Source organism: Lactuca sativa, chromosome 9, assembly GCF_002870075.4.
Source record: "Lactuca sativa cultivar Salinas chromosome 9, Lsat_Salinas_v11, whole genome shotgun sequence".
In the NCBI taxonomy this organism is placed as follows: domain Eukaryota; kingdom Viridiplantae; phylum Streptophyta; class Magnoliopsida; order Asterales; family Asteraceae; genus Lactuca; species Lactuca sativa.
Window position 1 is genome coordinate 6,656,430 of NC_056631.2, and position 72,089 is coordinate 6,728,518.

At 37.3% G+C, this 72,089-nt stretch overlaps 5 protein-coding genes across 6 annotated transcripts; 1 reads left to right on the forward strand and 4 right to left on the reverse strand.

Moving 5' to 3' along the window:
* The first annotated feature begins 8,589 nt into the window (after positions 1–8,589).
* On the forward strand, positions 8,590–14,616 carry LOC111886357 (sister-chromatid cohesion protein 3). Its single transcript, XM_052767608.1, has 20 exons — positions 8,590–8,747; positions 8,883–9,066; positions 9,488–9,600; positions 9,744–9,836; positions 9,933–10,096; positions 10,167–10,403; positions 10,489–10,633; positions 10,734–10,912; positions 10,992–11,178; positions 11,592–11,753; positions 11,841–12,041; positions 12,219–12,356; positions 12,439–12,642; positions 12,737–12,881; positions 12,950–13,056; positions 13,148–13,297; positions 13,399–13,658; positions 13,741–13,856; positions 13,944–14,205; positions 14,283–14,616. The coding sequence occupies exons 1-19, from the start codon at positions 8,703–8,705 to the stop codon at positions 14,195–14,197; spliced, it is 3,084 nt and encodes a 1,027-aa protein (XP_052623568.1). The 5' UTR covers positions 8,590–8,702; the 3' UTR covers positions 14,198–14,205; positions 14,283–14,616.
* A 435-nt stretch (positions 14,617–15,051) lies between these two features.
* Positions 15,052–20,551, reverse strand: LOC111886450 (serine/threonine-protein phosphatase BSL1). Of its 2 annotated transcripts, none has more exons than XM_052767162.1 (21): positions 19,922–20,551; positions 19,774–19,834; positions 19,626–19,704; positions 19,450–19,529; positions 19,275–19,369; positions 19,079–19,178; positions 18,906–18,975; positions 18,280–18,381; positions 18,087–18,168; positions 17,824–18,015; positions 17,566–17,737; positions 17,160–17,379; positions 16,922–17,089; positions 16,616–16,854; positions 16,448–16,532; positions 16,270–16,368; positions 15,992–16,191; positions 15,835–15,910; positions 15,590–15,725; positions 15,357–15,499; positions 15,052–15,277 (listed from the first exon to the last, which is right to left on the reverse strand). In XM_052767162.1, the coding sequence occupies exons 1-21, from the start codon at positions 20,124–20,126 to the stop codon at positions 15,194–15,196; spliced, it is 2,688 nt and encodes an 895-aa protein (XP_052623122.1). In that variant the 5' UTR covers positions 20,127–20,551; the 3' UTR covers positions 15,052–15,193. The 2 variants fall into 2 exon arrangements, with proteins under 2 accessions (XP_052623122.1, XP_023738466.1); XM_023882698.3 differs by having other exon boundaries at positions 17,824–17,991; positions 19,922–20,550.
* A 963-nt stretch (positions 20,552–21,514) lies between these two features.
* Positions 21,515–22,323, reverse strand: LOC111886451 (histone H2AX). The gene is made up of 2 exons (XM_023882699.3): positions 21,995–22,323; positions 21,515–21,910 (listed from the first exon to the last, which is right to left on the reverse strand). Exons 1-2 carry the CDS (start codon positions 22,190–22,192, stop codon positions 21,689–21,691), a joined length of 420 nt encoding a protein of 139 aa, XP_023738467.1. The 5' UTR covers positions 22,193–22,323; the 3' UTR covers positions 21,515–21,688.
* Positions 22,324–53,525: 31,202 nt separating this feature from the next.
* On the reverse strand, positions 53,526–54,203 carry LOC111886446 (probable histone H2AXa). Its single transcript, XM_023882692.2, has 2 exons — positions 53,935–54,203; positions 53,526–53,844 (listed from the first exon to the last, which is right to left on the reverse strand). Exons 1-2 carry the CDS (start codon positions 54,136–54,138, stop codon positions 53,623–53,625), a joined length of 426 nt encoding a protein of 141 aa, XP_023738460.1. The 5' UTR covers positions 54,139–54,203; the 3' UTR covers positions 53,526–53,622.
* Positions 54,204–62,851: 8,648 nt separating this feature from the next.
* On the reverse strand, positions 62,852–64,437 carry LOC111886367 (protein VAPYRIN-LIKE). Its single transcript, XM_023882597.2, has one exon. It carries the CDS (start codon positions 64,406–64,408, stop codon positions 63,023–63,025), a length of 1,386 nt encoding a protein of 461 aa, XP_023738365.1. The 5' UTR covers positions 64,409–64,437; the 3' UTR covers positions 62,852–63,022.
* Positions 64,438–72,089: the final 7,652 nt, after the last annotated feature.

Consider the following 72,089-nt stretch of genomic DNA (forward strand, 5'->3'; position numbering starts at 1 on the left):
GATGTGCTCGTGTGTGATTAACTTGCTTTCAAATTTTCAATAAAAAGAGCAGGTTAAATCTCAAGGCACACAATTCACTTACCATCTTAATTGTTTTGAGAAGATTTGGTTGCTTGGAATTGGATCATTTTTTTTTAAATCATGCAATGCAAAAATTTAGATGCAAAATGCAAAAGTATAATAAAAAAATAGAGTAGAAAGAATTTTTTTTGGATTTTTGAATTTTTTTTTTCTAAAAATGACAAAGAAAAATAAAAATGAAAAGAAAAATAATGCAATGCAAAATGTACAAAATTACATGCAACCTACATGTAACGGGATAATGCATGGATGGATGCCCCTCCCCAAGCTTAAAATAAGCATCGTCCTCGATGCTTGGAGAGAGGCATAGCCGTCCTATTGAGGACTGGGCGGTGGATATGGAGGGAACCGTGAAGGATAATCTACAGGATAATAAGGAGGCCATTGGGTTTGGGATGATGATGGTTGTTGTTGTTGTGTGGGGAGCACAAGAACTCTATGGATATCGCTCAGCAGGTGATGAATGTTGCGGTTATGTTGCTCTTGAGCGACCCATCTTTGATCCTGTTCAGCCCACCGTAGCTCTTGTTGGGCCCAACGCTCTTCTTGCAAGTTACGGTAGTCCCGAAATTCAGAAGTGATTTCAGCGATACCCGTATAAATTTCTCTGACTTCCTGTTGTATGTTGGTGTAACGGTGGTTCAAGCGTGCAAACTCGCCCATATAAAGATTGTGTTCAGAAGAAGGAATGGGGCGATATGAGCTAGAGGCACCAGCAGAAGGAGGAGAGGGTGGAGGACTATGATCTACTGCAACACCTAAGTTAGATTTGAGTTTCCAAGTGGTTGATGGAATGTCATTGGCTAAATTGAGTATCTTCTTGTTTTTGCTGTCTATGCATAGATACTCTTTCCCATCTACTGTCCAATGAACATCCCCAGTAGGAAGGCGGTGGAAAAGATGCATTTTTTTTATAACATCAATTGATAGACGAGTACGGCCCATGACTATATTTGTTGGGTTATTGGGTAGATGGAGGCCAAGATGCTCAGCAATAATAGAAACCATGCCTCCACAATGTAGCTGCCCACCATTGCTCGTAGCACTTCTGAGCATTTTCTGAATCACCCAACACCCAAAATGAGGGACTTCTGCAGGCTTGTTAATCATGCACCACAAGACTTCTAGCTCTTTTTTATTAGCCTTGCTGATCTCTTCTTGAGGGAATAAGAGAGAATCAATGATCCGGTGGGCGACTTTCAAGACCGGATGGATAATGCTAGAAGCTTTGGCTGTGCTTGACTGATACTCATACTCACAAGAGATGCTTCTCCAAAAACTTGCATATTTTTGCTCAAAAGCGACATTTTTTCTGCCCTTTGTTGTGTATACATCCCTTCTTGCTTTGAGAGCGCCAATCATATCACAAAGGATGTCAGCATGAAACTAATGGGTTTGATTGAGCAAACGGAAAGTAAGGAGATGGGTTTGATAGTCAAAGGTGATTGAGGACAAAAATTCCAACATTGGTGTTTGATAACTAACTGCATGTAGATTCAAAAGACCTTCTCATCCTATGTTTTTTAAGAGCTTGTGGACACCTTTATAGATATGTAAATCCTTGAGGGCTTGGATGTCCACAAACTTTTGAGCACCTATTGTTCTGCTAACAAGATTTTCATACAAGATCTCTTGTCGATTGGTCTAAAAAATAAGACCAAATTCATAAGGGTTGTCCATGGCATGTGGGTCTTGTTCATCATGTGAAGTTCCAATTCTATGTCTTTTACCCCGGGAAGCGATTACCCAAATGAATCAACAAAGTATTGCACACAATTTAGGACAATTGAAGCACAAGAACTAGCAAGTTTCACCAAATATCACCCAAAAAGGAATATGGTTCTATCTAAATGCACAAAGTAAGAGTTTGGAACAAATATACCGATTTGTGCTTGAAAATGGTGGTATGGTGATATCCAATGCTTCCCCAAGCTTATCCTACAAGAAATTTCAAGCATTAGGTCGAGGTTTTGAAGTTCAAAAATTATAGGGTTTACTCAAAAAACCCCAAAATCGGCCATGAAAAGGGTGGAATAGAGGTGGAAGATAAAGAAGATGAAGAAAATAGAAGAATCCATACCTTAGAGCTTGATTTTGGATGCAAAATTGAGGAAGATTGAGTATTTTGAAGGGTTATTTTGAAAGGGGCAGTAGGGAGGAAAAGAATCGCGGGTTATGTGAAAAGAATGAGGTAAAAAAATCAAGTTTTGGCCTTAAAATCGTCCAGCTCTGTTTTTACGTTTACACGGCCCGTGTAAACTAAAGGGTAGCATCTACACGGCCGTGTAAACACTGAATATGATATACCGTGGTTTGGTCGTTTACACGGCCCGTGGAAACTATAGGAATAAGTTTACACTGCCGTGTAAACCTCTGAGAAGGCCAAAAAATTTGATTTTTTCACTTTTTCAAATTGCACCCGCTAAACCTCTACTGCCTGAAAAATGATTTTTAACCCTCTTTTAGCATGAAAAACAACTTGGAAGTTTGAAAACAAATAAAATACAATGAAAATATAAGAAATGACAAAAATACCCCCAATTTGCCTCCCGGTTAGCCGCCCCTTTTTTAATGTCGTTGGCTTGACTTGGACCCCAACTATTTGTCAATCTTGATACTTTAGATCCATTACTTCCTCCACCTCTTCATTCTTGACTTAAAATGTTTTATAATAAGGCTTCAAACGGTGACCATTTACCTTAAAAATATTCCCGGTTTTCTCACCTGTGCTTTCTATTGCACCATGCTCAAAAACATTAGTGACAACAAATGGCCCCACCCAACAGGACCTTAATTTACCAAGAATCAATTTAAAACATGGATGGTAAAGTAGTACCTTTTGACCTTTGTGAAATACCTTGCGTGTAATCATCTTGTCATGGAATGCTTTGGTATTTTTCTTATAAAGAACCTCATTCTCATATGCTTCATTGCGGATTTCCTCATATTCTTGTATGTCCAGCTTCCTCTTCTTGCTCGATTCACTTAAATCCATGTTGAACTGCTTGATCGCCCAATAGGCCCTATGTTCCAACTCAACGGGTAATCAACACGGCTTTCCAAAAACAATATGGTATGGAGACATTCCAATTGGAGTTTTGTAGGCGGTGTTGTAGGCCCACAAAGCATCACCAAGGCGTGTACTCCAATCTTTCCTTGTTGTATTCACGGTTTTCTCCAAAATGCCCTTGATTTGTCGATTGATCACCTCAGCTTGTCCATTTGTTTGTGGGTGGTATGTTGTGGAAACTTTATGAGTGACACCATATTTCTTCAAAACACTCCCGAACATACGATTGCAAAGATGTGTACCGCGATCACTGATCAAGGCCTTTGGAACACCAAATTTGGAAAAAATGTTAGCCTTCAAGAAATCTATCACAACTTTTGAATCGTTAGTACGGTTAGCCTTTGCTTCCACCCACTTGGAAACATAGTCCATAGCCAAAAGAATATAAATAAAACCCGAAGAGGATGGAAAAGGTCCCATGAAATCAATGCCCCAAACATTGAAAATTTCACAAACTAAAATGGGATTTAGGGGCATTTGAGTCATGAAGTTCGTTTTGAATGTCTAAAATGATTTTCCAGGTGAATGTTTACTCGAGCTGATAAGGGATTTAGATGCAACGTGAAATTCTTGGGTGAACCATCATTATACTCATGGGAGCAGTGGTTTGGGGATAAGTTGTCAGGAAGTTACGTGTATATTTAAGGTTTTTGGGCATAACTTTCGGATTTGAGATTTGTGGAAACTCACGATCGGGATGTTTTGAGTATTCTTTTGGCATGAATTGGTGGCATTACTGGTCTGGGAACTAAGGGTAGTTATGATGAATGGATGATCACCAGTCTCAGGGTATGGTTACTGAAGCTTAACTAATGAGTTCCCGGTTTTCGAGAAGTGTATTGATGAAGTTGGTTTGTGGTTGCAGTTTTGGGAGTTTCCAATTTGATCGAATTTCACTGGAAGTTGGGTCTTACATGTTAGCTGTAAGGAATGTCTTTATCAAGTTGCATATTTCTTGCTGAGGATGAAATCAACATCGATATCGGAAGGTAGTTAGTTGTTTATGGTGTCATCCGGAGTTTCAGAAATCATGGTGTTCTCAACCTTTTGGGTCTCTCAAAGGTTTGTGATTCTTAAGCTTTTGGTGGTGTTTTGGTGGCTTGAAGAATAAGGTATCACCTTTTGAGCACATATCTAGTTTGGAAGCTTCATTTGCATCTTCTAGCAACATATTTGGACCTTTATAAGTAACCAAGATTCACGATTTATGATTCCTTATTGCTATATGTAGGGTTTTATGCATGATTATCCATGGTTAGACGAGTTAGAGTGTTGGGACTCCATAAAGCTAGCAACTTTATGGGTCCTTAGAGTCCCTTGGTGATTATATGCGGTGGACCTGAAGTTTGGTGATGTCTGAGCTCATGCTTGAGGTTTTGACCTCCTTTTCCTCATATAAGCCCTAATTTAAGCTCAAATGTTGCATTGGACATGCAATACCTTAAAAGCATCGATTTTTATGGTTTTTGGGGGTGTCAGGAAGCCTTATGGGGGAAGTAGAGTAGTTACTTAATGGATTAAGGGGTTTTATTCATCAAAATGCCATTCAGACAGTTCTTACGATGTGAGACTATGCATGTCACCTCGTGAGGATTGAATGATTGCAACTATTTTGTATTTTAGTGGCTCACGACGTGACCAATAGATTGTCATGTCGTGAGGGGCAATTGACCATTGACTTTTTGTTGACTGTTGACTTTTTGACCAGTTTGACTTTGGGTCAAGCTTGAAGGATTTGGGTTGTTGATTAAGATTCTTCCATGTTTTGGTGCTAGATGGCTTGTGGGAGCAAGCAATGCAAAAAGGGAAGCGTGGCGTAGTGTTTATGGGTTTTTCGTTTCAGGTGAGTTTTCCTCACCGTACCTGTGGGTCAATGGTGCCAATGCCAACCCACTAGTGCTGCTTATCATTTAGTATAGGGATGATCTAGGGGTTGTATGTAGCCACATAGGATATACTGAGGACTCTTGATCTAGACTTTATTGCATGTTCCTTGTTTGGTTGTGACTCTAGAGTATGATCATTTGTCTGGGTGTCTACCTCACCTCTAGTTACATATGGCTATGCATTACTTGGAAATTTGGTTATGTGTCCATATGTATAGGATGTTGTTGTGATGTAGTGAGTTGTTATATATATATATATATATATATATATATATATATATATATCCTTATGTGTTAGGATGTAATAGTAGTGGTATGTTGGTTAGAGTACCAGTAGGTTGGTTATCGTCTAGTGGAATGCCTCAAGGGTTGTATGTAGTCATGTAGGATAGCACGGGAACTGTTGATCTAGTATTTCTTGCATGTTCCTTGGTTGGTTGTGGCTCTAAAGTAAGATCATCTGTTTAGGTGGCTATCTCACCTCTGGTTTCCTTATGGTTATGCATTTTATGGAGAGTTGTCGGTAGCAGAGCAGTGTGTTGTAAGGGCTCTAGTAGGCGGTAGTGACCTGTATGATTGGTAGTTATCTGTGTTTATGCGCATACTTGATCTCTTGTTTGTTTATACATCAACATATTTTGGTGGTTGGGGTTAAGGCAGTCATGCTGTGTGTTGTAGGCCAAGAGACCAGGTGCGGGCCAGCTGTAAGCCGTAGGCACAGATACTCAGGAAGAACGATTAAGTTGAGGTGGTAGGCCAACATACCCTGAGTAATCTAGTCCGATGACTGTGGACCCCTTATATATATATATATATATATATATATATATATATATATGCTTGTATATGTTCTGTTATGTGCGGTATTTTAGGGAAACTCACTAAGCTTTGAGCTTACCCAATTGTTTATGTTTTCAGGTTCTATTGGTGATTGTGGGAAGGCGAAGACGTGACTGGACACACTCATTAATATCATTGAGGATTCTGCGTTTATTATATTAATCTGATTTTCAACAAATATAATTTGGAATAAATGGTTTTCTTAAATGGTTTTATAATTGTGAAGTTTTACCTTAATAAAAATGAAAAATATTTGTTGTGAAAATGGGGATTTACAACACACACACACACACACACATATATATATATATGTATATATAAAGGGGAAGAACAAAGTTCGAAGCGAACCAAGAATTCATACGAGACAAACGACATCCCGGTACCTACATAACATGGTCTCGATGCAAGTCATATCATCACATGATCAATGAAAATGTACTACTACTCATACGGAAGAAAAGATATCTCTGTACATACATAGTATGGTTTCGACACACGTCATACCATCATGTGATCAATGAATATCCCAGTACATACGTAACATGGTCTCACAAGTCATATCATCGCATGATCATTGAAAATGTACTACTACTCGTACATGAAAAATGACATCCTGGTACATACATAACATGGTCTCGTCGTAGGTCATGCCATCACATGATCAATGAAAATGTATCACTACTCATACGTGACAAATGACATCCCAATACATACAGAGCATGGTCTAGACTCAATTCATACTATCACACGATAAATGAAAATGTACTACTACTCATACGGGACAAATGACATCCCGATACGTACGTAGCATGGTCTCGAGCAAGTCATACTATCACATGATCAATGAAAACATACTACTACTCATACGAGACAAAAAACATCTCGATACATACATAACATGGTCTCGACGCAAGTTATACCATCACATGATTAATGAAAATGTATTACTACTAATACGTGACAAACAACATCCTGATACATACATAACATGGTCTCGACGCAAGTCATACCCTGACATGATTAATGAACATGCACTATTACTCCTTGATATGAGTGTAGCATGGTTCCGATCCATGTCACACCATTGCAAAACCAGTAAAACTCAAATTACGTATACACATACGAGCACTCATGTTAGCAAAAATAACCAAAATCATGGATGCTACACAAGGCAATCATTATAGTTAACAAAAAACAAAATGAGTGAACCTAAATAGTAATTTGGTTACACTAGCAAGCAGTTGCAGCATAACTGTTTGCAATTTACAAAAAAAAAAACATAACTAACTCGCGAAACGGGATCTATAAAGATTTGGCAGCAAGGTCAGCATGGAGAACTTCATTTTATAGAAGACACACTTCATAGTAGGCCTCTAGTAGCGACCTTTGATTCTCCAATACCACAACCTTATCCAATACAACACAGTACCGATAAGACAACTTGATATACTTACCCCTACCCTTAAGAAGCATTTCCTTACTAACCAAATTAGAGACGATCCTTTACCAAAAAGCCTTGGGTATTGCCGATCTTCTTCCCTTAGACATTCACTCCGTCAGTTTGTGTTATTTATGAAGATATCAACTAACTCTGATATTCTTCCCTTAGACCTTCATGTCATCGTTTTGGTCATTCTTTCAAAAATCCTTTCAGAAATGTTCCCTAAGCTCACCTTAAACTCACTTTAGCTCAAAAATGGTCATTCAACATCTTAACTTGTACACAATTGATCCTATATGTTCATTTGGTTAAATCCTCGGGTTAAATACAAGTTTCCCAACTTAACACTTTTGGTCCTTAAACTTTAAAAGTTTTCATTCGACGCCCAACCACTATTGAAATCTATTTATGATTTATCAACAATGTTGATTATAGTTATTAATCGAAATCATTTACCTTTATTTATTTCACTCCAATTTATTTTATTTTAAATTAAATAAACGTTTTGTTTATACTTATTATCAAAATGCTCAAAACTTCTAGCCCTAAAAACATGATATTACACATACATTTAAAATTTTGTGCAAGAAGAAGAAAGTAAACCACAACCGCATAAATCTTACTCAAATTGGAGACGATCCTCTACCAAAAAGCCTTGGGTGTTGCCGATCTTTTTCCCTTAGACTTTCACTTCATCGTTTGAGTCATTTATGAAGATATCAACCGTTATTATCTTTTTAATGACCCAAAACACACATAGATAATCTGATTATGATTGTGTATAGTTGACCAAAGGCCACATAATCTATACAACCGGGAAGCTGGTTTGATAATGCATATATTGACTTTATTAACATGTAATTTTTTGAATTTGTTTTGTATATGAGGACCAAAATTAACTTTGATGACCTTTTAAAACCAAAAATTTTAGTTTATAGGGTTTTGATGCAAAAAAAAAAAAAAAAAAAAAAAAAAAAAAAAAAAAAAAAACTCTTTAGAGTGCATCATGATCAGGTTTTGGAAATCCGGATTGGGCTTTTTCCCATAAACCGGATCATTAGAAGGATCCGAATCCGAACCAAGATTGGCCAATCTGGTTATGAATCTGGATGCGGGTTGAGAAATACGAATCACATTATTTTATTCGTATACGATAGACGGATAGTAGTAAAAAGTTATTTACGAAATTACTGGAAAAGAGTGGGAAATGATCCGGTGAAAGCCGTCTTCCAAAAGACAGGATGCACTCGTTGTACGGTGCAAGTAACCGTGTAGGTATATAAACACCACCATCTCCGGAGCCCCAAATAATTTGCTTCATTTCCTGGCGGGAAATTCCCAAATCTCACACACTACACAAACACACACTCAAGATCACAACGCCATGGAAGACGAACCCGATGTTCCTGAACCACTCGTTCGCCGCTCGGTTAGTCTTGAAATATGTTCGCAAGTTATTTTTTATTGTGAAATGATTTGATAGCTAGGGTTTTAAAATTTCTTATTCGCCTGTTTGTGTAATTGTGTGGGTATGAAATTAATTGATGTGCTTATGTGTTAACAGAAAAGGAATAGGGTTCAGACGAGGACTTTCGATGGGTTAGTAAGTGATATTAGAGACATTGTCGAGTCTGAGGAGGAGTCTGCAGATGAATTCGTCGAACCTCGTCGGAAACCTACCCGAACTCGAACTGTGGAAGCAGCTCCTTCTACTACGGCATCGAAAGCTTTTGATCAAAATTTAATCGGTGAGTTTAGTGAAGTTAATATCGTTCTTAAATTGGAGTTGGGTGTTATAAAATCATTTATTGTAATGCTCAATTCATCATTCAATTTACAATAAAAAAGAACATATGAGGTAAACCATGTGGATAATACCAGTAGACGATGTAGGAAAGAAGAAGAGGGATGGGTTGGGGAGTTTCCTACTTCAAGCCTTAAAGTTATAGTGGTCAAACTAAATTGATTTGAGTTTATAAGGTAGTTACGCTTCATCAAGACATGGATTGTTATTGGCTAGTTCAATGCTGTATCATAGCCTATACTGCCTAAACTATCTTTGTCTGCTGTTCCATGCGAAAGTTTAATTTCAAGATTGTTTTTTTTTTTACACTGCATAAACTATCATTTTAACATGCTTTCATTTTGTTTATCCTTTCTCTTCATTAGAGGTCGTTAAAAGCAATGGGAAATTCATTCCACAAGTGGTTAAATCATGGGTCGAGCGATATGAGAAGGATCCGAAGCCTGCAATGGTTGAACTCTTAACAATGCTGTTTGAGGTAAATCCGTAAATATGCATTTGGTTTTCTCCAATCTCAAACATAGTTACTTATGTTGCTCCCATATCCCAGTAGCCCGAAGAAATGTCACACTTCATTTTAGTGACTTGAATGTTTACCTGATTAGACCTGAAAATGTACAGGCTTGTGGAGCTACATATCACATCCAAGGAGAATTCTTGGACGAAACTAATGTTGATGATGTTGTAGTTGCTCTTGTAAATCTGGCTGCACAAGTATCCTTTTGTTATAGTTAATTTCCATGTTCTTTTAAGCTTTACCAACATATCACATCCATTCCTATGTTTTCTCCTTAGCATGATGAAATTTAGGGCAGAGTTGAAGACTATCAAAATTCAAAAAAGAAGGAATTCAGAAGTTTTAAGGAGAACCTTGTCTCATTCTGGGATAATCTGGTATCAGAGTGCCAAAATGGACCATTGTTTGATCAAGTCTTGTTTGACAAGTGCATGGACTATGTTATTGCTTTGTCATGGTTGGTATTCCTACTCTTTGTTCTATAGCTTTCAAAATACATATCTTTCTCAGTATACACACTTTTTCAGTACTCCTCCGAGAGTTTATCGCCATGTTGCTTCCATGGTGGGGCTCCAGATGGTGACCTCCTTCATAGGGGCTGCCAAGATACTTGCTGCCCATCGCCAGACTACCCAAAGGCAATTAACTGCTGAGAAGAAGAAAAACTCTGAGGGGCCTCATATTGACTCACTTAATAAGAGGCTTTCAGAGATGCATGAAAAGATAACAATGATAGAGGAGATGATGCGCAAAATATTTACAGGGTACTCACTATTTGCTTTCTTTCTTGTTGCTTCATGTTTACCATAGTTTCTTCAGTTCAATAACAGCTTCCTGATTGTTTTGAAGGTTGTTTGTGCATCGTTATCGAGACATTGATCCTGAAATCCGCATGTCATGCATACAATCGCTTGGAACATGGATCATCTCATACCCATCACTGTTCTTGCAGGATTTGTACTTGAAGTATCTTGGATGGACACTGAACGACAAAGTAAGTTGCTCTTGTGGTTCTTATCTTTTTATAAATTATGTTCCTGCTAACCCTACCAAAGGATCAGTTATTAATTTTCTTTATCTATATATATCTGAAGAATGCTGGTGTTAGGAAAGCTTCAGTCCTTGCATTGCAAAATCTGTATGATGTGGATGACAATGTGCCATCTCTTGGATTGTTTACTGAGCGATTTTATAAAAGGATGCTGGATCTTGCTGATGATCTTGATCTGTCTGTTGCAGTGTGTGCCATCAGTCTTGTAAAACAACTATTGAGGTATCTATCGGAATACCTTTTTTGATTATTTGTATTCAGTTTAATGTGAATAATTTACATTATCTGTGGCTCATTGCAGGCATCAGTTGGTTCCGGATGACGATTTAGGGTCATTATATGATTTATTAATCGATGATCCTCCCGAAATCAGGCATGCCATTGGGGCGCTTGTGTATGATCATGTTGTTGCCCAGAAGTTCAACAACTCACAGTCCCGTTCATCAGGGGATGAAGGCGATTCATGGGAGATGTCTATGTCATCATGGGCATGGACTGGTTGAGAAGATTTGGAGCGGTGATCGACTGCGAGCGATAGCTTGTGACCATAGGAGACCCTAGTGGGGGAGTTCTTACGGTTTATGGCGAGGGTACCCGTTCTGGGTCAGCATTTTGTTCAGCCGTGAGAGCGAGGCAGAGTCTATAGCAGGGCTGTAGTGGGTTTGTGACTTATGTGGTGGATACGAGGGTAGGTGCAGAGAGACTGAGGTTGATCAATGAGGTTCCGATAGTGCGTGAGTTCCCGGATGTTTTCCCCGAGGAGTTGTCGGGTGTGCCTCCCAAGAGGCAGGTGAGTAAATCTTGCCATAATAATATATATATATATATATATATATATATATATATATATATATATATATATATATATATATATATATATATATTTTTGCTTGAAATATAGGAAATGATTGACAGCAATAGGAAGGATATAACCGTTGCTATGATGAAGAACTACGCACCACTTATGCGCAAATATATGACTGACAAAACGAAAGTCCCTTCACTTGTTGAAATTATTGTTCACATGAATCTTGAACTTTACTCACTGAAGAGACAGGAACAGGTAGGCAGGTCACAGTTTCCCTTTTTGTTCATTATATATCTTTGTAAAGTCTTACTTAAAGGAGTTGTTTTTATTTTTTTATTCCAGGGTTTTAAAACGGTTCTTGACCTGATAATAGAGACATTCTTTAAACATGGTGACAAAGATGCTCTCAGATCTTGTGTTAAATCTATCAACTTCTGCACAACTGGAAGCCGGGGTGAGCTACAAGATTTTGCTCAAAATAAACTGAAGAAGCTTGAGGAGGAGCTTATTGTTAAACTTAAAGCTGCAATAAAAGAAGTAGCGGTATGATTGTATTACAGTTTAATATCACTAGGATTCCCCTTGCATTCCTTGATTGGCCAAGTTATAGACCTAATGACTAAATAGTCCCCCTACTTATTCATCCGACAATCCTTGTTTTTTGGTATAATGTAATCCTAATTCCTAAATGTGAAACTAAGATATTTATTTTGTTTGTAGGATGGTGATGATGAGTACTCACTTCTTGTAAACATGAAGAGATTATACGAGCTGCAATTGTTAAGGCCTGTACCAATTGAAAGTCTGTATGATGATATCGCTATGGTTCTAAAAAATTTCCGCCACATAGATGATGAGGTTTGAATTCAAATCTTTTTTAAATTTTTTGGACATATTTTCAATGCTTTTTTTTACATATTTGAATAAATGTATTATGTAGGTTGTCAGCTTTCTGCTTCTCAACATGTATATACATGTTGCCTGGTGTTTGTGCTCGATTATGAACAGCAAAGTTGTCTCTGAGGAATCATTGTCTTCTCTGGTATCCAAACGGAACATTCTATTTAATGAGCTTGATTACTTTTTGCAAAACCCACCTGAAGCTCAAGGAAAGGGAACTTCTAGAAACCTCATTGCTAGTAGGGTGAGCATATATAGCATTTTTTTTTTTTTTTTTTTTTTTTTGAATTTTGAACCAAATTTGATATTTTCTAAACTCTCCCATTTATTTTTCCAAGGTCTGTACAATACTTGCAGAATCGTGGTGTTTGTTCAGAAAGCCGCTCTTTGAAGCAACACATCTGGAAAGTTTAGGATACTGTCCTGATATCTCTACCATTAGAAGATTCTGGAAGCTTTGTGAGCAGCAGTTTGATGTTTCAGGTAACATAACTTTCTCAAAAAAAAATTTTGTTAATAAGTGATTGAACACTTGTTTTTCTTGTATGCAGATGAGACGGAAGATGAAGAAGCTAACAAAGAGTATGTGGAAGAGACGAATCGAGATTCTATTATGATTGCAGCTTCCAAGCTAGTTGCAACCGAAGCTGTTCCCAAGGTTTTTTTTTTTTTTTTTTTAATCATTCAAGTTTCTTGTTTGTTTATTTATGGGAAAAAAGTGTAGTGTGATTTATATATTTAAAATGCAGGAGTATTTGCAGGAGCATCTTGCCCCGGATATTATTTCTCATTATGTAATGCATGGGCCAGGTGTGGCTGAAGTAGTAAAAAGTCTGATTATTTCTCTTAGAAAAAAGAACGAAGATGTGTCTGATATATTTCTCGGGGCACTCAAACAGGTAAATATTTATTGTTTTTTTTTTTTTTCTAAAAAAAAGAAAGTATACTTGATGATCCTAGTAAATACTAGTGTTATTATTTGATTTTATTTGGGATATAGGCATATGGGAGGTATCTGAGTACGGCCGACAATGAGTCATTGTCTGCCCAGAGGTTCAAAGAATGTAAAGATCTGTCTGCTCGGCTTTCTGGTTTCTTTGTTGGTGCAGCCGCACGCATGAAATACAGAGGGGTCATATTAAAAATCATGCACAATGGAATCAATCTTGCCTTCATGGATCGTCCATGGCGTTTTCCTTTTTTAATGGCTGCTATTATAAATTTTGCATCCAGGCTTGCTAAGTCTGATAATCTTGCCATGTAAGCTTTACGTTTTTGTAATGCAAGTCGGTTATAAGAAAATAAATACTCCACTATACTAATCATACAACAATTGACACAGTATAAAGGATCTTGAGGATCGAACAAGAGGTGAAAACATGGATCAAGATCCAAGTGGGTGGGCCCCATTCAAGGCATTTATGGCCAGCCTACATGAGAAATGTTTGAGAAATGAAGGTTGGTCGGTTATGTTATGTTATGGCATGCTACGTGTGTTGTGTGATTATTAATTAAGTGATGATGATGATTGGTTTGGTTTGTCAGATGAAAAAGAGGTGAGTACTGTTAAACGTGGGCGGGGGAGGCCACGTAAGAAACCACCATTGATGGAGGGGAAGAAACTGTTTGCTGACAACACCTCAAGTGAAGACGAGGATTCCATAGATGAAGAAGAAAATCAAATGGATGAAGATGACGAGGTGCCTATGATACATTCCATCAGAGCATCTGCTAAACTCAGGGCACTTAGACTTGCAAACAAAGGACACGATCTGCCTGCTTCTGCATCAAAGACGTAAAGTAAAAGGTAACACAAATGATTTTTTATTTTATTTTCCTACTTCTGTTGTTAATTTGTGTGATTGTTGCTGTATTTTTTTGCAGTTACCTACTACCTTTAACCAGGGAGAGGAAGCACCAAGTGGAGGGGCTTAATGTCGTTTATTAGGTGTAGACGATAGGGAATATGTAGATTGTTGTTTTATCATCCTCATGTGTGTGTGTGTGTGTAATTTTATGCACAAAGCATGTGTTTACAGAGAAGGGAAGGCAAGGGGAGGGGTTACTTAGTTTTGTATGTTTTCATTTCTGCAGTAGATGCTTATTTTGTTCAGGTCAGTCAGCCTTGTAACATTTGATATCTTTAAAACGTATCTCGTTGGTGCTGAAACACATATGTATGTAGTAGTTTCAACATTTAATTAGTTATTTCATCAAATCATTACACAATATATATAATCAAAATTCAATCGTGCTATGAGAACACACTTATCCTATGATGTTCTGCAACAGTGCAACGTGATCATTTTGGGGCAAATATAAGATAGTTATTCTTTTATTCCAAACAAAGCAACCTACTTGTTCATAAATCACATTTGGGTGAAACTGTAACTAGTCTGGTCAGCTCATCATAACCATGTGCAAGCGTATTGCATATCAAACATTAGATCAAGATGGTCGGAAAAGTAAGCTACGTTTAAATTTTTTTTTTATTTTTTATTTCTACAGTACCAGTACACACCATCATTTGTCTTGTGATGTAACAAAATATGCCCAAATTTACAATATATATATATATATATATATATATATATATATATATATATATATATATATATATATATGGGAATAAAACTATGTGCATGGTATGATATGTTACAAACAGTCTTGATAGCTTAACTTGCGTCTATAATATAATTTAAATAAAATACAAGACAAACCCTTGCCAATTGCCATGCATCAGTTGCCTTCCACATACATGAAGAAGGAAAATAGTTCAAAATTGGATATGCTTGTCAAATATATGCGAGGGAACTCCTATCGTGGTCAGGTTGTGGGCGCCCCCTGGTTGGGGTAGGTGGTCTTTGTATATTCAACTCCTACAAACAACACAGAAAGAATGAGAATGAGAATGATGAAACATTATAAATGAAAGTCTGAAGAGAAGAGAAGAGAAACCTGCATCCAGGTGTCATCTTGGGGGGGACGTTCTGGAGAAGTTTCTGGCGATTGAAGTGGAGGTGGCAATGGATGAATGAGTTTTGGAACAATCATCAGCCCCCTCCCGATTACTAGTATAGCACCAGCATTGTTAGCGGTACCTGAAACCCAGAAACAAACCCACCATGATTTTATATATATTTATTTTGATTTTAGATGAGATACGAAAATCAAAATTTTCTTATTGTTACCGCAGTAATTGGTTGCAGAGAAAAGGGTAATGAGTTGTCCCTGAGCGAATCTTTCAAACCCGTCCATTACACATTCATGTGCTCTTATAATCAACTGAAGTTTGTTCCTCTTACAAAAGTCCGACACCCTGTCAGGCTGCAAATGCAAATGCAAATGCAAATACAAATAGTTGGTTACTAGCTATAAATATAATAGTATTATGTATAAACTAATCAGTAGCTGTAAATAATTAAAACATACATACCCCAAAAGTGACCAGACCAGGGCCCCTAGCGTTTGGCCTCAGACCTTCCACGCTATCATTTTCTGTAGGATCAGACCTACCAGCAAAATATAAAAATAAATGTATATCCTAATCTTGTTTTGAAAGTTGAAACAAAAAGAGGAATTTAGCTGGTTACCAGAGCAGATCCATGAGGACAAGGGATCCGGCATCCATGGTTATGGGCCTTTCTATTTTCTCAATCTGTTCAACTAAATGTATGGACCTCCCTATGCCACCATGCATACAGATTATCTTTTTCTCAATAAGCGCCGCAAGTGGAAGATGGTTGAATAGCTGATTGAACCGCGTCCATGCCCATATCCCATCATTCTCTCCCTGTATGTATTATTATGTATTATGTACCATCCATCCCTGCATATAATAAATTAAAACCCTTCACCAGCAGAATCATACCATTCTTTCAATGCATTCAAGACGGAAACCAAAGAGTGCGTTGATATCAGCAGCCTCATGATTCCCTCGTATCAAGTGAACATTCTCCGGATACTGAATCTGAAAACAACCAACCAACATAATTATTATTAAATCAAATCAAATCAAATCATAGTATGATGGTGGATGGCTTGCTTACCTTTAGAGCAAGGAGCAGAGTGATGGTTTCCAAACTATGTTGTCCTCGGTCAACATAATCCCCAAGGAATAAATAGTCGATATACCTGGAGTGGACCCACACACAAAAAAAAGAAGTAAACAACAAGCTTCTTAGACACAAATCAAGTATAATCTTAGTCATACTCACGTTATATCTCCAGCTGTTGAAGGATACCCGTATTCATCAAACAACCGCATCAGATCACCAAACTGACCATGTAAATCACCAAACACTTTGATGGGAGCTTTCAGCTGAAGTACCGTAGGCTCATGCAAAAATATCTGCTCCGCCGTGTAGCAAAGCTCACCCACCTCATAAGAATCCAGGAAAAACCTCCTGTTTGCAGGAGGTTTCCAGTTTCTAGGCCTAAGCAAAGTAGATATGATCTGCAAAAAAACATCCATATATAGTAAGTAAATCAATAACACAATAAAGAAAAAGAAAAAATGGTACCTTCTTATGTAGCCCTTGTGGTGACTTTTGCCTTGTAAACTTTTTGGCAGAATATGACATGTCATTTTGCAAAGGAATCATTCGTCTGCTTTCGTTTTCAAACTGATCCAAGGACAACTGCCTCACCAGTCCACCTAGGTTACCCACAGCCTCTTTCGCAACCACAACCTGCAGTATGTCAGTCATTGTTACTTTAGCATCTGAATAACATAATGTTAGAAAACAAGAAATATCATACAGCTCTTGGATGAAGCCGAACATCTCCCTCCCCATCACTACCCTCTGAATGGTTATCTGCAGCTTGTGAGTCGTTATCATCTGCTGCTGCTGCTGCTGCTGCAACAGATGTCTCTTCAGGAGATGCAGCATGTGTCTGTGCGGCTTGCCACACCGCATTAGCAGCCTCCGCTTCAGCAGCAGAAGCTTCCACCAGCCTGTTCATTGATTCTTTGTCCATGCTGCCAGCCCAACCCAAACATCATCATCAATCACTTCCATGATTAATAAAACCAACAGCATTATGTTTTATAATAGGAAAAAAGTTGAATTTTGGAAACCAACTTTCTCCCTTTTTCAAAGTTATTCTAGCAAAATGGGTTTCCAAAATTCAACCTTTTCCCTTTAAAATATATATCAAGACTAACCTTAAGCCTCCAGATGAGGGACTTTGAGATCCATTATCAGGAGTTAAGGGATCAAATGGGGTCAAAGGATTTGTCCTGGGACTGGAGCTTCTCTCTGATGTTAGTACAGGAGTATTCACATCAGATTGGTAAGGCGAATTCTCAGCGATTAGGAAATCATCTAACAAAATCTCTGCACCACACACATATAACAAACAATATTATATTATATATTCTGTTTGACTCATGAATAGTGAATTTATTGGGTTTAAGCCTTACCTCCCCTGAGGCCACCATAGATATATAAACGGACACCGACAGCAGAAGCAGCATGTCGACAACGGCGCATGACTTCCAAAGAAGGATCCTCTGTTTGGGGCTTCGTAGTCCGTGTGGCGGTCACCAACCCATGTCTATCTAACCAAACACCAGCAGCCGTGTCCAAAACTGTAAAAGTAAAATTAATAGTATCTGCTTATTTATATATATATATCCACTCGTTAATTCTATAATATTTACAAATTTAATTAATGTGAATTAACCTGCAACGGCTGCTTCACCATCTACAGCCCGACCCCCCCTCAGAACACCTCCTGTAACATGCAGCCGAGCCCCAACAAAGACCTGATTACCACCAGATCAATTCATCATTAACAACTTTACACACACACACACACAAGAGAGAGAGAGAGAGAGAGAGAGAGAGAGAGAGAAAGAGAGAGTCCTATTACTTACCGAGGCATGTTGGTATCTTGATGATGGGGAGACTCCAGGTGCAAGAGTCCATTCCCATTGGCCATTCCTATGCATCAGGAGTCCATAAGCATCTGCCAATGGCTGCACATGCACACATACAACTAAAACTATCACAAAATCTACTCAATCTTACAAAAAGAGTTGTACTCATTTGTTATTGGTTTAATAATATTGGCTGGTGTACATGTAGTATAATGTGAAATTTTGAACTGTAATATTGTTAATTAAAGAAAAAAAAAAGAGAAAAAAGCATCAAGTTGTACTCATCTGTTATTTGTTTACCTAAAAATGGGTCAATTTGGGTTATACATTATCTTCTTCGGGTCAAATGGTATATATTTAAAAGAACTTGGCTAGTATGAAGCAGCTCAGATGGATCAAACAGGTCACAAATCACCCATACTGTATCCAAATAATTAAAAACCTCCTGTACCACTTTATTAAGTAAATGTATATGTATACTAGTATAGCTTTTATAATCTTATATAATAAATTAATTATTAATAGAATTTTTAAAAGTGGACAATGGACCCTATTAAAATTAAATATAGTAATAGAGTATTATGGTAAGCCTAGATGATAATTGATAATGATAATCCACATACCGTGCCAGAGGTGTCTCTTCCACCACAAAGCAAAAACATGCCATCTGAGCGTGCACTAGCTGTTGCATACCTGAAAAGACCAACATAAACAAGCTTGCATAAAATCTACAGAATACACAAATACCCTCAAATAAAGGCCAATTATCTACTTACAACTAAACATATCCACTTACATTCTAGCAGAAGGTTTATCACCTTCTGGATTCAGCTTCTGCCATGCATATGGTTTTTGAGCAGTATCCAGAGCCCAAGCATCTGACAATACTCTCTTTCCTAGAGAAAAACACAGATCACAGATGATATTATTAGTGGTTACAAGTTACAATTACAGGAATGTAAATGCACCCATCTGTCCATAAATCCACTCACCATCATTGCCACTAACAGTAACTAGGTATCGTTGTGCAACCAAGTCCATGACATGCCCATATCGTGGGCCAGGACCCTGTCCTTGAACAACAAGTCTGCACACCATAAACAAGAAATCAAGTCAACACTTGAAGAGAATTGTAAGCATTAACTGAGAATTCCACCAAAAGGTTACCTGTGCCATTTGTATTTATCATTAGTCATGTCAAGCACATAAAGATCATCTGTTGAATGCCCAGCAGGACCAATGCCGCCCTAATCACGCACAATCAGTTTATCAAAAACCAAAAAATCAGATAAAAGGCTAAAAGCTCTCCCCTTTTTTTCACTTTAGTTCATAATTATGGTTACCTGAAATACAACCATGGTTCCAACAACAGCAGCTGCATGAGCAGCCCTGGGTGAAGGTGGTTCTCCAGCTGGTCGAATTCTGGAAAAAAAAACATTAGCATTGACTTCTAGAAAAGTTAAGTCAAATACAAGAACGAATTAGAACTACCTGGTCCATTTCCTGGTCAGAACATCATAAGAATGAACGGAATTTGTCACGCCAGCTAACCCTAAAGTTGTGAATCCAACAAAGAGTCAATAACTTGAAGCTATTTCAAATTATTTATGTAAGGATTAAGAGAGGTTTAAAACATTACTGATGCCGGGGACGGGGGAGGAAGCGCCACCTTCGATGGCAGTGGCGCCGCCGAATAAGATCAGCCGAGGGCCGTGAGCTTTGGTTTGGGCGACGGCGGTCAGAGTGTGGGCACATCTAGGTCCAGGGGCGTCGTCTTCAGTGTCCCAATACGTCTCCAGTGGGTGATAGGATGGAGCGGGTTGTAGCCAAGGCTTTGAACCCATCAAAGCCAAAACCCCAATTCTTATCGATCCCCAAAATCAATTCTACTAAGTAGAAAGAATAAAAAACGAATCTCAATGAAACGTCTGAAAGAGAAAAAAGGATTGGAGCAAATCCCACCTCCGTGCCACGATGGTGAATGGAGGTGGTGGGAGACGTGGTCCCGGAGTTTTAGTGAGACTCTCTATCTAAATCACTATTACTGCTTCAATTGTTAGTACAAAAAAGTTGAAAAATAATAGAACATGAAACTTGACGATCGATGTTGAGACTTTTGAATCTTCTTCTGCGGATTTTGAATTGAAATTTGGGTGAAAGTGAAATGAATGCATCAAAGATGGGATTAACAAGGAAAAATGAGGAGAATGAGAGTTAGTGGGCCAGCAAAGACCAAACTGTGTTTGAAAGGCTGTATCTGGTGTGGAATACTCCCGGAAGTAACAATCTGGAAAGCGATCAACTTAAAAAAGTAATAAAAAAACAAAAATACAGAATTCTTCTCATGGTATTAAATAGCTTTCTCACATGAAAATTTTATTTCTTTTCTTCTTTGTCAACCAAAAACTACAATATCTTTACTAAAAACTTAAAACTTATAGTATTTACTTAATGTCTTCGTCATCATGATATCTATTTGTTTATCAAAATACAGTTTAAGAATTTAATTAATCCATAAAAAATATTCTCGTTAATCTATCAAAGGCATGTTCTACCCGTTGTTTCATCCCAAGTCATTGGATATTCCCCAGCCTAACAAGTAACAAGAAGAACAAACTCTCATATGCACAACTATTCATAACAATTTACAAAAAATAAAATAAAAAACAATACTGTAGATAAAAGTCAACTCATGAAGAAGCTTATTACTGAATCGCTTATAGATCAATTATTTTTCCTTCATTCACACTCAATCAAGCACAACCTAAATTATATAGCAATGGGGTTTGCTCAACGTGTTCATATCCATTCAAAATAATGTTCGTATTAAGTATTGCCTATTGTCCCAAAAGCTGCAACAGAATCAAAGAAGCAACATTTCATTGTTGTCAAAATATAAAAAGTCTACTTCAAGCAAAAGTATGAACCGTGTATCTTTTTTTTTTTCCAGCGACAGTAGTATTCATGGCTTTGTCTGTGTCTTTTTGCGACTTGGATGCCTGAAAAAAGTTCTCAGAACATAAGTAGAGGACTTAAATCATTGAAACTAAATGCTGTTCCACTGCATGTAAAATAAACTCTCATGAACGTCAAGATGATTGGAATGGCCTTACCTTCATCAAGGTCAAGCGTGTTAGTATTAATTAACTCATATAAAATCGTTTGCAAACTCTTGTTCATTGGCATCACACACAGCATATATAAACCCTCATGTCAAATTTTTACAACTAAATTTCATTTAATCTTCAAAATTCAGGATCAGGGATCAACTGATCAATGTGTATTACGTAGATAGGCCAGGGTTTTACATTTGACTTTTAGATCAGGAAAACAATAGGAAAAAACCCAAAAGATGTTTAACAATCCTGAAAACTTTGAGATCCGGTTGCAGATACTAATTAAACCCTTAGAATTCTTGCGAAGCAGATCCAATCTCATCCTTCCCCTTCCCAAACTTTTTAGGCAACAGATTGTGATGAATATTAGGTAAAACGCCGCCATTAGCAATAGTAACAGTCCCCAAAAGCTTGCTTAATTCCTCATCGTTTCTCACAGCCAACTGTATATGCCTCGGAACAATCCGATTCTTCTTATTATCCCTCGCTGCATTTCCCGCCAATTCAAGGACCTACTCAAACAAACTCCAAATCAAATCACAAGAACAATAGCACAAACCAAAAATAAAATGAAACAACGAATGTAAATGATCAACCTCAGCGGCGAGGTATTCAAGAACGGCAGCGAGATAGACTGGAGCTCCGGCACCAACACGTTCCGCGTATTTACCGGCTTTGAGAAATCGAGCGATTCTACCGACGGGGAATTGGATGCCAGCTTTCTGAGATCTGGAGACTGATTTTGTTATTTTAGATTTACCTCTCCCGCCTTTAGTCGAACCTTCCGTACTCATTGTCGATCAGCGATGAAGAAAGAAAAGCCCTAAAATAGCTCCGATCAGTTAAGCGTTGTACTTGTGCTTGATTTGGAGTGTCAAAGATGGGACACAGAGAATGCTTATATATAGGTTTTCGAAAGGCCGATGAACGGTTTTTACGAACCGGCAATTTTACAACTTCCCTCGGTTCGAATATAACGTAATAAAACCCGTTTCCGTAATTTTAATGGTGGTAATCATCAATTCCTTTTTACCATTAAAACTTCAAACTTAGTTAAACAATGTCCGATCCAATCAAATGAATCAAATCGGATTTTATAATTTGGTTTTCAAAAACCAAAACATTTTAAAAGTACATATAATTATAATATTACTCAATTTTATATAAGAAATGAAAACAAATTATTTAGTTGTGATTTGAAATTTATAAACAATTACTAAAAATATATATTGTAGTTAAGTATTTTATAGACAGAAATTTTTTGAGAGAAAATGCATATTAAAGTTTTTTTAATCGGGTGAAATGTTTTTAACCTATTTGAAAAAATAAATTACATAATTAATAAATAACTATAGATATATATTATAAATAATAATTGTTTATTTAGTTTTTTTGGACTATTCGGTTCTTATTTTATAAACCAAAACTAATCCGAAATCCAAAATAATAATTTGGTTTTGTTGAAAACCAATCCAAAAATCTGAATATCCAAACCAAATATTTCAATCCAAATTGTCCAATTAGACAATTTGGGTTTATCCAAATAATGAACAACCCTAATCATTTAAACTTAAAGGGTGTAAAGTCGTCAACAAACTTGATAGCGTACACCAGTATTGCTAATCATCGCTCTCAGGCTTGCACCAATCATAATGAGATGAAAGAAGAGAAAGAATGTTGGGTCAAAAGGGATGGGTTTGAATGTTTTACAAACTTTTTTTAAATAGATGTATACTTTTTTCTTTTTTATAAAAATAGCTTTTATTATATTTTTTTTACCAATATAAATAAACACATAAACCTTCACAATTCAACACCCATAAATAAATCTCAATACGTCACTTAAAACATCCATTATTTTATAAAAAAATATTGTCGTCATCATCATCATCTTCCTCAGGAGATGCTTTCGAGAGCGTAATATAATATTTCATCAAAGTACGTAATATGCTAGAACATGCAATTAATAGTTATGAAGCGAGCATTGTGCAACGTAAACAAAAAAAATATATCTAGAGAACGTGAAGAAACCTACCAACGTCTGATTATTTTTACAAGCAAGCTTTCTTTCAAGGATATTATTTCTGCCGACGGTTTTGAATGCACAATGATTTATTTATGCGTATTGTCGAATGTGTAAGTGGAGTGTTTGATTATATATGGCAACATTCAGATGCAAGAGGTACGTTAGGTTTTGATCTAATTAAAAATTGCAAAATTGTATATCATATGTTAGCATATGACAACCCCCCATGCCCTAGACTAGATTTTTAGGATGCATGTAATGAGTTTTCTAGGTTACATAAAACTTAATTGCATAATAGAGACATCATAAAATCTAATTATGGGCACATGCAACCTAGAGATTTATGTTTTTTCTCATTATAACAACATACTATCGAAACAATCATAAACCTTAGCTATAATCGAAATTCATAGATAGTATCACATACCTTTAGTGTTATAAATATATGTAGCACTCTTGAATCCTTATATCTACTTTAGAAAACTAGCACCAAAATTCTGGTTGTCTCTAATGGTTCACACTTAAACACTAGAAACTATATATATATACACACACACACACACGACAAATCAATAGAAATGCATAAAAAAAATACTTTAAGATATCTAATTTTTTTTTTTGACTTTATAGAGCAAAAAATCGCAGGTTTTTGGACACATTCGCTGAAAGGTGGGGGGAGGGGGGGGGGGGGGAGCGGAAGGGAATGAGAATTTCGTTTATTGCTTTCTCAAGGAATCAGTAGCCAAAAATCGTAGGTATATGGCTCTATTTATATATACTAGATATCTGAGATAAAACCTAATTTGCAGTGTTGCAGAAATCGACGTTGGCGGCCGATTAATCGTTTGGCAGCCTTAAACCGATTACGATTATGGTGCTTGGCGGAAATTGGTCAAAATCGGCCTTGGCGGTCTCGGCAGTCATAGGTGGGAATTTTTTAAAAAATTCAAAAAAAATTAATTTTCAAATATTACACCAAAATTTTAAATTTTCAAATTTTTAAGCTTTCAAATTTTAAAAAATTAAACTAAAATTTTTAAAATTTTAAATTTTCAAATACTTAGTTTTTTTAGATAATATTAATTTTTTAAATAATTTTATTAACAATTAAGGGTCCCCGATTAATCTCTGATTAATCCCTGCCTAGTCCGATTAATCGCTTATCGTCAGTCGACCGCCGAGCTACCACCGAACGATTTTTACAACTTTGCTAATTTGAATATAAAAATATTCAGATTTAATAAGATATCCCTATCAGCTAAGGATGCTTTCTGAACCCTTATGGAGGAGCCTCAAAACCATCCTTATTAGGAGGGTTCTAGATTCTCTCATTTTCTCAACTTTTGAACAATAGCAATCCAACCATTGTACCTATAAATAATTCCAATTAATCCAAAATTAATTTCTAATTATCTTTCATTAATTTTAAATTTATTCTAATTAATTTGTTAATCACATAATAAAATAATAAATCATTTACTCTCTATTTCAATATTATTCCTAACTGTGTATGGTTATGTGGGCAACCCAAAAAAGACTTTGCTTTTATTCACAAAATTATATTAGTTTAATTATGACCTTAGACACCTTAATCCAACAGTCTCTCACTTGGATAAGCATCAACTACGGTTACATGTATAGTCCGTGAATAACCAACAAAGTATGCTTTCTAAAGCCACTATCGAAATCTGACTCAAATCAAACGCTGACCCTAAGATAAGTGATCAATTACTCCTTAATTCTATAAGATATCGTATGGACACGAGACATAAATATAAATCAATACCAAAGACCAAGATTTTGTTTCTCGATTTTCCGATTCATGATGAACATATTAGACTATAAATTAAACACGTCAATTTTGTATAGGTTGGGCCCAACATTATAATGTCAATACCAAATCACTGAGGGGCCCACGTATATCTATTTTCCATTAGTAGCAAAAAGGAATGAATAAAATTTGACTACAAAATTATAGCATTTACTTATCATGCCATACATGGAACCACAATTTATAACATCAAGTTACAGATGCATTTACATAATACCAATGCACAACAGACTTGTAAGATATAACATGTGTAACTCTGTTTAAAGAATAAAGGATATTATCATCTTAGAATTACTCGTGATGAATCCATGAAGTAATCTCTAAGCATAGGTTTAACCAATACTTAAAATCCATATTCAATCATTTATGAGTATATCAACAATCTCTATGCCATGTCTAATCTCCATTGACAATCTACTAAAACTCCATGACAGTCTTAAATCATCACTTACTCCTTAAAAGTATGATTGATTGTTGTAATTCGAATAAAGTAATACTCCAAAAGTAAACATGCAAAATGAAACACAAGAATAAATAATTGAAGAAGGCAGTACACATACTCATAAATAATTCTCTATTATTTAATCACCAAAACAATTACAATTTATTTTGTTATATTGTTTCAAACTATCAACTAACTACTAAAACTAACATCATCTCTTAACCTTATACTCCTAGCATGCTTGATGTGCTTGGCCTTTCTCAACGTCTTTGTGAAAGGATCGGTCGGATTATCCTCAGATGATACTCAGTTCACTATGAGGTCGCCATCTCCTACTCTATGTCGGAAATAATGGTATTTACTTAAAATGTGACTTGACCTCCCATGATCCTTTGGTTCTTTTGTTAAAGCAACCGCACCTTCATTATCGTAGAAAATTTCCATGACTTGTTGTGTTGATGGTACAACTCTGAGATCACCAATGAAATTCTTCAGCCATGTTGTGTAACATTCCGATAACAAGGTACTTCTAATTTTAACCCTATAATTTAATTATGTTGCATTTTGGTCCCTAATTTCAAGAAAATGTACAAAGGAGCCCTAGTGGAATTTCCATAGTTTGGCTTTGGGGGAGTACGCCATGTGTTCGTGTGTATGTTGTGCGTACATGCTGTACGTTGGGCACACTTTACAGGTTTGGAAACCCTAATTTTTAGGATTTAGCTCATATTTAAACACCCTTATGGCTTCATTTCCCCTTACCTCATCAACCTCCATCCCTCTTGAGATGTTTTGCAACCCTAGTTCCCCTTGAGAAGCTATTTCAACCTAAGAGTGTGTGTTTTGTGCTTAGAAGAAGAAGGAAGGAAGACAAGCACATCTTGGAAGAGTGAAGCATTTTGGATATGGAGTTTATACATCATTTTCAACCTTTCTAAGGTATAAAGCTTGAAACTTTATCCCTCTAGCATATAGATCTAGATTTGGATGTCTTTATGAAGATTTTTGGTCCCAAAATGTTAGATCTTGAACATGGCATTTGACCTTTAAGCTGTCCTTTCAGACCCTGGGAGGGTTCTTAAGTCATAAAAATGGTTCCAAATGGTTAGTTTTGCTTCATGCATCATTTAGAAGGTCTTAATGGAATAAGACATTGAGTTAAGCACTTATTGGACATGCTAATTCATAAAGTTGGAGTCTTTATGACTCCTTAGAGTATTTTAGCCATGGATCTGAATTATAGACGTAAAAGCTTTAGCCATTAAGCTCTTAATGGATTTTTGGACTTTGGGGACTACGCCCCACGTACTCGGAGTACGCCCTACGTACGAGGTCAACCACCCCGATGGTGGTCAACATGCGAAGACGAAGTATGCCCAGCGTACCTTCGGAGTACACCCCGTGTACTCTCACTGGGTCAATTCGGTTGAGTTGACTCGGCTGGGTTGAATCGGTTGACTTACTTGGTTTGACAAGTTGACTTTGACTTTGACCAAGTTTGACCTAAAGGGTATTTTGGGATTTTGACGGAGATTGGTCATTTGGTTGGAATAGGTGTTGGTTAGAGAGCTGAGATCGGAGTCGAGACCTCATTAGCTTTGTCTAGTTTGTGAGGTGAGTTTTCCTCACTGTACTTGCGGGTCGAAGGCACCAAGGCCGACCCTTTGGATTCAATATCCTGTTATGTGTAACTCCCGATATCTTGAGGGGAAATTGTTGACAATAAGATTTATTTAATTTGAACTCGGTGAGTTAGACGGGCCAACTCAGCAAGTTTATGATTGAAGATTCATGGGATTAAATGAGCCAACACGACGAGTTGAGGTGCCTCAACTCGGCGAGTTGGTGGCCGGGATGGAAACCCTAATTTTAGTGTGTTGTACCTTATTTAAAGGCCTTAATCTCCTTTGAATTACCTCCTTAGCAGCCTCCATCATTGTCAAAACCCTAAATCGAGTTGTAGCATCCATTGTCTAACATTTGAGCCTTGGATAAAGTTTGGTGGTCATTTTGTGCATTGTGAAAGAGTTAGAAGATACTGAAGTTCTAAGATTGGAGAAGGAAGTCTTGGATCCAGAATATCTTATCTTTTTGCAAGGAGTTTGAGGTATCAAGTTCTTATCTTGATGATTAGATACTTAAATCTCTCTTTTGGGTTAATTTGTTATGCTTTAGCCATGGGTTGGAAGAACGCGCAAAACCTTACCAACCCTTGACATATGAACAAGAAAACTTGTCCTTAACGGGATGGTACTGACTTTCATACAAGTGTTGCATGGCTGTTGTCAACTCGTGTCGTGAGATGTTTGGTCAAGTCCTATAACGAGTTGCTTTGATTTTATAATACCTATAATACCTTAGGGGCCAATGAAACTATTTTAGTAAAATTGAATTGTCTTAATTCTCTGGCAATCGCACCAAAAACTCGCGTTCCTTTTGTATTTCCTTCTTGATCAATCACAACTGTGGCATTGTCATCATATCGTATTATCAAACCATTGTCACATTTAGGTTCTTTACAAGTACGAACAATTGGTTAGGACGTCCCAAAGCATTATTCTTTCAAATCTGGGGTTGTCTTGGACTCTTTTGGCATAAAGGTGCCAACTTTATGGATTTAAGGACTTCTTGTGTGCATTAAGTCCCTTATTAAGCCCTTCTTGAGCTTTTGAGCTTCTCTTAGGCATGCATGAATGTAAGGTTGGCAACTTTACGTGGTTTTCCAGCTCTAGGGTGTTAGATCTGCAATTTAGGGCTTTTTCTTTGGAGATTAAGTGCTTAATGGTTAAGCCCTCACTCTTTTAAGTCTAGGGTTCGGTTTGAACCCATTTTGGTGGCTCCTAGGGGTAAAGTTGGAAACTTTACCCTTCTAAATCTCATTTTGGTTGAGCTCTGAGCTTTGGAGCTCTTGGATTCGATAAAGGCGGCTTAATGTATTAAGTTGTTGGGTCTTGAGCGAACTCGGCGAGTTGGTTGGTCAACTCGGAGAGTTTTTTGGTTTTCCCCATTTCTAAGTTGATGTATAACTCGGCGAGTTTGGTCAATATCGATTATGGACCTTGTCCTTTTGGCTTATGTCTTTGACCAAGTTTATCCCGGGGGGGGGGGGGGGGGGGCTTGGGGTGATATCAATTATATTAAGGAAAATATGGGCTTAAGATAAGTCCCATATGGGATTGCGCCCAATTTGGAAAGTTGGGCCATTAATGGGCCTTTATGGATCCTTTGGTTTTGGTCTTGAGAGTTTGAGTTATTAATGGGCCATCATAACACAAAGTGTTGGACTAGAGGGAATGGTTGATTTGTGGGCCTTTGGGCCTTTCTGAGTGAGGTTGGGTCATAAATATGGACAATGTTAGGTAGCGGTATAATGTTCCTTTTACCCCATGCATGGAGTTGTTGTTTGGTTTGGAAATCAATTGTTAATTGGGTGTCGCTTTGTTATTAATAGTCTGGGGATCAGTTAACCTGCAGCCAGGAGTTTTCTATATGATTTAGTAGTGTGAGGTGAGTCTTCTCACTATATACATGGGTCAAAGGCACTAATGTCCGCCAATTACGTGTTTTGTGGTATGCTTGTTGTCTCTGTGATACCTGCACGGAAGACCCGGGGAGAGCTCGTGGCAATTGGATATCAGACCATGGGGGAGCCCATGGCATTCCAGGTAAAGACCATGGGGGAGCCTATGGCACTTGGATATCAGACCATGTGGGGGAGCCCATGGCAACTATATGTATGATGCATGATATTTTGTGGTTGTATGCTATATGGTATTTGTGGGAACTCACTAAGCTTTGTGCTTATGGTTTTCAGTTTATGTTTGAGGTACTTCAGTTTTCTAAGGAAAGAGCTCGGGACGATTGCAGAGCACACACCACATGTTTTCGCATTCTGTGAATTACTCTGATTTTTTGATGTTTTTGCTAAATCTTGGTTACATTGGTTTCATGGGAAAGAAATGCATTAATGATTTATTAATCTAAAAACAAAAAAATTATGTCATGATTTTCGGGACGTTACATTATGTATGCTATTGTACTATACTGATATACTGATATGATAGATTGATATCCTAGTATATAGGATGATGTTAGGCTTAGCCCTCTCAGTCTTTAACAATTGCAGGTAATAGGCATCCAATATAGTCATATACTGTTGGAAGATTTAGAATAGTTTATACTATTACTTTGTACTTGGGTTTATGTTTGTATAAAAGCTTTAATATACCGGGTAGTTATGTAATATATAACACTTTGTAAAAGTCTAAAAAGTCGGTTTGTCTCCAGTCTTTTGTAATCAAATTATCAATGTAAAATATTATTTATGAATATGCATGTAGCATGTTTTGGAGTATTATGATGTAGTTTTATCGAAAGTGGTTCTTTCACTTTTCTTGCTCTTGTGTTATTTGACTCGGGCGTGCGTCGGTCCTTTATATCTTGATCATTTAGTAGGGAGTTTGATATGCCTATTGGGGAGTTAGAGTGTCTGTTGCGGGTTTCTATCGCCAACAAACACGAGGTTTCTGCATTTTTAGTGTATCAGGGTTGTATATTAGAGATCTTCGAGGTGCCTTATCTGATTGATCTAATCCCTTTCCACATGGGAGATGTATGCATGATAGTGGGTATGGACTGGATGAGCAGGTTTGGTTCCATGATTGACTATGAAGGCCAGAAAGTGGTAGTTCGAACCCAAGTTAGGGTGAACTGGTTATCTATAGAGAGGGCACCAGGGTTGGTTCTGGGTTTTGTTCGGCGACCAGGGCTCGTCAGTATATTCAGCATAGGTGTGCAGGTTACTTGGCTTACATGGTTGATACTCGAGTTGGGGATCATATTTCAGTTTCAAAGGTTGAAGTTGTTAGGAAGTCTGCTGATGTGATCCCAAAGGAGTTACCATGTGTGCCTCCTAAGAGGCAAGTTGAGTTCAGGATTGATCTCGTGTCGAGTGCGTCCCTGATTGCCAAGGCGTCGTACCGCTTGGCATCGCCTGAGATGCAGGAGTTGCCATCTCAGCTGCAAGAGCTGTTGGGCAAGAAGTTCATCAGACCGAGCAGTTCTCCGTGGGGAGCACCGATACTGTTCATCAAGAAGAAGGATGGTTCGCACCGGATGTGCATTGATTACCGGAAGTTGAACAAGTTAACGGTGAGGAACCCTTATCCTCTTCCATGGATTGATGACCTCTTTGATCAGTTGCAATGTGCATTTTGGTTCTCTAAAATAGATATCAGGTTTGGGTATCATCAGGTGAGAGGGAGAGAGGAGGACATGGAGAAGACCGTGTTCCGAAATCGTTATGGGCATTACAAGTTTGTGGTGATGCCATCTGGGCTAACCAATGCACCTGTTGTGTTTATGGATTTGATGAATTGGGTATGTAGGCCGACGCTCGATCGATATGTCATTGTGTTTATTAATGATATCTAGGTGTATTCCAAGACCAGATAGCAACATGAAGAGGACCTTTGAGAGATTTTGTGGGTTTTGAGGCGAGAACAACTTTATGCCAAGTTCTCGATGTGCGAGTTTTGGTTGCGGGAGGTCCATTTCCTTGGGCACCTCGTTAACCAGGATGAGATTTTGGTCGATCCTACCAAGATCGAGGCTGTGATGTAGTGGGAGGTTCCGAAATCTCCCTCATAGATCAGGTGTTTCTTGGGTTTGACTGGGTACTATCATAGATTCATTCATTTCTTCTCCAAGATTGTGGTACCCCTCACTCATCCGACGAGGAAGGGGGTGAATTTCCTATGGGGCCCTGAGCAGCAGTCAACATTTGAGAAACTTCGGCAGAGATTATGTGAGTCCCTAATATTGACCCTCCCGGAGGGGGTCGGGGATTTTATGGTATTCTGTGATGCATCCATCACTAGTTTGGGGGCGATCCTCATGCAGAGAGAACGAGTGATTGCTTATGCTTTGCAGCAGCTGAAGCCACATGAGATGCGATATCCCACGCATAACCTGGAGTTGGGGGCAATGTTTTTTTCCCTAAATATTTGGAGACATTATCTATATGGGGTCTGTTGTACTATCTACACAGATCACAAGAGTTTGAGATACCTGATAGACCAGCCGAACTTGAACATGAGGCAGTGCAGGTGGCTGGACATGGTCAAGGATTATAACTGCGAGATCCTTTACCATCCGGGAAAAGTGAATGTAGTAGCGGATGCTTTGAGTCACAAGCTGGTTGGGTCTTCGGTCGGGGAGATGTATATGAGGATATATGTTGATTCTCCGCTTTTGGGATTGATCAGCGAGGCTCAGGTTGAGGGAGTTCAGAAAGAGAACTAGAAACATGAAAATATCATGGGGTAAGATTAACAGATTTGTCACGGATAGTCGAGGGTTGTTCACCCGGTGTGGTCGGGTTTGGGTTCCATTTTCTCGTGGGGTTAGACAGATTGTGTTAGAGGAGGCTCATAAGTCTCGTTTTTCTATACACCCAGGAGCCACCAAGATGTATCAAGATTTGAGATTGAGCTATTGGTGGTCGTGTATGAAGAGGGATATAGCCTGGTATGTCGAGAGATGCTTGATCTGCAGGATGGTAGAGGCTGAGCATCAGAGGCTACATGGAAAGTTGCATCCTCTGGAGCTTCCTGTGTGGAAATGGGAGCAGATCTCCATGGGTTTTATTACCAAGTTTCCGAAGAAGTCAAAGGGTTTTGATGTTATATGGGTCATCGTGGATCGATTGACCAAGAGTGCCTACTTTTTGGCCATCCGGGAGAGCTTTTCGGTCAAAAAGTTGGCCGATGTTTATGTCTGAGAGATTGTCACTCGCAATGGGGCTCCGGTTTCCATTGTTTCTGACCGAGATGTTTTGTTCAGCTTCCGTTTTTGGCAAAAGTTCCACGAGGAATTGGGCACGAAGTTGCATTTCAGCACCGCATATCATCCGTAGACCGACGGCCAGAGTGAGTGGACAATACATACCGTTGAGGATATGTTGCGGGCATGTGTTAGTGATTTTGGTGGGAGTTGGTATTTCTACCTACCTCTTGTGAAGTTCTCCTACAATAATAGTTATCACTCCAACATTGGTGTCCCGCCTTTTGAGCTCTTGTGTGGTCGGGGATGTTGTACCATGATTTGTTGGGGAGAGATTGGTCAGAGGGTTATGGTAAGGGCCGAAGTAGTCCTTCAGACCATAGAGCTTATTCAGCAGATCATGCAGAGACTGCAAGTCGCCCAGAGACGGCAAAAGAGCTATGCTGACAGACACCGATCTAAGTTGGAGTTTCAGGTCGGCGATATAGTAATCCTAAAGGTCTCACCCAGGTAGGGTGTGATACGCTTCAGGAAGAGGGGGAAATTGGGTCCCTGGTATATTAGACCTTTTCGGGTGATTCCTAGGGTTGAGAAAGTGGCTTACAAGTTGGATCTTCCAGAGGAGCTCAGTCAGATTCACAATACTTTCCATGTTTCGTAGTTGTGAAAGTGTGTATTGAATGATGAGGCAGTGGTTTCCTTGTATGATATTCAGGTCACTGAGCGTTTGAACTATGTTGAGAGACCAATGACTATTCTAGAAAGAAAGATGAAGGTCATGCACAACAAGGTGATACCTTTGGTAAAGGTACAGTGGCAACATCGGAGAGGCTACGATTGGACGTGGGAGACGGAGACGGAGATGCGAGAGCATTATCTTGAGTTATTTGCAGTGGCAAACTTTGAGGAGGAGGCCTAGATCAGTTGGGGAGAATTTTAAAATCCCGATAATAGGGTACTTCTAATTTCGACCCTATAATTTAATTATGTTGCATTTTGGTTCCTAAGTTCAAGAAAGTGTACAAAGGAGCCCTAGTGGCATTTCCGTAATTTGGCCTTGGGAGAGTACGCATTGCGTACTTGCCAGATTTGGAAACCCTAATTTTAGGGTTCAGCTCATATTTAAACACCCTTATGGCTTCATTTCTACTCACCTCATCAACCTCCATCCCTCTTGAGACGTTTTGCAATCCTAGTTCCTCTTGGAAGAGTGAAGCATTTTGGATCTGGAGTTTCTACATCATTTGTTAACTTTCTAAGGTATAAATCTTGAAATTTTATCCCTCTAGTATATAGATCTGGATTTGGATGTCTTTATGAAGCTTTTTGGTCCCAAAATGCTAGATCTTGAACATGGCATGTTCCTGATCGATTTGATCTTAGCTACCAGTGAGAAGGTCTCATAATAGTCAACCCCTTGGTTTGAGAAAATGAAGTTTGATGGATCTTCAAGGTCCAACAAGAAGAGCATATTTTCAAAATCTGGTTCCAAAAGGATTGGAGGTGGAAGAGAAGTAAAATGGTGTGAAAAATGTAATAAGAAGCACTATGGGAAGTGTGGCGAGGAGTTAACCTATTTCAAGTGCGGATGGACTGGTCATTACGCTAACGAGTGTACATCCAACAAGAGAGTGTGTTATGGATGTAATGAAGAAAGGCATATTGTGAAGGAATGCCCGAAGAGAAAAGAGTTAGCAAAGCCTAATGTGCCACCTAGGAAAAAGGCGAGAGCATTCCACATGACACTTGAAGCAGCAAAGGATCAAGCAGATGTCGCTTCAGGTACCTTTCTTGGTGAATGATTTGCCTGCCAATATACTATTTTATTCTAGAGATAATCACTCCTATATATCGCATGAATTTGGTAGAAGACTAGCATTGCCTGTAGATAAACAAGATAGCGCTCTAGTAGTAGAAGTTGCAATTGGAAAATTCGTACCTGTTAGTGATTGCATTAAGAACATCGTCATCGACTTAAATAGGAATAAATTCCATGAGTAATTGTTGCCATTTGAGTTAAATGGCTTCACCATAGTATTAAGTATGGATTGGCTTAGTGCAAACGACGCTGACATCAAGTGTAGAAAGAAGAGAACAATTTATGGTGTACGGGGACAAACGTAGAGTAAATACTAGAACCATCTCCCTGATGAAAGCCAGAAAGTGTTTGGCCAAAGGATGTACATCATATTTGGAATTCATGATCGATGCAAAGAAGGAGAATAAGAAAATGTAAAGGATACCCGTGGTGTGCGACTTTCCGAAAGTCTTTCCTGAAGATCTTAATGGATTACCCCCTGATAGACAAGTAGAGTTTAAGATAGACTTGTTACTAGGAACCATACCTATAGCAAAAGCACCTTACCGATTAGCACCGACATAGATGAATGAGCTAATGATACAACTTCAGGAGTTGTTGGACAAGGGTTTCATTAAACCTAGTTCGTCACCCTGGGGAGCTCTAGTTTTATTCGTAAAGAAGAAGGTGTTGGGTTTAGTATAGTAAAACATCCTAAGGTGCACATACAACCCTAAATACCTTTATGTTTTCACTAATTATACATGCAAAGGTGATTCCAAGGTATTAAGCCTATAACTAGCATACAAAATAACATATGTATAATAAGACAAGTTTTAGACATACCTCTTGATGTTGTTGATGTTGCTAGGAAGATTTTGGCCTTAAGAACTTAGTGCCCCAAGTGTTGCACCTCAAATGGAATCACAACTCACCTAGGACAAAGGATGATACTTGAGAGAGAATCCTAGCCTCACCAAACTGTCCATATCCTCCAATAATACATTGGTTGTCATTTTGGCTATGAAGTAACATATTTATATGTGGAATTCTAAAGGTCATGGGTATAACCCAAATCCATACCCATGGGTGTTATAATCCATGGTTAATGTGGCGCAACTCTTTATGTGTCCATACATAAACTTGGTCCAACATGGATCATAAGCCCAACACATATAAATATAACTAATTACCATAATTAGTTCCCATAGATTTAATTAGTCTCTTTTGATCACTAAATTAAATCCAAATTAATTCTTGATCAATACTAATTAAAACATATGATTTCATATTAATATATTAGAACTGATAATATATTAATAAATCATATATAACCTTCTTTCAAGAGTCCATCCTAACAAATTGTCCTGGTGTTATGCAACCCAAATGGACCATGCCACTCTCGGTTCGAATACATACCAATAATAGTTATGGGCTTAGACATCTAATCCAACATAAGGATGGGAGCATCAGGATGTGCATAGATTATAGAGAGCTAAACAAGGTAACAGTGAAGAACAAGTACCCATTACCAAGGATTGACGACCTGTTCGATCAACTGCAGGGTGCGAGCTATTTTTTGAAGATTGATCTTAGGCCAGGATATCATTAGCTAAAGGAGAGAGAGCAAGATATAGAGAAGACTGCTTTCAGAACGAGATGTGGACATTATGGGTTTTTGTTTATGTCGTTTGGACTAACCAATGATCCAACAACATTTTATCAATTTGATGAACCTGGTTTGTAAACCTTTCCTCAACAAACCTGTAATAGTGTTCATAGATGATATTCTTGTATACTCGAAGAGTCTGCAGGAGCATGGCAAACACTTGTGCAAGCTGTTAGAAGTTCTGAAGAATGAGAAGATATATAAAAAGTTCTCTAATTGTGATTTTTAGATTCAGGAAGTCCAAATCTTGGGTCATGTGGTTAACCAAGAAGGAATAATGGTTGACCCAATAAAGATTGGAATTGTGATGAATTGGAAACGACCAGAAAGTCCCGTCGAGTTTTGAAGTTTTCTAGGATTAGTTGGATATTACAGAAGTTTTATCCAAGGTTTTTCTTCGATAACTACTCTATTAACAACTTTGACCCATAAAGGAGCTACGTATACATGGAGTGAGAAACACGAAGAAGCTTTCGAGGAATTAAAGAAGAAGTTTTATGAAGCACCGATTCTTTCTTTGCCTGGCGGAGTTGAGGACTTTGCAGTTTATAGTGATGCATCTGGAGTTGGGTTAGGTTGTGTTCTGACCGAGAGATATAAAGTAATAGCATATGCATCGAGATAACTGAAAACACATGAACATAAGTACCTCACTAATGATTTGGAGTTGGCAGTGGTTGTTTTTGTGCTAAAGATATGGAGACACTATCTTTATGGCACGAAGTGTAAGCTTTTCACTGGTCTAAAGAGTCTCCTATATCTCTTTGTTCAAAAGGAATTGAATATGAGACAACAATGCTAGCTATAGTTACTGAAGGATTATGATTGTGAGATACTTTACGACCCCGGTAAAGCGAATTTCGTAGCAAATGCTTTGAGTATAAAAGTAAACCTGGAAAGGAAAAGGCCAAGAACATTGAGAGTTGAAATTGTCTCAACAATTATAGAAAGAATCAAGAAAGCTCAAGAAGATACTTGGGAGGGAGATAATCGAAAATATGAAAGCTTGGGTAAAACGTTAGTGTTCAGTACAAACAACCAAGGATTAAAGATATTCCAAAATTGGATTTGGGTGTCGAATATGGGAGGAATGAGAGATATTCTAATGGAAGAAGCTCAAAAGACCATGTACTCGATTCATCCAGGCAACACCAAGATGTATAGGGATATAAAACCTTATTATTGGTGGCTGATGATGAAGCTCGATGTTGCTTATGTTGGGTTATGAGAAAAACATCAATCTTATGGTGCATATGCCATCCGTAAAGCTTTGGATATAGGTCTTTCTAATTTTACATGAAATAATCATCCAAAGCTTGTAAACCCTATAGCCAGCATACAAATATTGAAAACTACATCTAATAAACAAGTTAGAATGTTACCTTTGATTGTAGCTTGATAATCTTGAACCTTTGATAACCTAGCACCTCAAATGTGATGCCTCTAATGGATCACAAACACCAAGAGCAATTGGAGAATCTTAGAGAGAGAGAGAGGGAGGAGGCTCAAAAGTCGGCTGACTATCCTTGTTAGGATTCAGTGGCCGATTTTGGGATGCCAAGGGTGTGCTTATATAGCTGAAGAATTAGGGTTTCAGTCAAATACCTAATCAGGTTGCTTAAGCCCTAAGCAACCCACATGAATCTTCCATAATCCCTACCATGGACGAAATCCAGTGGGCTTCCACAAGGATTTCGCCCACCCCTATCTTTAGGGTTCCTCATCTCATATTTCAATTATCACATAATTACGATATCGGTCCCTTTAATTCAATTAACCTCTTTTGACCAGAAAATTACTTCTTTACCAATGTTAATTAAATAATATGATTTCTATTTTAATATATTATCAAATAATATATTAATAAATCATATTTATCCTCTTTCTCCATTATTCTTCCAGTCAAGTTGTTTTGGTGAAGGCAACCCAAAAGGACCATGTTACAACCGGGTCAAGTACATACCAAATATAGTTATGGGCTTAGACACCTAATCCAAGAACTAAGTATGTGGCCAAGTGTGTGACATGCGCGAGAGTTAAGGTGCAACATCAGAAAGATAGAAACCATATGGGAGTTTGGAGCCTTTATCGGTACCCATGGGTAAATGGGAAGACATCACCATGGATTTTGTGACTAAACTACCCAGGAGGAAGAATGGTCATGAAATGATTTGGATAATCATGTATTGATTCACAAAGAGTGCACATTTCATAGCGGCCATTGAGAGATGGTTTATAGATAAGCTTGTATATTTCTGTGTGAAGTAGATAGTAAGATTCATGATGTTGTCCTAACGAATGTGTTGGATCATGACATTCGTTTCACTTCAAGGTTTTGGAAGAGGCTATAAGAAGAAACGGGTACAAAGTTGTGTTTGAGTACAACCTGCCATCCATAGACTAATAGTTAGAGTGAAATAACAATTCAAACACTAGAATATATGTTGAGAACATGTAACCTAGAATTTCAAGGTAACCGGGATGACCATCTACCCCTAATAGAGTTTCCTATAACAATAGTTATCATTCAAGCATTAAGATGGCACCTTAAAAAAACCTTGTACGGACAGAAGTGTCATACGTCGTCTTGTTGGCTTGAGGCTGAAGAAAAGCAGTCCATGGGATCAGAGATAGTCCATCAGACTGCTAAAAAGTTAAAGGCGATTAAAGAAAGGATGCTAACAGCTCAAGATCGTCAAAAGAGCTATGCCGACAAGAAGCGACGACCAACGACCTTCAAAGTTGGAGATTTGGTGTTGCTTAAAGTCTCGCCATGGAAGGGACTTATTAGATTTGGAAAGAGAGGAAAACGGGATCCTAGATTCATTGGACCATTCAAGGTTCTTCGGAGAGTTGGGAACCAAGCTTACAAGCTGGAATTGCAAGAAGAGTTGGATGACATTCATAACACTTTCCACGTGTGTTATTTGAGGAAGTTCACAGGGGAAGTTATGATAAAAGATGGTCGAATTAGTGCTAGTACGAAGAACCCGAATCGATTGTTGATCGTAAGACGAAGAAGTTATGATGAAATATGGTCGAATTAGTGCTAGTACGTTGGAAACATTTGAATGGGTCGAACCTCACCTGGGAGATAGAAAGCGAGATGAAGAATCACTATCCACATATGTTGGTTGATGCATGATTCTGAGGACGGAATCATCTTAAGGGTGAGAGAAGTGTCACACGCATGTTTCCTGTTAGACAATTAATAAGATGATATAATAGTCAGGGTCAATAATTGTAACATGTTCCATATAATAAAAGAAAATATTTTGAAGACAACGTGTTCTTTATGTAAATATTTGTTGTATACGTGCTTATAGGAATATAATATAACACGAATAAAATACACGTCAAAATAGAATAGTAATTAGGACGAATATCCTTGATGAAAGTTGAAGAAGTTATGACAAGAATTCCAGAGATATAAGGTACGCTTAAATCCGACTTATAATGAAGGAGTTATGATTCGTTGAAGTTTCACTATTTGACCTGATACGACAACGTGCGTCATAAAAAGTAAATTATTGTTATATTACAGTTTAGCCTTAGCAATCTAAACGAGATTCATAGTAGTCATAAAACCGAGAGTGTACATATAAAGAACGTCAAAATCTGACATCATTATAGGAAGTTATGATTTTTGTATGATTCAGCATAGCAGTATACAACTCAGAAATAGAATTTTTAGATCGATTGATTGTTATCTGAAACAATCTAAATAAGAATAGAAGATCTCATAAATAGGTTTCCATCGATATAAAGACATACGAGACCAGACATCGGACGAGAAAGTAATTTTAGTCAAAGTTTAGCAATCTAAGTCTATTAAAAATATGACTTTAAAAGTAAAGTCAAAATTAACCGACGGGGTCTAAATGAAAGTTGTAGATCTCGTAGATAGCTACGTATGGATATAAAACCATCGAAAATTGAGCTCGTATGAAGAAGTTATAAGTTTCCTAAGATTTTATAAAAATTTGCGCGCAGTCGCGCGCATAGACATGATGTGTGGCGCTCATCGACAACCCACGAGATTGCGACATGTGTCTCCACTAGATGAATGCCACGTCACCACCCCCGAAATAGTGCACAACGCGCCCCGACATGTTGCGTGACACTCATTTCTTTTTCGAACTATAAATACCCGCATCTGTATAAGCTTTTGTCCTCACACCCCTACGGCCTTTCTCTCTCAATATTCTTTGACTTATAGCCATTTTACTGTTGTTTCTAGTATACCGACGAATCCCTATGACCCTTGACTGCCGAACAAGTAGTAGCCATCAAGTAGGGACTCTGCTAGTGCAATTTCCAGACTTTTTTTTTTCTACGGAATCTCTGTAAGTTAAATTACAAATCATTCTATTTTAATGTAATTTATATTTAAATTCATACTTGTTGTTATGAATTTGTAAATAATATTTGTTAGTAGTTTGAACGTCATATTACTAATTGATCTAGTTACAGAGATGATATCGACACTGGATTTAATGAGGTGTTTAAAGTGAGATTTCCAAACAGTAATAGTGGAATTGTAATTGAAAATTTTGAATTTTTTAATAAAAAAAACATTTTTTAATTAAATTTTAGACAAAATTGCAAAATGGTCTATGTGGTATGCAATTTTTTGAGGTTTTAGTCCAAACTCCGAGTTTTTTGGATTCGTGGTCCTTATGAGTGGTTTGTATGTGGAAATGGTCTCTAGATTTAACTTCCGTTAAGTTGTTGCTGTTAACCCCCTCATGTGCTTCCCACATGAGGGTATATTTGTCTTTTCACTTCTAAGGGACTATTTTGCAATTGAAAAAAATATATCCCCATTTAAAAAAAAAATAATACATATTTATTAAGTTTAATAATTAAAAAATAAAAGATCTCTCTCTCTCTGTCTCTCTCTCTCTCTCAATTCCAACCTACACATTCCCATATTATTCTTCCTGGTAATTAATTCAGTTCCAGATGAAAAAAAAACACCGAGAACAAAAAAATACCTAAAAAATTGTTGGTATCGTCGGTTTTTTTCACATTATTTGCGTAACAGTTAGATGAAGTTTGTAATGCTCTGATTCTCAGGTATTGATAGTATGACTTTAAATTTCAAGTTTTAAGGTCTACTCGACATGTGGATGTCCTGACTCGTCGAGTAGGAGCTTGATTGGGCCACGTATTTAAGTGACCAACTCGCCGAGTCGGAAGAGTGACTCGACGAGTTGGAGCTGGAGGGTGAATCCCTAATCCCCGGGATTTTTGAAACATCCCAAAAATACAACCCAAAATTTTTTGTTTTAAAACATAACTAAAACCATAATATATAAATGTCATATAATAGCCCAAGAGGCATGTGTCTCAAAATGTCATATCAGATGGATCAAATCAAAACTGTATCAAACATATCAAAATATCTAAGTAAAACAACAGAATAAAAGCTGTAATTGTGGTGTGTGCCATGCCGTCAACCCGAGCTCTTCCCCTTTCTAGTGGAAGTACCTAAAACCAAAACTGAAACTGTAAGCACGAAGCTTAGTGAGCTCCCCCAAACTACCACATACCATACAACATCGGACCGAAGTCCGAAACTAACTAGGGCCTTGCCCTCTGCATCAGACTGAAGTTCGGAAACTGTATCGGACCGAAGTCCAGAACAAACCAAGGCCTTGCCCTCTGCATCGGACCGAAGTCCGGAAACTGCATCGTACCGAAGTCTGGAACTAACCAGGGCCTTGCCCTTTGCATCGGAGCGAAGTCTGAAAACTGACTGAACATAGCATAACATAATCATAACTACTAACATAACTCATATACTACAAACTACATCGGACCGAAGTCCGAAACACATAATACAAAGACATGCTTGAATCACAAACACATCAAGCACACTGAACAACTGCATCAGACCGAAGTCCGGAACTACTACTGACTAAACGGGCCGGCATTGTGGTCGTAGACCCATTCCTACTAGAAGGAAAACTCACCTCATAATGCTGGCTGTTGAGATGTTAAATCTGAAACTGGCTGACTGCTGCTCCGGAACTCCCCGGCTACAATCCCATAAACACTAAATCAGATACTGATAATTGTTCCCAGGGTAAAATGACTATTTTACCCCTGGTCAAAGTCAACTTCGTGATCAAAGTCAACTTTCAGTTGACTGGACTCGCCGAGTTGGGCCGCCAACTCGCCGAGTCCTTATCATCCATTCTAATCCTCTACCTGCTTCTAACTCGTCGAGTTGGGCAAAGACTCGACAAGTTCTTCTTCGATACTAACATCAAGTCTAACTTCATCCGACTCGTCGAGTTGTATGAACAATTCGTTGAGTTCTCTTACATCATATAAACATGTCCAGTCTGTGACTCACCGAGTTGTATGAACAACTCGTCGAGTATGTTCTTGAGCATGAACCTACTCGCCGAGTCCTAAGAACGACTCATCGAGTCTCATGCATGCTAATACTATACAATCGATTCTAATCGATTTCAGTGCTTCCAAATCATAGATCTGAGCTTCTAGGACTAGTTTTACACGTAAAGTTTCCAACTTTACGTGCATGCACAAGAGAATGGGGCTTAAACACCAAAATCATCCAACAATAAGCACCTAGGGTTTAGAACAATGTTATGTTTGCATAAAGGTGGTTATATTGAGCTCCTGGAGTTCAATAACGTCTAGATCTAAGGTTTTCATCCAAATGAGAGTTCAAATTTGAGTTTGACTCAAACCAACATTTCAAGAGAAGCATAAACAACCATAAAAGAGGGTTTAATGGAATAATAAGCAAGGTGTTAACTTTATTACGAAAATATGCAGCAAAAGGAGACTAGAATCTGAACCTCCTTTCTCTTCTCTTGATCTTCTCTCCTTCCTTTTCTTCTAAAGCTTCAAAGCTAGCACAAACACACTCAAGCTCAATAATGGGGCTAGGGTTTACAGGGGAAATGCTCAAGAGGTGCTGGAGGCTGGAATGGGAGGCTATAATGATGTTTAAATAGGATACAAACCCTGGGATTTAGGGTTTCATCCAGACCAGCTGACTCGCCGAGTCCAAAATATGGACTCGTTGAGTTGCCAACTAAAAACGTGTGCAAGCCTCGACTCTACTCGACGATTCGGGCTTCTAACTCGCTGAGTACCTCTAAAGAAAGGAAAGAATACTATATTTAAATCACATACCAGAAATGGGGCGTTACAGTTTTGCACCCTATTTAAAGGATCCTTTGCCCCCTTAGCCTTCCCTTGCAGCCCCTTGAGTCCAGAAACCCTAAATCTCCATTTCCTCTCCATACTTGTGTGTTTAAGCTTGAAATGTGGATCTTGGTGAGGAAAGGCTTGAATATCAAGAAGCTTTAAGCAAGGAACAGTTGGGGATCTAAAGTCTACCTCAGTTTATCATCATTTGGAGGTATCAAGTCATCAACTTGAGCTTCTTCTAGCTAGATCCCTTTTATATTTGAGTTTTGGGACCATTTTGGGCATTTGGTGTGGTATTTCGAGTGATGAACCAAGATCTGAAGTTGCAACTTCATATCTAGGCTCATCTTGGATCTTATCATTATAAAGTCTCAGTCTTTAGCATGTTAGTGAAGCTCTTTTGCCTAGAACCTCTTCTTTAGCTTGATTTAAGTCATTAGCACCTTGCATCCATGTAAAGTTTGCAACTTTACGTGATAAACATGCCTTAGGAGCTTGGATCTACGGTATGGAGCCTTAGCCTAGCTTAAAAAGCATCTATATGGATGAAGGACCTAAGTGTCACACCCCAAAACCGAGAACGGCGGAAACGTTCTGGGGCGGAGGACATCATGTAATGTATCACAACAATGTAAAGTAGTAAACAAGCAAAAACATCATCCATTGCATTAATAGTATAATTTTAATTACAAGTGTGTTCTTTCACAGTATAAGACAACATAATGAATAATCAAAATAAAAGACGAGTCTGAACGGCTCCGTCTTCACAAAACCTGGTCGTCGTACCTGTCTATTTGTGACCTGAGAATACAAGTTATTTTGAAAACGAGTATCAGCCAAAAAACTGGTGAATTCATAAGTATTAATGTGTCTTTGATTTGTAAAACTTGTAATGAAAGACTTGAAATTGTTATGAAAGAAAGTTCGTATAAGTGTGAAAATGTTTGTAAGTACTTGAAAGCGTTTGGAAAGCCCTATAAATCCCTATGATCCATATAAAAGAAATCTTCTACCAAGACTTAACTGTTTTGAAAGTAGTCTTCTACCAAGACCCGACTGTTTTGAAAGTAGCCTTCTACCAAGACCCAACTGTTTTGAAAGTAGTCTTCTACCAAGACCCAACTGTTTTGAAAGTAGCCTTCTACCAAGACCCGACTATTTTGAAAGTAGCCTTTGTAACGCCCGCAGATCTGGGTTAGTTAATTTAGAGGCAGTAGGGTCGAAAACGACTTTTCGACAAAATATTATTTAGAATAAATAATCTTAACCAAGTTGTAGAATATGTCACAAGGTTTCCGTACATATAAAGAACGCCGAAATCCGAGTTATAACGAAGAAGTTATGACCCGTCGAAGTTTCGCGTCGGAACCGGCACGGCACCGGGAAGCGTAAATAGTAAATTTATGATAGAGCGAGATTTAGCCTTAGTGCTCTAAATGAAAGTCATAGACTATGTTAAACTAAGAACATCGATAAAAAGAACGCCCAAATCTGACTTCGTATGAGGAAGTTATGATTTTTCGAAGTTTCGGATTAGCAGTGTACAGCCCGAAAATTTGAATATTAGATCGAGCGGTTTTTAGCCGACACGACCTGAACGAGAATCGAAGATCTCGTTAAGTGTAACGTAAAAAGAAAAAGATGGGCAAAAACGGACATCGGATGAAGAAGTTATGAGGATTTAACGGACCAATCCTGTCCCGGCCTGTTAATAATATAAAATTTAAAATCAAGTCAAAATTAGCCGACGAAGTCTAAACGAAAGTTGTAGAGTACGTTCCCTCCTTCCCGTGAATATAAAGAACATTGAAAAAGGAGCTCGTACGCGAAAGTTACGAAATTTTAAAGTTGGAAAGTGAAATTGTGAAGCTGATGCATGGACTGATGACGTGGCTTAATCCTGACCGTCGCTTGCTGATCACGGCTCGCTTCGGATGGCCGACACGTGGTCCTCGCATACGCCCCGCGTTCGGAGTCCGTACGCCCCGCGTTTTAACGTCCATAAAATTCCAACCAATTTAAATTTTTTAAAAACAACCCGATTTCATAAAATTATTACAAAAAGGTTTTCAATACAATTATTTCAGAGTCTTCCCAGAACCACATCATAAAACATAAACATGAGGAGCGGTACGATCACGGCTTTGCCTTGCCACGGTCTCCTGAAGAACTTAAAAAACATTAAACCACAACTGTAAGCCCGAAAGCTTAGTGAGATATCCCCAAAATACCAACCACATATATCATACACGCATAACATGTCATATCATAACAGAACACAGAACAGCCATGCACTTCGAGTCTACTGTGTGACTGGTCCGCCGCACCGGCCAACAGTCCACCTGGTCCACCCTCCGAGTCTAGCCATATACATTGAGTCTACAATGTGATTGGTCCGCCCGCACCGGGCCTTCAATCCACCTGGTCCACTCTCTGAGTCTACAATATGACTGGTCCGCCCGCGTCGGGCCTTCAGTCGGTCTGTTCCACTCTCCGAGCCTCGGCACGTCTGGTCCGCCCTCTTGGGCCTACAGCCTATCCGGACCGCTCGCTGGGCCTTCGGGATAACCGGTCCACCCTGGGTATGTTGGCCTACAGCACAAAGCAGGTCCTGCCTCAACCCAACTCCAGTCCAACAACCATATGCACATAAACATTCAATCATATAACATATCGCATCCAATCAAACCGATCTAACAGATCACATAGCATAACATCATCCTAACCAGGATACCGACCTAACCGGTCACTAGCATAACATCATCCTATATACCATGATTCTGACCTTAACCAGGTCTCTAACATATATACCATCCTAACTACCAGGATGCAACATAGCAAATCAATAACATAACAACGATACCCGGATCACAATCCGATAAAGGGCTGTCCTTGGTGCCATAGACCCTGTTGATATAGTGAGGATAACTCACCTCGCAACTGTCGACTGAACAGATAAACCCAAGCTGCCCCGACCACTGATACGATCTCCACCTTTTTCAAAACATTAGGGTTTCAACTATTTAAATTTCAAAACAACAAAACTTTTGGGGTTCAAATTTAAACTATAAAACCTAAAGGGCCAAATATGAAACTTATCACAACAACAAGGATCAAATAACAAATAATTCAAATTAACATTTAATCACATAATTATCCATATTTGATGATTTCTTGCAAAATAATTTATCAATTTACTTAAAATAATTAATCAATTATCTTATAAGGAAACAATTATCCTATTAATTGATAAATATCTTCAATTAGATTAAAATTATAGTCAAATATATCATATAATCGGATTAATATTAATCTAACATGATAAGGTAATTATCCCAATGCAAAAACAGCAAGAAATCCCGAGATAAGCACTGTCTGACGCACCGACTCGCCGAGTCACCCTTTGGAACTCGCCGAGTAGGGCTGACTCGCCGAGTCCAAGAGTGACTCGCCAAGTTAGGTCGAACAGTGAGGCCAAAACACGATTTTCAGTTACATCAAGCATCAATACAATAGAAACCAATCATGGCTCTGATACCACTGATGGGTTTTGGTCATAAGACATCCTATGTGCTCATACAAACCCTAAAGCTCGGATTTAGGTTTCTCTATTGTACATACTTTGAATCCAAGACTTTGAACCCTAATTCTAGCATATGGAAATCAGAATTCACATGTAAATAGGTTTAAGAACATACCTTGATTGTTATGTAGCAATAACAATCCAATTCCTCCTTGAATTGACCTTGGAAAGCAGAGAGTCACAAGTGTCACTCCTCTAATGGCTTACAAACACCATAAGCAAGTGGAGAAGGTATAAAGAGAGAGGAGGGAGGTTAGAATTCGTCCTTAGGACCTCTTGGGAAGGGTTGGACGAATTCCTATGCCTTAGGGGGTTTATATAGGTGTAAAGATTAGGGTTTTAGTCCTTATCCTTATCTAGTTGCTTATCTACCAAGCAACCATAAGATAAGTCCTAGAAATCCTTATCCTAGTCAAATTCTAAGGGATTTACACCTCAAACTCGTTCACCATATATATAAGATAATTCTTACCTTATTTTGTAACTATCACATAATTACAATTCAGCCCCTCTAGTTTAATTAATTACACTTGATCACAAAATTAATTCTTAATTAATTATTGACCAATATTAATTAAACAAATATGATTTCTCCTTTAATATATTATTCTTATAACATATTAATAAATCACAATAACCTCTCTCTCTATTTATTTCTCCAATCAAGTTGCTTTGGTGAAGGCAACCCAAAAGGACCATGCACCATCGGGTCAAGTACATACCAAAATAGTTATGGACTTAGACACTAATCCAACACCTTAAAGTATACCTATAATGGTATCAACCATAGACATCCGTAGATGTGCATTTACCTCTGTAGCTAACAGCGGTGATAGGAATGGTTAGTCCCACAAAGTATCCTTTGGTACTAGGATATTAAGTTCAATCTATCTCATCGGTTATGTGAATGTATCACAAAATAAAGATTAGAAAGAGAATTATATAATAGTATCTACACATATAATATGTAATAGTAACTCATCATATATTATCTACGTAAAAGTATCCATGTAAGAGTATCTATGTAAACGTACTCATGTAACAGTATCTATGTAAATGTACTCATGTAAGCGTATCTATGTAAACGTACTCATGTAAACGTATCTATGTAAACGTACTCATGTAAGCGTATCTATGTAAACGTACTCATGTAATATGTAATGTATTAGTATAGACTCATGAATGAACTGACTCTTGTGTGATTCCTTGTACTTGGAATGGTAAGTAGTATCTCCTAACTATACCTATAATAGTTACTAACAATGTACGTGTATAACCTTAAGTATGCCTTTGCTACCCAAAGGTACTGAACTGACTGAGGAAAATTTTTATGTCTACATATGTATGCATGATATATAGCTAATATTTAGACGACATTCGGCCGGATAACCGATACCCCGTAGCCACATCCCAACGAGGAAAAGGAAATAGAGTGAGTTAACCCTCCTAAGTCCTTTAAACATTACTTATATAACTATACATATATGGGCATGCATTTGACAATATAAAATCATCAAAGAAGTTTTGTAAAACCTTTGAAAAATATTAATACCTAAGAAAAGATCGACTTGATGTCGGTTTATAAAACGGTTTGAAACTATTTGTTTGATAAAAACAGTTTAAGTATGCGCCTATGAATTAGTTCCAAGAAAGCGGCCGTTCACGTCAGGAATCAAGGTTGTTGATGTAGTTGCTATTCTTTCTTTTTTTCGTCTCGATTGGGTTGGTGTTCAGTGTACCGCTCCGTGGGTACAAGATCGAAAAGAATGCATTGGATGGATGCCCGGGCATTGAGAAGGAAGGACGCTTTCAGTGGCGAAAGGCCATGGGGAGATACCGTCTGTGATCCATGGATCTCCGATCGGGAAACCGTATCCAAGCTCGTGTAAAGTAAGACAATGAAAAAGAAGGCTTCGCTTTGTTGCGACTGCCGCCGTCTTCGAGTGAAATATCGTTTTAGTAGTCCCGGTAATGGAGTCTTTGAACCTTTGTTTGAAACACAATTGTAACAGGGTTTGAAATGAAACATACAGTGTTTAATAAACAGTTTAATAAAGTGTTTTAAACACATAAAAACGTTTAAGATAAATATTTGAAGAAATCTGTTTGGTAAAACAGTTAACGTATAGTAAATTCATTTGCATGTTAATTATTAATCACATGTGATTGATATAATAACTAAACATGATTCAACTTGTATCTCCCCCCATAAAGCATTTATAAACATTTAAAATGTTAATTCAAGGGGTATGAACTCACCTGCAGTGAACGGATCGGAAGGAAGTGTCGGACAAGTGCTTGGTGTCAAGTGAAGACTTAGACACATACAATGATCCTAAATACATATGAAGACATATATATATATATATATATATATATATATATATATATATATATATAATTAGTGATTATAACACTAATTAAGCATGTATAAACATCCTATCGCGAGGAAAACACTTTGGTCAAGTGCTAGGAGGCTATCGGGTTGCAACAAAGGAGTGTGAGGCCTCATACAGGAGTTTATGGTCCAATGACTATGTTTGTTGGAGTTTACGGCCCAGGGGAGTTTACTCCTGTCCGTAAACTCTCAATTGGTCACCAAAAGGTGCTTAAAACTCTAAGGTCTTAAGTAGATAAGTGCTCCAAAGCTTTAAACAAGTGTTTGGGTGGGTTTAAGGTCCTAAAATGACCTTATATGGTGTTTACGGCCCTGGGACCACTCCCCCATGAGTTTACGGCCGTAAACTCATGGTAATGAGTACCATTTCGTGAATTGTGGTCCTTAGGTCAATGGTGTAAGGTTCTATGTCACTGAACAAGGCTTACTAAGGTGTTAGGGTGTCATTTGCATCCTTAAAAGGGGTTTACGGCCCAAGAACATGCCTTGGCCGTAAACTCCTTGAATCCCATGATTTCTTATGTTTTCTAAGCACTAAATATGATAAACCTAGTGTACAATGAGTTGGATCAAGAGTACTTACGATCTAGGAGCTTGAATGGTCGGTTTTGGCCAAGAACATTAGTGTGTGTTCTTGGTGTTCTTGGTGAAACTTGAAGATCTACAAAATGGAATGATTTCACGGATGAAATCATGTAAGATTATGCAAGATATCAACTAGTTAAGACAATAAGCTTACGAGTTTTGAAGATCAGGGACGAAGATCGGGATGATACTTGAGAGGATTTGGGCCAAATGGAAGGGAGGAATGAACAAATGACCACCTCTTCATCATATAAGCAAGAGTTTACGGCCCACATGGAGTTTATGGCCGTGAACTCCGATGTGTTGGCCGTGAACTCCTTGCATGGGTGCTTAAGGTCATTTCTTTGAGCTAAAACTTCAGACGATAAACCCCGAAACTTATTCCTTAAGTGTGCAAGGCCCAGAATGCTCGAATAAACTTCTAATTGTGTTAAAAGATAACAGCAATGAGTTTGACTTTCAAAGAAGTGTTACACTGAACTAGATGGAAAATTTCGAGTTGTCACACGAAGGGACTAGGCGAGTGGCATGGTCGACTCGACGAGTCTGATGAAGATTGTCGTAGACTCGGCGAGTCAGTTGAGTGACTTGGCGAGTCCGATAAATATTGCATTAGGCTCGGCATGTCAGATGAGCGACTCGGCGAGTTGGCGAGATGTTCCAGGAACTCGGTGAGCCGCCAAGGGTACTCGACGAGTTGAGTCAACATGGACTGTTGACCTTGAAAGTTGACTTTGACTTTGACCAAGGGTGGACCGGTTTAAATTTTGAGGATAATTGGTCAGCGGGTATTTATGAATTGGATCAGTGATGGTTATAGGGGTTGGAGTTTAGGGCAGTGTTTCAAGAGCATGATTTCGTGGTTCGGTCCGGCATTGCAAGGTGAGTTATCCTCATTGTACTCAAGGGTCTAAGGCACCAAGGCCGGCCCTTTGTTTTGTTACTCGGATTATTACTGTTGTGATATGTTAGTTCGGTATCCTGGTAGATAGGACAGTTATATGCTAGTATGATCTTTTAGATCGGTATCCTGGTAGATCGGATGTGGTTATGCTTAGCGACCTATAGTTGGTCTGACTATCTACATGCTAGTTGTTATGCCAGTTAGGCAGGTCCGTAGGACTACCTGTAGCATTATGTGATTAACTGTATGTGCATTAGTTGTGTTATATGTCGACATATTATGTAGGATGGGTCGAGGTGATATTCCTCCGTGCGGTAACCAACAAACCCGGGAGCATTCCGGATACGAGTTGAGGGAGACTCGTACTGTGGGCTCGGTGGCAATCCAGATGTGAGTTATGGGTTCGGAAGGCAATCCAGATTCACACTATGGGCCCAGGGGTAATCCAGTCTGTAAAGCTGTGGACCCAATACATGTTGTTAGTTGTATATGTGTTATGTGAAGTGTATCGGTAGGTTGGCATTCCAACCCAATGGTTGAGGGACTGGGGTATTCCATCCCGATGGATGATTGGACTCATAGTATGTTGTTTGTATCGTATGTGTATTATTGTGTGTACGGGTAGTTTGGGGGTAATTCACTAAGCTTTCGAGCTTACAGTTTCAGTTTATTGTTTCAGGTTCTGCGGATAGCCGCGGAAAGGCGAAAGTGTGACCGTACACTTCCTTGATTAATGATTATGATTTCCGGGAACTCTGATGTATAAACTATTTTGAAAAAAAATTGTAATAATTAGAGGGTTTCAAATGGTTTAAAAAGTTTTAAATTTGCTCGAATTTTATGGGTGTTACAAAATTGGAAGGTTTTCTCAATGAAATGAAAATTTGTTGCTTAATTTAGATTTGTCACTATTATAAGAATGGTATGATTTGTTGTGTATGAGGGTGGGGGAACTGATGATAATTCAAACACTACAACGTTTCATCGGGCATGTTCATGCCCTTGTACCATTTCTTAAGCCTCTGATTCGTGAAATCGTAAGTTCTCTCTATATGAATCAACATTGATGACCAATCTTATTGTGTGATAACTAATTATCCATAAATTTCCAGGTAACAGAGCACATTGAAACCCTACACCTACCCTCGATTGTCAAAAGAGATGGAATACGAACTTGTGAGAGGATTTAGAAGAAATTTTGGGGGTAATACGACATTTATTGTTATTCTAATGCTACATGGAGGAGTCGAGTATGGAGATGATAACGGGTTGGGTGTGGATCGTTCCAGGGACATGGAAAAGTGTCTTAATAGGTTCACTTGTTGCCAATTGAAGCAGCCTCTGGTGACGAAAAAGTAGTAGGAAACAAGCAAGGAAGTTGTTGCTACGAGGCAGGGTGCTGCAATGGCTACGACTGGAAACCAGAGGTTGATGGATCAGATTGGTAGGTAGACTTTTGTTGAGTCTTGATTGACTGATGATAATCCATTTGGATTAAAAATGGAATTTGAGTTTTTGAGGATTGGGGTTTGCAAGATCTTTGAAGGAATAGTTGCCCCAATTTGAAGGCGATGTGTGTGTGAAAGAGAGAGAGAGAGAGAGAGAGAGAGAGAGAGAGAGAGAGAGCGAGAGAGAGAAAGAGAGATCTTTTATTTTTTAATTATTAAAATAAATAAATAGGTATTAATTTTTTTTTAAAAATGGGGATATATTTTTTTCAGTTGCAAAAATGGTCTCTTAGAAGTGAAAAAACAAATATATCCTCATGTGGGAAGCACATGAGGAGGTTAACACCAACTTAACGAAAATTAAATCCAGGGACCATTTCCACATACAAATCACTTCAAAAGAACCATGAATCCAAAAAAATTTGGAGTTTGGATTAAAACCCCAAAAAATTGTATATCAAACGCACCATTTTTGCAATTTTGTCTAAATTGTATATAAGTTAGTGGAAAATAAATGAGGGAATTAAATATTAGGCAATGAATTCAGTATTAAAAATGTGTTTTTTAGGAAGTAGTTGGAAGTTAAATGGATTTTAGGTTTGGAATTGATTTCTTAGTCGATGAAATTTGTTAATTAACATGAAAAGAAACCGATTTAAAAAACAATAAACACGACACGGCACGATAAAGATAAAGATAAATTAAAATAAAAATTAGTTTATTTAAATAAAACTTAATCATATATAACACGACAGACAAATGTTAAATCAAATCAATTTCGTGTCGAATTTTGCACACGAACACAACACAACAGCTAGTCGTGTCTTTTACGCTTGACACGAACACGAATTTTAATCAGTTTCGTCTCAATTTCGTTTCTTATCACGCATTTTTATCATCTCGTGTCATCAATTGTCACGTGTAATCACAATGAAGCTCTTGCCGCTCTCCTCTCGCTAGATCCATAGCAATTCTCCCTTAGCAACCCCCTTCACAAGCGCTAGGGGGGTAGTGTTCATCAACCCACAGCGAGCCTGGTAAGTGGTTTTGGCGAGGACTCTCCTCGCAGTCTTATGATTTCAGCTTCAAAACCTCCAACTCCTTATTCACATACTCCTCAATCCTGATACTGTATCACTTAGTTTCTTTAGAAGCTAGAAATCAAACATCAATTCTTACTTGGTGTTAATCTTAGACTTAAGTTTCCTTAACATCTCTTTCAGAGTTCATTCAATAGCGGTTCAACAAGATATTCGAAGTACTAACAATGCTTTCCAGTGCAGTATACAAGAAAATATGAAATTAGGATTTTTCACGTATGCACTAAACAGAAAGAAATGATAACTTTTACGATTGAAAAAACTTACGATGTAGCCATTTAGATATCATCAAAAATCTACTGAATACAAACGCAATTGCAGGAATTACCAAACACATTAATATTTGTGAAACAATGAACAAACAAATTCTGCAAAAGTCGTTTCATTTTTTACTAGAAAACAGAAACAAATGAGATACTAATTCAAGGTATTCATATTCCTATTCAATCTAAACATTAGAACCCTAGAATTCCTGAGAAACAGATCCAATCACATCCTTGCCTTTTGCCTTTTTGTTTGGCAGCAGATTTGAATGAATATTCGGCAGCACTCCTCCATTGGCAATCGTCACTCTTCCTAACAACTTACTCAACTCCTCGTCGTTCCTCACAGCTAATTGAATGTGCCTGGGTATGATCCGGGTCTTCTTGTTATCCCTCGCGGCATTCCCAGCTAGCTCCAAAACCTAAATCACAGTAGCATTTATATCAGACGATTAATAGAAAGAAGTTTATGCAGAGATCGAAATGGATCTACAATACGGAGTGGTTTGTACCTCGGCTGCTAAGTATTCAAGGACGGCGGATAGGTAAACAGGGCTTCCGGAGCCTACGCGTTTCGCATACCTGCCGTTTTTTAGGTACCTTGAAACTCTGCCGACAGGGAACTGGAGACCAGCTTTTGAAGATCTGGAGACGGATTTCGTGGATTTAGGTTTGCCTCTTCCACCGGCGGATTTTTTAGCTTTTCCTGATTCCATTTCTTGTTGGTGATGAAGATTTAGAGGGTTTGATAATTTGTATTTTAGCGAATGGGAGGGATATTTGAAATGATACTGGAACGTGGTTTCTTATAGTGGGGCTTCTGGAGGGGAAATGGAAAAACAAGCCTCTCATTGGTTCGCTTGGGGTTTCAAGGATTGCCAGCGTGACATCTTTTGCTCATTGGTTGTTGTTTGTTAACTTGGATTGCCAACGTGGAAGACTCACAAATGTTTTGGCCAAGTACACAGGAGGTTAACTAATTGTCTAATCAAGTAGACTCAAGCCTCGGGAGATTTTTAAGAGAATTTTTTTTATTTTTTTTTGAAAATTATAAGATAGCCATTGTTTTTTGAAAAAAATTTATATGTCATTTTTTAACATTAGATATCTTATTTATGTAACTTAATTTCTAAATAACATATTTAATCTTCATAAAATTTTTACATATCATATTTATCTTTCATAAAATTTCAAAATATCATATATGTTTTTTTTAAATATCAAAATATCGTATATATATTTTTCAAAATATCATAGATGTCTCTCATATGGTGGTGGTGGCTATAGAAGTGTATTAGGTGTAGGGTTGATAACCGGTGAAGCTATAGTTATATACCCAGTTCCTTCAAAACATATTTCCATAACACAACTATGGTCCCTCCATTCTAAAATCATTTCAAAATGAGTCTGAAATTTACCTTTTTAACCCCTGATTCCATAAATCTTTACAATATAAATCCATAATTTACATTTTATCCCTTGCTTCTATAATTATTTTCATATAAGTCCTAATAATTACCAAACATACCCCCGCTTCTAAGATTCTTTTCAAATCAACTCTGTAATTTACTAAACAACCCTCAGCTATCAAAATTCTTCACAAATTAGTCCGGGAATTACATCTATTAATTTATTTATTTATTTATCTATTAAATAAACAGGGTGTTACAAATATGTAACACATAAAAAAACATAAAATACATAAAAATATATAAAAATTACGTTTATACATTTAAAATGCATAAAAATACATAAACATCTATATATATAAAAAAAAAAAAAACTTTAAAATATATATAAGTACATAATACAGAAAAAAATTGTGACAACTGTCAATTTCCAGTTAAGTCAAAGTCAACTAAAGTCAACAAGTCAAACCGGTCAACTCATCTAACCCTTGTATACTAGGGTTTTCATTATGTTTCTTATTAAACAACTCGCACTCTTAATGCAAAGTATCACTTAGAGTTTTCACGTGTTCGGAAACTCTAAACCCTAATCAGGGTAAGTGATGAAACTAGTCGATAAAACATTATTCCTTAACCCTCAGGGACATATGACAGTCATAACAAGACTTAACGAGGTTTACAAACCTTGAATTACAAAGCCAAACACTCAAAAAAGTCTCAAAAGAAGTCTCTCTCAACCTCTTCCACTCTATCTCTCTCTATTGAAAATCTCTCCCAAATCTCTCTTCGTGTGAGAAATCTCTCCAAGTATGTCAAATCTCTCCAAGAATGTGAAATCTCTCCCAAATCTCTCTCTGTATGAGAAATCTCTCCAAGTATGTCAAATCTCTCTCAAATTTCTCCAATAATGTGAAATCTCTCCCAAATCTCTCTCTGTATGAAAAATCTCTCCAAGTATGTCAAATCTCTCCTAAATCTCTCTCTGTATGAGAAATCTCTCCAAGTATGTCAAATCTGTCTCAAAATCCCTTTTGATTTATTTTGATCATTTAGGGCATCCCGACAGTTGGCTTGGTGAAAAACCACTCGAAGCGGTAAGATTCATTGGAAATTAGCCATTTAGGTCTGAAGTCCCTCTATAAGGACCAAAGTCTTCTTGAACTGAAGCCCCAAGAATCAAGTCTGAAGCCTCCTTAAGGAAGCGTAGCCAATGGACCAGACCGGACATGTTGAGAACCGAGGCTGCTGAAGACCGCATCGTTGATCCGCACCCGACCTCCGCTTCGGACCATCCTGACGAACCCGCCTGCGGTACCTCCTCGGACCGGAGCCCCTTCCCCTTCGGATCCACTTCAGCGACCAAACCCCACTTCGGACCTAAGGCTGTTAAGACCGGAATCACCCTCCTGACTTCGGATTTCCCAATTTTTCACCCGGTTTTCGACCACGACTCAGTTTTAAGTCCGTTTTTAATTATTTTTAACGGGGGATTTCACCCAAACTCATATTTTGACATATAAGACCCCATATATTCATAAAATCAACATATTTTTATGGAAATCTTTATGTAAGAATAAAATTCAGTAAGTAAGATCTTGTGGTGGAGTGTTGACTTTGCCATAGTGTTAAACACAAGCAACCACCCCCCTACTCACTCCATGACTAACCCACACCCCTCCCCACCATACCTGGTCATTCAAGAGTACCTTTCCCACTCATACTCACGCCCTAAAAGCTAGAACATCCACCTTCTCTCCTCACACTTCCTTCATTCTCTCACTTTTCCTCCAAGGATCACACTCTAAATTCTCTCATCTTTCTTTCTCAATTTGAGAACTTCAAGGCATACATCAAGGCTTTTCTCCTTCATTTGGTAAGTGTCATCATCTTTCTTATGATTATTACACATCCTCCTACTCAAAATCATAGATTGCTTACACAAATTCAATCATCACATTAGTGTTAGATTCTCGAATCTTCAAGCAATCCTCCAAGTGTTCTTGAGTTGAACACTTATCTTCTTCAACATTCACCCACTAAAATCATATAAGGTGAGTTCATAACCCTATATTTTCATGTTTTCTTAAGTTTTAGGAGGGGAGAATACAAGTTAAAACACCATGAACACAACTAAACTTTTCCAACAGCTTTCATCGAGAAAGTTTAACTACATTCACGGACTGTTTTGCTCAACTTAAACATTTTAGTTTTCAAAACTGTATTGTATGAAAATAGTTCAGGTTATACCTTTAAAATGACTTGCACATCTCCATATGATTTTTCTACGAATTGTGGTGATTTTTACAAAACAACCTATCATTTTAAGAACGAATCCGGACCAGTCTGTGAATATGGGAATTTTAACCCAATTTAAAGACTTTCAAAAATCACAATAAAAATTATGAATAAACTATACACATTTTATGAATTCTCAAAATTTACGGATTCAGTTTTTGACTTCGTATGATTTTTCTATGATTTTTTTTAAAACAGTGCAGAAAGGGTAAAAACTAGTTAACAGCTTATAACTTTCATAACACTTTGTATTATGTTGAGCAAAGTGTATAACAATAAGTTCTAAATATTGAATGTGTTATCTTGTTAGTTTATCATCATAAACTGAAATTTAGTCATTCATGATAAGATTTTGCATTCATTTAGAACACATATATTAAGCTATAACAAGCATAGTTTATGGATTCATAGCACTAATGTATTTTCATAAAAGAGTTCTTTTACATTACAAACATTTTGGATAAACTATAATAGGTATAGTTTATGTATCATTTACTTTTTCAAACTTATTTACCAAAGGTTTTTAGTTTAGTTCACGTAAATTTGTTAATGAATAAATTTGCAAGGCATTCCCTTTGTGTTACCTTCATGGTAACAAAGTCAAAAGTCCTGTAAATTATAACCAAAGTCTCTTGTAGGGAGAGCGTGATAGTCGTGTATAGATCTATATTGGGTATGTGTAACATCTGGGTTCCCAGGTATTATTTCTTATTCATTTATTTTTGGATTTTGAGAGGGGACTCGGCGAGTTGGAATATAAACTCGCCGAGTATGGTCGCGGATGTCCACGCAGATTCGCGTCTGGACTCGACGAGTCCATGCTGTTTCATGAAACCCTAATTTCATGGGCTTGGGACCTATTTAAAGGCCCTTAGGGCCGTCATTTGCATCTATCAGTCCCTTGAGAGAAACCCTAGAGCACTTGAGCGTTTTGGGAAGAGATAGGAGGCCATTGTTAACATTTGAAGCTTGTTTAACAAGGAAAAGGATGTTTTAGCCAAGAGGAATCAAGGGAAGTGGACATCCTGCGATTTTGGAGCTCAGAGCATCACTTTAGAGGTAATATCTCGTCTCCTTTTCTGTTGTTATGATGATGATGTGGATTGAGGGTTTCTTGGACCCTTTATTGACTAGTTCTTGGGACTTGGCGAGTTGAGTCGGGGTGGCCCCGCGATTCTTGCCAGGTGGAACTCGTTGAGTTGGGGAAACACTCGACGTGCCAAGAGAGGGTTCAGGAGAGAGTCAGTTGACACGTGTAGACTCGCCGAGTCGCCCTGGTGCACTCGCCGAGTCAGGTCAAAGTTGATCGTTGACCTTGTGGACTTTTAGGGTTGACTGCAGTTGTATTTATGGGAATATTTGCTTTATGTGATTAGGCGGAGGCTAGGTCGCATTTCTACTGAGTCAGAGACTTACCGAGATATCAGAGGTGAGTCTTTTCACTATACTGTACCTGGAAGGGTACCTATGTGTGACCGGAAGGTCTTGTATGCTATGAGTTGCATGTTTTGTATGCGTTATGTATATGATATGTATGTTATGTATGATATGGGCCGGAAGGCATTATGACATGGACCGGAAGGTCAGGGAGTCATGGACCGGAAGGTCAACACGAGTAAGACCAAAAAGTCTACTGGCACTGGGACAGAAGTCCCCTGAAACACATGGACCGGAAGGTCGTGTGAAGTATGGCATGGAAAGGCATATGTGTGTAAGGGTATTTTGGGGAAACTCACTAAGCTTTTATGCTTACAGTTGTTGTGTTATGTGTTTCAGGTACTAGCGAGGACCGTCGGAAGGCGCCGACGTGATGCGTACACACTAGAGAGAGGATTTGATTTTTGTGATCTTGGGATACGATATGTTTTGATAACTATTACCGGATATTTTGTAAAACTTTTTATATGAAAATGGTTGTGTCAAAAAGAAAATTTTGTTTTGAAATTTACGTTGTTACAGTCTGACAAGCCCGCACCTAAGCTGCTTGCAACAGCTAGACCGACAGGTTTGAGGTGACAAGTGTCATTTAACGTGCGATGCCTGAAGAACATCGTATTAGAAGGTCGTATGAGTCTTAGCATGGTTATAATAACTCACATGTGGTATTAACAAATCATAAGATTTACGGGTTCTACTTTTATATTAGCGAGTTATGTCGATTTAACTCACAGGAACTACTTTAAGTATGGAAAAAATACTTGTATATTTTTACATCAAAAAGGGTTTTATGCCGATTTAAAATTACTTTTATATCTTTAAGTATGGAAAATACTTGTTTACTTTCGGTCCTGGGATTTAGAACTACCTAACTCTTATAAGGAAAATATGAGATTTTCTTTGGAAACATATTTTTGTTAAAACTACATTCATCTAGAATTGTTAGGTTTCGGCTATAATTGCTAAGTATATATGTAAGAGTTATATAAGAATCTATTTATAATCGACTTAGAATTGGTGGGCCCGCCTTTCTTCATGTTCCTTGTTTGGTTGTGGATCTAGGGCAGACCCATTATATTCAACGGTTATTTAATTTAAATCTTATATAACTTATATACACTGAGTAATTATAGAAGGAATCTACTGGTCTTTCTAGGGTTCATTATCGCATAACATAGAAGCATTCATTTCACACTTGATAAAGAAAATATTGGATTTTCTGGAAACATACTTTGTCGTTTTTAGAAACAAAACAGTTTATTTCTCAAACAAAACTCTTATGAACTCACCAACTTAATTATTGACACATTTTCAAAACTACTTGTATTTTCAGGAAATCAGTGAAACAGGAAAACCAACAACATTTTGAGGATGAGACGATAAATCGTCAAACAACTCATTTTGTCATCGTAATGTAATTGATTTTGAAACATGTAAACTTACTATGATGTAACTTTTTCAATTATATTTATGATGGTTGTATTTACTTTGAACAATATTATACTCGTTGTTGTGATAGTATACATGAAGTCCTCCACCCCCGAACGTTTCCGTCATCTTTGGTTTGGGGGTGTGACAAAAACAATACATAAAAATATATAAAACACTTAAAAATGCATATAATTACGTTAAAAATACGTTTATAAATTTAAAATACATAAATAATATAAACATATACATATAAAAACTTATAAAAAGACATAAATAAGTAAAAATATATATAAATACATAATACATAAAAAAAATAACACATAAAGTACATAAAAAATGTGTAAAATACTTAAAAATATATAGAAATACGTAAAAAATACGTTTATACATTATACATAAAAATACATAAACATATACATATAAAAATTTTAAAAATATAAAAGTATGTAAAAATAGATATAAATACGTAAAAAATACATTTATACATTATATATATAAGTTTTGATGAAATTTGCAGAATAATCTCATTATTTTAGAAATATTAACGATTTGGTCTCATGACCTATTGAACAGGTCAAAAAGGTTAAAGTGAATAAATTAACCGGTTTTTTGGGTTTTTTTATTCAATAAATTAAAAAGTCGAGACTTTTCTATTCAAAAAATAAAATTTAAAACTCTATTAAAATTTGTTTTTCAAAATATTGAAACTTTTCAGTAGATTTCCCAAACAAATAATATTAATTTTTACAAACTATTCGGTTTGCATATTTTTCTACATACATGAAGAAAACTTCAAATATTTTATATTTTAAAAAACGAACAACACTTTAAAGTTGTACATAAAAAACACGTCGGTTCTCATATATGGTTTTGTGGGGGACAAGATGAAGATGTGTATCATGTTTAAAGGTAAAATAAATACCTTATATTTAATTATTCATGTATTTTTGGAATAGAAATACTAAAGAGTAAATTAGTAAAATTGTAGTTTGGTCAAAATTGTATTTTGAGTTTCTAACTTTTGTTTTGCATTTGGATCGTCTCTATGTTTTCTTTTTATTGCGATTTTCGTCCCTAAGTAACATGGAATATGATTATTATACCATTATTAATTTATTTTTTAGGTGCTGTTTGTTTTTTTTTTAAGCAAAATGTCTGCAGTCTGCGGAGCACATCTGCAAGCCTCTGCGGCTGAAGAGATGGACCAAATGTCTGTAGTCTGCAATAAAAATACTGTTTGTATTTAACGTCTGCAGCTGTTGAAATAAATTAATTTTTCAAACTTAATTTAATGTCATAAAGATTAAAAATGCATTTTCAGCAAAAAGAGAAAGAAAAAAAAAACGGGTGATTTTTTTTTTTTTTTGGTTAAAATGAGGTCTGAAGACCTTTGAAGACAGTGACCCATGTCTGCGCCATGAAGACCTCGCGCTGACGTTTTTTGGTCTGTGCACTTCCAAAAAACAAACACTCTGCAAGGGCATATGTCTGCGCGGCGCAGACAAAAATGATTGCTTAACTCTTCAAGGGCATATGTCTGCGCGGCGCAGACAAAAATGATTGCGCAACTCTTCAAAAAAAAAAAAAAACAATTAGCCCTTAATTTACTTATAACTTATTTATTATTCATAAAGAGGTAAAATAACTCCCCCACCCCCAGCTGCCCACCACCCTCTCTGCCCTCCGGTAATCATCGCCTTTTACATCTGTTACTCATTGTTCTTATATCGAGTTTCATAAACAACCAAACACCCAACCGTATAAAAACTAAACTAAACACCAAAATCAAACATCAAACTCGTGTTCTAGAAATTGAAATCGATACCAAAATCAAATTTGTTTGCAGATTCGAATTTCATAAATCAAACCAAACAACAACTTCAAAACAGCCCAACCAAACCAAACATCAAATTTGTTCCATAAATCAAAATTGAAATCAACAGAAACCTTGTGTTCTTATTTCAAACTTCATAAACAAACAGCACACCAAAATAAAAAATAAAAATAAAAATAAAAAACAAACAAAAAGTAAAACACAAACCTTAAATGAAAATCGAAATTGATTGTGATCTTATTTCGAATATCATAAATCTAAATCAAACCAATGATCGATATGTAAAGCTAGGGATGTACGCACACAAAGGCACATCGATCTGCAGAGTTGGGGCCGTGAGGCGGAGCAGATGCAAAGCAAAGTAGATGATGTTGGTTGTAACTGACATTTCCGACGAGAGAAAGAAAGGCAAAGCAGCTAGCGTTGTACACACAAAAGCATCTCCATTTTGCGGAGATAAGATGTGATGCAGAGTAGATGTTATAGGCGGCGATATTATGGTAATGGGAGGTGGCGACGATCCGGTAATGGTCGGTGGCGGCTTTTGATTTCAATAATTTTGAGTTCATAAATTAAACAATAGTACAATGGTTCCTAGTGGTTCCTAATGGTTGGCTTTAGACCGCAGATCGGAAAAGCTTGTTTTCGGAAGTGGATGTTCGGTGGTTGGTGGTGGTTTAGATTTCTCCGGTTTATCACAAACAAAGAGATTGAGTCATGGTACAATGTATAAGATAAGGGGGAGTGGGTAGCTTGGTGGGGGCCCACTTTATTTTACTGTTTTTATTAATAAGTAATAAGTTATAAGTAAATTAAAAAAATAAAAAATGATATAATAGTCGTTTCAAATTTACAATAAAAAGATATAAGAGCAACCCGAATGTAAAACAAAATTTAGGGCCAAAATCACATGTACCATTTCAATAATTTACTTGCTACTAAAACTAGTCTTTTACACTATAAATGAGATTTTGATCAAAGTGGGCCTCTGGTTTGGCCCATATGCACCTCCACATCTTAATCTGTAAAATATAAATACGGTTTAATACGAATTGAAATCGGTACAAATCATGTTCACCATTTCATTTACAACATTAAAATCGTGTTTGTCAATTATTCATGCTATACACAATGTTGATTCTAGATCATATAACTAACGAAAACCTCACACCATTTACTAGAATGTTAAGCCAATTAACAAAGAGGATCGACAAGGGAATGATAATTCTTCAAAGACATATGATCAATAAGAGACTTCGTACTAGCTCTTGCACCTTGAGCCACTAGTAGCATAGCCACCTGACCATGACCCGCATCAACCGCCCGATGTAAAGGCGTGCACCCATCATCATCCTCCACATCAACTCGCGCACCATGACTCAATAAAAGTTTCACACTTTCAACCCGACCCTTAAAAGCCGCTCTGTGTAAAGCGGTCCACCCATTCTGATCCTTGCCATTCACCGCCGCACCTTCTGCCAAACATTTCTTTAATCCACTAATATCGTTTACAGTGGCAGCTTTATGCAAAACATCTCTCAAATACAACATATCGTATAAATCCATGTGATCATTCTCGTACGCAAGAGCGATCGCAGTCTTCCCCTCTTTAGTCACCGCGTACTTCACGAAAACCGATGAGTTTAGTAAGAACTCAACCGCCGCTACATGGCCTTCACTCGAAGCACAGTGAAGCGGGGTCCACCCTTTGTTATCCACAACATCGGAATCACTCCCTAATGTAACTAAAAACTCAAGGACTTCAATGTACCCATGATTTGCGGCTATATGTAGAGCCGTCTGGCCTCGGGGATTAACCGAGTTTATATCGATATCTAGATAATTCATACATAAAACTTCCATTGTCTCCACCCCATTTACACACGCCGCATCATGTAGAAAACGGTCAACCGAATGGTCAATCACGAAATTGGATTCAACCATGACCCGAACCATGTCCACGTTTCTGGACCGGATGGCTAACGACATCACCGACTCCCGGTCCACGTCTCGGTGGTTCACGTCAGCACCGACAGTTATCAAAGATGAAAAGAATAGTAAGTTCCCGGTTTTAGCAGCTGACCTCAATAAAGAATTGAGCTCATGATTGTTGCAAAATGAAATGGCTCGTGATAGAATAAACGAATGGTTAACAATTTTAGAAGTGGGAGACGAGAGGAGGAAATCAATAATGTCATGGCCAACAAAATTGATCGGAATTGTGGCGTCGTTGAAGATATGCCGCCCGGATTTGGAGAATAAAAGATGGAGGTTTTCCTGATTGGTATTTCCGGCGAGCACGATTGATGAGTGGACGAGAATGGTGTCTGGATTAGGGGCAATATTTGGCGGCTGATCAGAGGATTGAGATAGGAAAAGAGTGAAAGAAACGGTGGCTAGAGGTGGAAGGACGACTAAAGCGTGGTGGAAGGAGAATCGAGTGGGGTTTGTGGTGTCGAGAAACACAGCAACTGACATGGTGTGCATGAGATTGGTTAACGCAAAGGTAGTAGAACATTTCTGGCCTCTGATGAACACTAGGTTCAACTCCTCCACATCTGGTTTGACCAGTCTGTCCATGGCATTCTGTTGGTCAAATGAAGGTTTTTAGTATATATATGGAGTGATTAGGAGACTTTTTCTAACAAAAAAGATATACTTTTCTAACATACGGAAGATGAGCGAAGCAAGACTTAGTTAACTTGTTTGACCCTACCAACACGCTAATTAGAATGTTTATTAGTGTATAATATTATTATAATTATAATTCGGGGACCATTTTGAATGGCATCCAAATTTAGAGCAACCTTGGAAAGTGGGAATCTTTATATTTGATCTTGACAAATACATAGGAAAATTGCTACTTGTTTGATTGTTTCTAATGGATCGATGTTAGGAACAAGGCCCAATTAAATGCTAATCTTGAAATCACTTATTCACAAGAATTATGTGTTTTGTAAGTAAAATTAATAAAAATGGTAGAGTAACATAACACTTGTTTGTACCGGACACGGACACGGATACGGACACGTATTCAGTATTGACCAGCCATTGATCAGGGTTTAAAGTTATCAACAATTCAAATTAGAGGTGAGTGTGGTGCGATTATTAGCCAAAACCTAACCACTAACCGCAAATGCGGTTAATCCATTTTCAAAACCGTTTGGTGTGGTTATTTTTGCGGTATAATTAGACGGTTATTTTTGCGGTGCGGCTTTGTTTTTTCTGTGTTGCGGTTATTAACCGCATGAATTTGGTGCTGTTATTTTGCGTGGTTTTTAACCACAATTTAGAGCTTAAACGGTTTTAAGAGTTCAAACATATTGCTTGTAAGAATAAAAAAAAACCATAATGTATAAGACAATTAACTTAAATCACAAACAATTAATATCTTAAAAACGTCAAATCAATAGTAATTAACAATAAATTTCTTAAAATTGTCTAATATCATCATTTTCAAAGTTAAACATAACAAAAACCCATATTTTTGTCTTCTAGTATTTTATTCATCTTTTATTCATAAAAGTTGTCTTATTTTTAATATTTAATATATTAATAATTAATAAAAAAAGTTGTATATATAATATATGCGCTGCGGTGTGGTTTTTTTGCGGTTTTTGAAAACTAATAACCGCACCGCACCGCAAATTTGCGGTTTTTGAAAAACAGAAAACCTCACCATCGGTTTTTATTGCGGTTGCGGTTTATCGATTACGGTTTAAGCGGTTAATTTTAGTTGCGGTGCAGTTTTTGCTCACCCCTGATTCAAACCACTATAGCAAAAATCTACCAACAGTTTATTATTCTTAATACCATTGAGAATTAATACTATATATAATTGTTAATTCCAATCACACGACGTCTGGGAGCTTCAATTAGAATGCATGCATAAAGCATTTGACAATATTTTCAAAAAAAAAAAAAAATGAATAAGTTTCAATTTTTTCAAGTTCGATGGATGAAATCGATTACGAATAAGATCACATATATGTATATTCAAACACATTATATACGTGAGCATAGATTAGCGTCGTTGAACCAAGAATTTAACCTCAATCTAGAAATCTAGAAATCTAAAGATTTTAAGCTTAAATTTTATATAGGAAATCTATCCAAAATTACATCACAAATATGTATTTCTTGAGTCACATTATCTTGGCTAAATTAAGAAATTGATAATAGTTTTGACTTTGATGACCATCCCAGTTATAAAAACATCACCGTTTCATCTAAGTTCAAATCGTATTAATTAAAAGTATTATGAGTTTGGAAATTTGGAAGGACTAATGAGGAACGAGGATGATGAAATGTGAACAACGACAGTAACCTTAATTAATCCAATTAAGTCATAGAAGACACTAAGTTTAAAATAAAAAATGATTTTGAAATCGTGTTATTTTTTTTACAATTAAGACACTAAGTTTTTATAAAAATCTGATTTTGACCATATATTTTTTTCAATTTGTTTCAATATTGATCGTTTGATTGGTCAATCCAATTATCAACTGACATGATATGGTTATGTGTTAGTTTTGATGACATGACATTGATATGACATACTAACCTGACATGTTTCAGTGACATCATTTTCTCGGTGTCAAAATTGGAAAAAAAGTGGTAACTTAAGTGAAAAGAAAACAATGTCAAAAAACAATTTTTTTTTTTTTTTTTTTTTTTTTTTTTTTTTATAAAACTTAGTGTCTTTTGTATAATTTGCTCTTATTATAATATAATAAGGACTTGTTGCATGGTTGGGGATCCTTTTGTGGGCAAACTTTTGAAGCAAAACAAAAAATTTTTGACGTCTACACATACATTGCAACAATCTTGTTGCTATTGGTTTGGACTCCAATCTCTGTCTCTTGGATTTTCCTCGACAAATTCACGATTTTAATTGTCCATTGGCTATCATGGTTTCTTAATCGCGTTCCTTATTAAATAAAAAGTTTGCTCTTCTTCATTTTCATCTTCTTTCTTCAAAATCCAATATCCAAGCTTCCAATTGCCAATTCTGCTTCCTTTTCTTTCCGAGCATGTCTTTGTTGCTGAAAATGAAATTTTAAACTAATTAAGTACTTTTTGTCTGATAAATGAAACAACATAAAGTATTAAAATAATGCATGAATTATATGATCAAATATGCTCATATCAAAATACCCCACACTTGACTTTTGCTTGCCCCCCAAACAAAATTGAATTTTAGCACACTAAGGGGTCGTTTGATTTGCACTTACCCAGTCTGGTCAGAGCTGACTGCTGACCCGGTCAGTAGTCAGACTGTTTGATGGGCCTCCATTGTGGCTGACTCGGTAAGTAATGAATGACCAAGGAGCTGACTCGGTCCAAAAAAAAAGAGGCTGACCAATTTGTTTTCTTCTCCTGCGCCCTAACACAAATCGCCGCTATTCTTCCTTTTCCTTCAACATTCAGCGCAACGCAGCAACAGCTCCATCGATTCAGCGCAACGCAGCAACAGCTCCATCGACGATTCCCTCCGGCTTCCGGCGAACCTCCTGCACCGACGAAGTGATAGCTCCGGCGCCGACTGCAGGTACGCTGTTTCGTGCTTTTTTTTTTCTGAAATCACAAAGCCCCTTCAATGTTTGCTAACAAATCGACGATTACCTCCAGCTTCCGGCGAACCTCCTGTCCGGTGAAGTAACAGCTCCGACGAAGTAACAGCCCGGTGAGGAGATCGACTGTAGGTACGCTAGTTCGTGCCTTTTTTTTTTTTTTTTTTTCTGAAATCACAAAAGTTGCTGTCAAATTGATGATTTCATTCTGAAATTAGTGTTTGAAATTACTTCTTTCATTATTTTTGGATTCAATTAGAACAAAGGGTTGGCATAGGTGTATGTGTATTACCAATGTTTGCTGTCAAATTAGTGTTTGCTGTCAAATTGTTTATGAAATCTGATTTTATCTATATGAAGGAATGAATTGCTTGTGTATGAAATTTGTATGAACTAATGTGTGAAATCACAACCCCTTATATAGTTGTTAAATCGAATGAATTGTTTACTGTGTGTGTATATGATATGTTTATGTGCATATGTGTGTAAGAACAAAATGTTCAAGAGAATGATTAGAATTTGTTATATAGGTGTATGTGTATTACCAAACTGATATATGAGATCTTGTCTTCAAGTTATGTACTGTGTATATGATATCTCCCAAGTATTGTCTTCAAGTTGTATTAACTTTAGGTTAAACAAAAAAAATATATATTTTATCTTATTGACATCAAGCAAATAGTGTTTGTAAATGTGTGTTATGTGGATGATTAGATTTTTTTTTTTTTTTTTTTTTTTTACAATAGATATGGCAGACAAAAGAATTAGGGTTAGTTGGAAGTCGGAATTGGTGGACAAAACTTTTTTAGAAGCATGTATACAAGAATTAACAAGAAATGGCCGGGAGGGTAGCGGACTAAAAGCAAGCTCATGGGCTGTGGTCGCGGAGAAATTGAAAACAGATCATAATTTTATTGTCGACAAAAAACAAATGAAAAACCGATATGACTATTTAAAGCAAAATATGCAGTGTGGTTAAAACTTAAAAACAAAACAGGAAATATTTATAATCCCGTTACGAATTCTTTTAACATGACTAATGAAGAATGGGAAGCGGAAGCGAAGGTACATATATACATATTTTTTAAAGTATATTATTTTTTTACTACTTTAATAATATTTATTAAATTTGTTAAACAGTTGAACAAGTACGTAGATAAGCTGAGAAATGCACCTCTTCCTTGCCCTGAACTTTGTACCCAACTATTTGATGGGGCGACCTCGACCGGTGTTCACAGTTGGGGGCCATCTTCGACATTACCTCATCCCAATGAAACCTTCAGTACACATGATTTTGAGGATACAGAGATGGATGAGCCAGCACCTCATGCAGATACCCCAAGCTCAACAGTACCTCAACCTACTAGTGAGGAATCATCTGGGCGGACAAAAAACAAGGGGGGAAAACGAAATGGTCCTAAAGAAACCACACTTGATGATGAGTTGAAAGAAGTTGGAAAAGAGATTATCAAGGCTGCACAAGCATTCACCGAAGCAAATAATCTTGACAAGGAGATGGATGCTTGTATGGCGAAGTTGACAAGCTTGGAGTGGGGAGAATATGATCCGAAATACACCACTGCTCTTATGTTATTTGCTGAAAGTGCTGGTAATAGGAAAATTTGGTTGCGTCTTAACTTGTCAACTTGTGAGTCGTGGGTAACAAATGCAGGAAAAAAGTTTGGATTAGTTGGTTGACTTTAGTATTTACATGTTATGTTTGACTTTAGTATGTTATGGTTCATTGTTAGACATTAGTATTCTATGGTTTAGTTATGTTATGGATTGTTTTTCTTAGGTGCGGTTATGTTATATGAATTTATATGTTATGGAATGTTATGTTTTTCGTATTTACATGTTACGATTTGTTATGTTATGGATTGTTATGTTATTGATTGTTATGTTATGGATTGTTATGTTATTGATTGTTATGTTATTGATTAAAATGTAATTTGTATTTGACATCTAACAGGACACATGGATAAAGAAGGTGACTTTTTATATTTTCTTATATTCTCGTGGTATTGGTTGATGTTGGTCCGACAAAGGCAAAGAATAATCAAAAGAATAAGAGCTAGCGAACAGGTAGCAAAGGGATATGTGTATACGCAAGATTTGATACACGGATGTCCTATACAATGTTACGATATGATACGTCTTTCACAAGATGCATTTGTACTATTATGCAATCACTTTACACAAAGAAATTGGTTGCAATCTAGTAGGACGATAAGCGTTGAAGAGAAGATGACTATGTTTTTACATGTTATAGGACATAATGAACGTTTTCGAGCCGTTAAAGAAAGATTTCATCACTCCACACAAACGATTCATCAATGTTTTCATGAGGTCTTACGTGCAATGATGTGTTTTGCACGAGAAATTATAGTACCAACCTCGTCTAATTCAACAACAAATACCTCAGAACGACATAGACGGCTAATGAAAATATTTCCCGGAGCAATAGGTGCACTAGATGGAACACTTGTACATGCAGTTGTGCCTGTTGATCAACAAACTCGTTATAGGGGAAGAGGAAAAGGTGAATGTTATCAAAATGTAATTGGAATTTGTAATTTTGATATGATATTCACCTTTGTATGGGCTGGATGGGAGGGCATAGCACATGATTCTAAAGTTTTGAAAGAAGTTGCATTTAACCCAACTTCCGGATTTCCATTCCCTCCACCAGGTTTGTAACTTTACTATACATTTTATTATCTATATTATTTATATGATAAATTTGTCATGCATCTACAGATAAATATTACCTTTGTGATGCCGCATACACCAACACCCGTGGATTTATGGCTCCCTACCGCAATACTAGGTATTGGTTAGCCGATTTTCGAAGAAACATAGCTTTGACTAAGGAAGAAATGTTCAATCATGCTCATGCACAACTTAGAAATTACATTGAACGTGCTTATGGTGTATTGAAGGCGAGATTTCCAATTTTAAAACAAATGGCTCCTTATCATTTTCCAGTGCAAAGAGACATAGTCATTTCTTGTGTTGCGGTCCATAATTTTATAAGGAAATACGATATTGAAGATGAATTATTTACGAACTTTGAACAAAACACTATGGTTAGTCATAATGTGGGTGGTGGAGGAAATGAGGGTCAAAACATAGAAGGCATAGAATGGGGTTCAGAAGCCGTTAACTATATGACTAATTTGCGTGATCAGATTGCTAATCAGTTATTTTCAAATGGTTCACGTTAAATGGTGTACTTTTTTTTATTATGTATGACAATTTGTATTTGGATTTTGTATTACACTTTGTATTTGGATTTTAATTGATGTATGTTTAATTTGGATTTTATATGATAATTTGTGGTTTTATAATTTTTTTTATCCAGCACAAGAGACAACATAAGGGTAATATGGTCATTTTTTCATTCAGCACAACCATTCAGATAAATAATCAAACAACATAAACTCAGTCAGATATGGACTCAGTCAGCATTTCTAACCCAGTCAGCTTCTAACCCAGTCAGCTTTAACCCAGTCAGCAACTATCAAACGACCCCTAATATAACATAAGACAATCCAAATTGAACCAACCATTATGCCAAGACCGTAACGCATACATTTGTGTCTAATTTTTCCTAAGGACCCCCTAATCCTAAATACTAATAATCTTCATAAACAGTTGCCCACTTTTTTCGAACAACGCTCATTTTATGCATCCCTCCGAATCCATCCACATAAAACTTACTTAACCTCAAGGTATATTTGGTTAAACCCCCAAACATACATGTGGAAAAATAACATAGAAAAGAAAATTACAAATAAAATAAAATTACAACTTTTTCTTTGAATATTTGATACTTTGTAGCTCTTCTTCATGTCTTCATACTTGTAGATTCTTTCAAACATTTCAACACTCTTTTTCAAACGCATTTTTTCCACTCAAATCTAAAAACCTAGAAAAACATATGCTTACGCAAGGGGTTTTAACTTCAAGCTTTATTGATTAAAGTCATTAGTCTCATGTGCAATGACTACTTAAGCTTTCCTGGATACATTTCAAGTACATGATGCTAAACATGTTGCGTCCCTCAAACTAAGCAAGGTTATGTTTTTGTTCCATGATTTCACTAGGATAAGGAGGCGACAAATGCATTATAACATATATTAGCTCAACTAAACATTTAGGTCCTCAAAGAATCATCAAACACAATACTAGCATGAAATCCTAATTGCTTTACCATAATTTTCTGAATTAACATAGCAATTTTTATGTTCAAAATTTTCAAAATTATACCTGGATTCTAATTTAACTAATGTAACCAACCTCCTACCCCACACTTATTTTATGTAATGTCCCCATTGAATGCTATGCATAATAAAGAATAAATAAAAAGGGAGAAAAGGAACGGACTCCCTTGGGATAGAAGTGGCAAGGTTGATTTTCTTCTTTATGCTTATTCTTTAGCTGACTTTAGCATGGGAACAACTCATCCATGCATTGGGTGTCATACGTCTCGTGTGGTTGACATCTCATAAAACATATGGAAAAAGCATCTTGGAATGCCTCAGAATGGACTCAAGAAATGTGAACAATGCCCGCCTAGAATAAGATCAAATCAATGACTCAAAAAAGTTGACTGAGGTCGTAACACACTGAGTTGGTAAGGGAAAACATGCCGTGTTGAATTTATACTTAGACATAAGTCGTGT

What these genes read in the sequence shown, in the direction of transcription:
- LOC111886357 (XM_052767608.1), top strand. Translation starts at nt 8,703, where the DNA reads ATGGAAGACGAACCCGATGTTCCTGAACCACTCGTTCGCCGCTCG. An exon ending in TTCTCGGGGCACTCAAACAG is followed by an intron (nt 13,298 to 13,398) that starts GTAAATATTTAT and finishes TTTGGGATATAG; the next exon opens with GCATATGGGAGGTATCTGAG. An exon ending in AAGTCTGATAATCTTGCCAT is followed by an intron (nt 13,659 to 13,740) that starts GTAAGCTTTACG and finishes CAATTGACACAG; the next exon opens with TATAAAGGATCTTGAGGATC.
- LOC111886367 (XM_023882597.2), bottom strand. Translation starts at nt 64,408, where the DNA reads ATGGACAGACTGGTCAAACCAGATGTGGAGGAGTTGAACCTAGTGTTC.
- LOC111886450 (XM_052767162.1), bottom strand. Translation starts at nt 20,126, where the DNA reads ATGGGTTCAAAGCCTTGGCTACAACCCGCTCCATCCTATCACCCACTG. An exon ending in GAAGAGACACCTCTGGCACG is followed by an intron (nt 18,382 to 18,905) that starts GTATGTGGATTA and finishes GTGCATGTGCAG; the next exon opens with CCATTGGCAGATGCTTATGG. An exon ending in GTCCTCATGGATCTGCTCTG is followed by an intron (nt 15,911 to 15,991) that starts GTAACCAGCTAA and finishes TTTTGCTGGTAG; the next exon opens with GTCTGATCCTACAGAAAATG.
- LOC111886451 (XM_023882699.3), bottom strand. Translation starts at nt 22,192, where the DNA reads ATGAGTACGGAAGGTTCGACTAAAGGCGGGAGAGGTAAATCTAAAATA. An exon ending in TTGAATACCTCGCCGCTGAG is followed by an intron (nt 21,911 to 21,994) that starts GTTGATCATTTA and finishes TTGTTTGAGTAG; the next exon opens with GTCCTTGAATTGGCGGGAAA.
- LOC111886446 (XM_023882692.2), bottom strand. Translation starts at nt 54,138, where the DNA reads ATGGAATCAGGAAAAGCTAAAAAATCCGCCGGTGGAAGAGGCAAACCT. An exon ending in TTGAATACTTAGCAGCCGAG is followed by an intron (nt 53,845 to 53,934) that starts GTACAAACCACT and finishes ACTGTGATTTAG; the next exon opens with GTTTTGGAGCTAGCTGGGAA.